The sequence below is a fragment of the Camellia sinensis genome, chromosome 7 (genome assembly GCF_055761805.1).
Source record: "Camellia sinensis isolate YWXY chromosome 7, ASM5576180v1, whole genome shotgun sequence".
Taxonomy (NCBI): domain Eukaryota; kingdom Viridiplantae; phylum Streptophyta; class Magnoliopsida; order Ericales; family Theaceae; genus Camellia; species Camellia sinensis.
This window is the reverse complement of record NC_138967.1, coordinates 195,979,132-196,051,220: the sequence shown is the minus strand read 5'-3', so window position 1 is coordinate 196,051,220 and position 72,089 is coordinate 195,979,132. Positions and strand designations below refer to the sequence as shown.

Sequence of the window (72,089 nt, the reverse complement as noted above, 5' to 3'; positions counted from 1 at the left end):
CTCAAACAAAGCGTGATGCTGATAGATTGGCATATGCCATGCAAAAAAGTTTCAAATGTGAAGCTTTACATGGGGATATTTCTCAAAATCAGAGGGAAAGAACTCTTTCGGGCTTCCGAGATGGTCGTTTTAATGTTTTAGTGGCCACTGATGTTGCTGCTCGTGGCCTTGATGTACCAAATGTTGACCTGGTGAGTTTTTTTCTTGAAATTTTATTATTGTTCCTTCTTGTTGTTAGTGGTTATTTCATATCTTGTGAACCTATTTTTAATTTTTCTTATTCAAATATTTGTGTTTATCTTCTGATTGTCCAATGGGATTTGAAGCCCTTTTTTGGATTCCGGCAGCATATGGGATTACCTTTGTGTTAAGTTAGCCTTATGAAAGGTGTTTTAGGAGCTCATTGATCTTTGTGAGATCTTCCATAATGTACCAAAGGTGGCTTTTGAGTATACTACCCTTTCCTGACGCAGCAAGCTTTCATACTTCTGTTGTCATCAATACCACCGTGTGTTCGCTATCTTTTCTTCTGTGGTCCAATAGGAGACTTGTTTTTATTCTGCAGGTTATACATTATGAACTTCCAAGCACTTCAGAGATCTTTGTGCATCGATCTGGCCGAACAGGGCGTGCTGGCAAGAAGGGAAGTGCAATTCTCATTTACTCATCAAATCAAATGAGGGATGTCAAGACTATTGAGCGGGATGTAGGATCCAAATTTGTAGAGGTAATATGCTAATTTATAATTAAGTATCCTGTACATGTATGTGTTAAGGTATTCTTCTTTTAACCTGTTTTGAACTAAATAAAACCAACAAAAGTGTCGAATGTTGGTCTGATTTGCTAGCAAGTCACGAGGCAGAATTCTTTGACTGGGTTGGACAATGGAAAGCTTTAGAATGCTGTCGAGCTGATGGCTTGTAGTTCCTTATGAGCATATGGGTGCACTCACACTACTTATTTAGAAATGGAGAACATGTTCTTGCAGTGCTGTGAATGTGCTTTGTAGCAGCGAGTAGATTATTCCTCTTGGATCATGTCTGGCCCAAATCTCAGTCCAAGTATTTTTATTTTCTGGTGTGTTGATATTTGTGCTAACTAATCTTTGCAGGAAATTTAGTTAAATATTGTCCCCTTTCTTTATAGTTTATGAATTTCTCTGTGCAGATGTGTGTGTTTTAACTTCTATCAATGCTAAAGTACACTCATTTTTAAGAGCTATATTAGACTAATTTCTATGTAATCTGTTTGATATCAGCTCCCTAGGATTGCTGTTGCGGGTGGAACCAGCATGTTCAGTGACATGGGTTCCAGCCGTTTCGGCTCTTTGGGAGGTTCAGGTGGTGGTCGATTTGGTGATTCAGGTTTTCGTCGTTCTGGTGGTTATGGTGGTGCTGGATCTGGCCGGTCTACGGGATATGGTGGTCAATCATTTGGTCGTGGGGGTGGTTTTGATGAACCTGGCTCCAGCCGTTTTGGATCTGGTGGATCTGGTTCAGGTCGATCAGGCAGTGGGTTTGGTGGATTTAGCCCAAGCCGCTCAGGCAACTCCAGTCGGACGGGTGGTTTTGGGGACAGTGGTTCAAGTCGTTCTGGTGGATTTGGTGATTTTCGCTCAACCCGACCCAGTAATGGCTTCTTTGATGACAAAATAGGTGGTGATCGGAACACGGGGAGGAACTCATTCTAACTCTGTTGGGAGGTAAGTTTATGAAACTCTTCCACCAGAGATTATAGAACTTAATTTGTCTCATGATAATTTTATTACCTATATGATAATTTAATTTTGATAGTAGTCCAGATCAAATGTATGTGTACATCTTTTATACTTAAACAATGAAGCAAAGAATTAGAAGCAACCGATGTTCCATGTTATTGTATGTATGTCAAGTGTAGGGTACCATCATTTTGGTAACTCTATTTTACTATATTATGTAATCGAAATGATGAGTTTGACCTAGATTTTGTCATGCAACAAACATTAAAAAGTTCTGTACTAAAGACTTTTAGTGTACACACCAAAGTGTGTGTTGAGGTGTAGTTTTATACACAAATTAACCTATTGGGGTTCATATGATTGGTTTGACACCAACTTGTGTGTTGTGAAGTAGTTGTTTTCATTCACATGCTTCATGATGTTTTCACCTCTTAATTGCAGAAACGAGAAGTACAAAAGTTCCGCTTTGAGGATTGGATTGAGTCAGGCAACAATGGGCTATTTGGAGTAACCGGGCAGTTGCAGGTGGGGGGTTGTATGCTCTACTATTCCGCGCTTCTCTGATCTGGTTCTATTAGTATTAATATAGTTGTCATTTTAAGATCATATTTTGATGAATGGTCTTTTGCTTATGATTATTAGATATGAAAAGAAAGTCTCCTATATGTAATCAATCTTAAATCTCAATTTATGGAAGATACTAATTTGTCTTTTGTCTCCAGCAGTGTAATGTATTCTAGGTTCTTGTTCATAATTTGTTTGAAATTGATTCAAAGTATGAGAGAGTTTTTGAACATGTGGCTGTAGTGAGAAATTTGGCAGGTCTATTTAGAAATACTCTCCCCTTTATGGTGGCTGGGCTCAATTTCATTGTGGTTGATAAAGTTTATATCGCAAGAGCCACCTTGCGTTTAAGGTGGCTTATTATTTGGAATTTATTTGTTTTTTGTTCCATTAATTTGATAGCTTGTTACTGATTTAAAAGACAATTTTGTAGCTTCTTTTTTGTTGTTGCTGTTGTAGTTGTAACTAAAATCGATACTAGCTAGTATTAAAAGTTATACATATTAATAATAGTGAGTAATAAAATGGTCGCTTCGATTTGTTACTTTGAAATTTATGCATTTCATTTTTTAGTAGTTTTTATTTAGATTTAAATGATTTTTTTTTATATTTTATTTATTTTAGATAATTTACTCTTTTCTTACTCTCTTTAATTTTGTATGTTTATCAACTTTTTATCTCTCTTTCATCACACTAATAGAAATTTGAATTTGAGACATTTCTCTTCATCACGTCCTTGGTTGTTGAACCTCTCAAATGTTGTATTCATAATTTGATTCTATTATAAAGCTGAAATAATGTAAATAGAGAAATTCAACTACTTTGAAAAACACCTAATTAGATGAATTGTATAGCGCACGGAAAATAATAATTAAAATTTCTTTTTGAGATACAACTTATTTTCCAAGCATAATAATAATAAGTTAAAGTGGGTTTATATTTTCAAAACATGATTTCATAAAATAATATGAATCTGACCCCTAAAAAATCAAATTGGTTAGTTTTATATAATTTGCTTTAAAATTATATGAGTTCAATAAAGCAAAAAACTCATGATGATGGTTAAGTTACATTTTGACCCCTTGAAGTTGGGCTAAAAAATTGTGAACTTATAGATGCACCTTTTCAAGTAATTCTACCTTCATTTTACATGAACTAGACAAAATTTTTATTTTTTCTTTATGTACGCCCATTTCACCCATCTTCTCGCCACCCTCGCCTCCCCACCTCTCATTTCCTGTATTCAGTTACTCATTTCCTCTAATTTCTTTTCTTTTTCAAGTAAATCTCTTTATAATTTACAGAATTGGCGAGATCGTAAATGATTGTTTGATTACTCAAACAATGTAAAGACATCTCGAGTGGTCTTAGTCAACTAAACATGTAAAAAGTCATGATTTAGTAGATTTCGAGAGGCCTAATGTCACTTTTTGACCAGTCTTTCTATTGTTCTTTTTCTATATACTTAGGTGTTGTTTGATAAATTTAAAAATTAAAAATTAAGTACTACAAATTCAATGTTGAATTTTCTAATGTGAGAATTGTTATGTGTTTATTGAAATTTGTGTGCTAAATTTAATCAAATAGTTTGGTATGTAAAATAATACAAAAAATTTAAAATTTAATTTACATTTTAAAATTTTCCTCCTACTCTTTTTATAACTATGGTAGAGGGTTGGTAGCTACGTCCTGGTGATAATGGCAGTGGTGTTAGAGTGAGTGGCGGCAACATCAAAGGCGTTTGGTTGTTGTGGTTGAATTGAGTTGCTTAGTGTGTATAAGTTTACATAATTATTTGACAATTTCATTTGAAAAAATAATAAGATGGATTGATTGCTTTCCACATGGTGAGACCATGAACATAACCAAGGTGTCCTACTACATGCTGTAAATTTTGATGTTAGGTAAATTAGTATGTGACTCATGTGATGCACGAAAATTTATTTTTAAAATAAAAAATTAATTTTGAGTCGTAATATTTTGTGAAAAAAAATTTAAAAATTGAAAGTCAAGTACAAATAGATTTGTTAATGACTGATAAAAATTGTTATCACTGTGTGTAATCCTACGTATAATAGGCTCACAAAAACAATTTCTTTCAAAATTCAACCAAAAAAAATGCATTCTCAACCTGAAATTAAATTCTCATTTGTGTTAATTAAATTTATCAAAAATCATGAATTCCAGCAACGAAAAATTCTAAAATATACAAATTATGATTTGGTTATAACTCACAATGTACTATTTTAATTATTATGTTTTTGGTTATGTCTAAAGTGATGCATCGAGTTTTTAATTATACTTCAAGTGATATTTGATTATGATCTATTATAATATTTTTATATGAGAATATTTAAGTATTTTATTACATAAAAAAGTGTTTAAGGTGAGTTGACTCAAAGTTGGATTTATGCGTATATCAGTAAAATCGTAAGAGTTATTCACATTGATGCATAAAAAATTATAAATTCAAATCATAAACTGTGTCATCAAAGGGAATTAGACACAAAATCTTTATAATCTTAATAATTTTAGTTCTCAATGGGGTTCCGATTAATTATGTGACACACCATAATAACTGTAAAAATCTTATCCTAACCAAATTATTTTTGCATATCTTTTTTGACAGAGTTCATGAAAGTGCATTATCAATAATACTATAAATTTAAAATAATTATTTAAAAATTATTCAAGAAATATCAATATGTGCCTTAAAAATACACAATCATTTTTGATGAATCATTATTTTTTAATAATACTCCACGTTCTTAATCATTTAAAATTGGTTAATTTATCTTATAAAAATTTAACAAAAAAAAGTATTGAGTTCTATTATTTTAATCAATCAATATCAAATTAGATGCTACACGTGTATATAAATCATTTTTAAAAATATGATGTAAGATATAAAATCACAATGGAGTTAACTTTAATTAATGTAATTATATTTTATATTATGATATGTATTACAAAAGAATAAATTGATTTTAATTATTTATTTTAATAATCTTAGCCTCATCGCTCTATAAAAGTATTACTTGAATACTTATAAATAATAAATTTAGTTAAAATAATTTATTTATTTTGATAATTTTATTTCTATTGTGCTATAAAAGTGTAATTATTATATAATGATTTCATATGATATATATAAATATATATATTATAAGATAGTAAAATAAACACTCATTTTGATATTAAAAATAATAGTTAAATTAGAAAGAAAATTAGTAATAAAAAACTAAAACTGATTTTAATTATTTTATTTTACTTTTATTTTTATATTTATTTAGAAAATAAAAATATGTATAAATAGAATTACCCAAAATTTATTAAAAATTTAAATATAAATATGTTGTGATTGGATTAAGAAAAATATATAAATTAAATATGTAGAGTATTGATTTGCTTTCTTAAATATTCCTTTTGAATTATTCATACATATTGTATATAGGTATATAAAATTTAAATTAAATATAAATATTTTGTAATAAATAATTTCATGTTAAATAAAAAATTAAATATAAATTAATATTAAGACATCAATAAGATAGACGAAAAATATAAAATATAAAATAAAATTAATTTGATCCATGCAATGTACATAATTAAACACATTATGTGCCGATCAAAAAAAAATAATTAAACACATTATGTCTTATTTATTTATTTATTTGTATATCGAGATAATTTTTTTTTCAAATATCATAATAATTAAATTAAAATATCAACTATATAAAAGAAATTTGACAACGACAAAACTAAATATACGATGAAAAATATATAAAAAATAAGCATTTTTCAAAATAAAGTCCATATAAAATTGATTATTATAATTGAAATTGAATTTATGTAAAACTTGAAAAATGCATGCTGATGTGGCTTTTGTTAAAAAAAAAAAAAAAAAGCCTTTAGAATATGCCATCTAAGTAAAGGAAAAACACTACTTTTATATATATATATATATATATAGTAGCAGTTGACCGTGCAATGCACTTGCTATTTAAAAAAAAAAAAAATTTGATGGTACGATATGTGTTATAAAAGAATAATTACAATATATGATTTTAATTATTTATTTTGATAATATTAGCGTTATCGTTTTATAAAATTGTTACTTAAATACTTATATATATATATATATATATGAATTTTAGTTAAAATATTTGTGTATTTTCATAATTTTAATTCTATTGTATTATAAAAGTATGATTATCATATAATAACTTTGTACGATATATATTAAATTACAAAATAGTAAATAAATACTCATTTTACAATTAAAAATAAGAGTTAAATTAGAATAAGAATTAGTAACATGAAATTAGAAGTAATTCTAACTATTTAATTTTCTTTTATATTTATTTGAAAAATAAACATACATAGAAATAGAAATTATATAAAATTTATTTAAAAAATTAAATATAAATATGTTGTTTATGATATATATATATATATATATATTAAATTCTAAGATTGTAAAATAAACACTTTTAATTAAATTAAAATATCAAGTATATAAAAAAATTCAACAACAACTAACAGAGAAAGAATCGCATAACATCTAAACCCAAAAAAATAATAATAATAATAATAATAATAATAATGAAAACATCCAAACGATAGCTCAGTGTGTGAAGTGATTAATCAACTGTAATATGATATCAAAAAATAAAAAAACTTACTGTTCAACAATTGAAAAAGTAACTCAAGTAATAAATCCAAACTTTAGAGGTTACTCGACAGTATCATTGTTTTGCAGATTTTTCCTTCTGCGAGTTGTAATTATATAAAACAATGTAGGAAAAGAAATATAATTTCATATATCAAATCACTATAAAATTTAAACGATAAATCCATAATATAGAATAAATATTGGGTATAGAATAATGCATCGGAAAATAAGAAAAAGAAAAACGGAAAAATAAGGCAATTTAGAATTTTGAAGAAAATCATAATGCCCTTGAAAGAATTAAGAAGAAAAACGTGAAGCATAAAATTGGTATTGGGTTTATGGAATATCTTAACTTACAATGAAAAATATATAGAAAAGAAATATTTGTGAAATAGAATTCATATAAAATAGGTAAAGTTAGTATAATTTAAAGAGTTAATTATCTAAAAATGTTATTTACAAATATTATGATAGCTCAGGTTTTATGTAAGATTTTTTGAACCAATAAGCCCTATTTAGTAAAACTGAGCATATTATCAATTTTTTCTCAATTTTTAAAACTAAGAACATTATCAATTTTTCATTGTAATATTCTAGATAATTGTTTCACTAACTGTTAAAAAAACATAGCATGAGATTAAACATTTTTGCCCTTCTATTTATTGGTTTGATTCAACTATCCAATAAAACCGAGAATATTATCGATTTTTTCCAATTTCAAAACTGAGAACATTATCAATTTTTTCATTTTTATAGTTTTTTTTTTCATTTTTTTCCTTCAATTTTGCACGAATGTTCTATCATTATGCTCCTTTATAGACACAAAATTTATAGTTTTGCACAAAAAAAAATAATTTAATTTTTTCAAAAAAAAAAGGAACATGCTCAGCTTGTTTGGTTTAAATTTCCAAGATTCACTTTTCAGAAAATTGAAATTTTTTTTTTCCATATTTTTTTGTTTTCACTGAATTTTTTTAATATTCTAAGCAATTTTTTATTTTTTAGATACACTTAAAAAGTACAATATTTGTGAATTTTTTTTAGAAAATTTACTAAATACCAAAAATACAAAAATACAAAAAAAAAACAACAATAACAACAACAAAAATTCAATACATTTTTCGTATTCTTGTGTATTTATCGATTTTTTAAAATATTTTTTTACAAATATTTATTTTTTAGATACATCTAAGTAAGGTGCATCTAAAAAATTAAAAAAATTGTTTAAAATTTTAAAAATATTCATTAAAAACAAAAAACAAAAAATATAAAAAATTCAAATTTCAAAAAATTGGAATCAAACACACTCATTAGTTTTGTTTTTTTTTTTTTTTTTGCACATAATTTTTTCTTTAGTTTTTTTAATTTAAAAGTTGATGTTTTAAAGTTTTGAAAATCAAAATAAATGTCAAATCAATATGCTCCTTTATAAATAATCACAAATGATAAACAATCATTATTTTTCAACTACTAAAAATTTAATGAGACTTGAATTTCTAAACCCTGGTTTGCCTATCATTTTGGGGCTAAAAAAGCACAAAATGACAAAATAGGCTAAATAAATTAATAAGACAAAATATTACATCCAATTCATAATCATTACACTTTTTTCTTATAAAAGTTAAAAAAGTCAAAAAAAATCCTAACTAAACAAGGGTAAAAAAAATTAAGCTCAAAAAATCTCAATACAAAAAAGTTGATTATATTAGCTAATGCCAAACGAAACTTAAATAATCTTAGTTAGGACGAGTATAAGTTTATAAATTAAGACTTGTGAGTAATTGCTTCTAATTTAAATTAGATTTGAGTTTGTATAGAACTCTATATGTAATTAAAAAAATACACGCTGATGTAGTTTTTTTTTATAAAAGTAAACCCTTATAATGTGCCACATAAGTATAGAAAAACAAAAATGTTTAAGACCTCCTTTTCCTCCCACTCCCTTTGACCCCATTTCCCTCCCATTGGCCAGTTTTTCTTTTCTATTTTTTTTCTTTTCCTTCTCCTCCAATCACTACCCGCCACGTGTGCGGGGGGTGGTGAGGGTGGTGATTGGAGGGGGCCTCTATCAATGCTCATAGAAAAAATATACTTTTCATTATATATATATATATATATATATGATATGATGTGTGGTACAATGGATTTCCTTACACACTACCTTCCCTCTCAAGGCAAACCATTAATTAATTTATTTTTTATTACAATTTTAACCTTAGGCGAAATGACTATAGAGTGCAAGTTATGATACACACCGTTTGTGTATTTACCATAAAGGACAAGAATAAATATAATATAAATCATCGATTTTAAACTTCTTTCTTAGGTATCTTCTCTGTCAAGAATCCAAAAAACCTAAAACCAAAGTAAAAAACCCTTTAACAAATAATCAAAAATATAGTATTATTGAAGATTTTGATTGGATTCAATGAAGGATGCATCTGACAATTCTCATTCGGAACAATAGAGCAATGAAAAGGTTATTTTTTTGTTGTTTTGTCTTCGTTTTCGTTTATGAGTGGTAAATCGTTGTTTGGTTAACCAGAGATGAAAAATATGTCATTGTTCGACAAACTACAATCGAACAACTTACATTTGTTCGACTCTATACTGCTGAACAGTTATAATTTTTTTTTTTCCTTTTTTCAGAACTGTGCATCCGTGGAATGAGAACTCACCTACTGCTTTACTTGAGCACGACTTCTTCACCACTGCTTAACTGTGTTGAGCACCAATACAGTGTTTACCGGTTGAAACTGAGAATGGAGGGGGGAGATGGAAGAAGGTAGATGTGTGAGGGTGTGTGAGTGAGTGAGAGTAAATATAGGAGTTTGTGTGTATATTGTTGTGGATGGATGTGTGAGTAAGAATAAATATGTAAATTTGTGGTGTGTAATGAGCAAAATATATATTTACCAAATTATTAAAGGTGTGCTTTTAGAAGTGATTTGCCTTGAGATAAATTATTATGGTGTGTAAATAGAGGCACCTTGGGATTGCTGTTGTTGGAAACAACATTAAAGCCAAAGCATTTTGTTTTTGTTTTGCCAAAAGACTCCTTCCATTTACTTAAGCAAAAAAAAAACAAAAAACAAAACAAAAACAAAACAAAAAAGAAGAGAGGAAAAAGAAGGAAAAAAAAAACACCGAGTGAGAGAGCGAGTGAATGGGAAAGAGAGAAACATAAATAAGGACTACAGCATAAGTTGAACGGTGTGGTTTGGTCACTAGTTACGTAACACCAAAATTTGTGAGTCACATGCTGTCCACAAGGTATAAAGCTTCTTCATTTGCAGAATGCTTCAACCGGTCTGCAGCTTTTACAACCTGCATGAAATTCGCATAAGGAATTAATGGCTATAACTGTTACGAAATGGGTCTAACAAAAAGGTGTTATACATCACTAAAATATTTTAATAAAAATTTTCGTATCCTACATTGTTTTTTCATGTAATATGATGGGTTCTAATATTTTTTAAACATGTCTGGCCTTATAGATACATATGACATTTATTACATGAATACACACCCACCTTCTCGTGCAACCACATGTTGCATATAGATATGCAAATGAGAAACAAGTTCAAACAAATAAATTTTAATCCAAGACCCCTGGAGCTGAGTTCTGATACTAATTGTCCTTAAATAGCTAAAAAATGGCCCAACAAGCACAATGCAACCCAATGTTAATTCTACAAAGCATTGATAAGATGATTTACACAAGTTAAGTTGAAGACAAGATTATTTTACCTCCGCATCCCAATTAGTTCTGGCTGTTATAATCAAGAGAGTTATTGTCTGCAAGAGAACTCCAACTATCATCCCCCACCAGATACCCTGTACCAAGCCAAGTCAATATTACCATTTAATTAAATGAGAGAGAGAGAGAGAGAGAGAGAGAGAGAGTTACTTACAGCTGCAGCTAAGCTGGTTTTCAAGCCGAGAACACATCCAATTGGCAGACCAATAATATAGTAAGTGACAATATTAACATATGCCACTACACCTTGCCATCCACTCCCAATGGCCACCCCTGTAAATATTCACAAAAGGAAACAAATACAATTTTACCCCACAAAATCTTAATTTCAGAACTAGAAGAAAAAAAAAAAAAAAAAAAAAGTAACTGACGGAATAAATTAAAATTTGAAATCAATGTAATTATGTAAGGGTAGTTTGGATATGAAAAAAAGTGTGACACAGTTTTGCCAAGCAAATTGTATTTTATATAATAGTATAGATAGGGTAAGAGTACAGGGATAAGTGGTTCAGTTTGGTCATTATTGAGAGAAAAATATGTTTTTTTATCAAAATATCGATCAAAAACTAAACTTTGATCAATCTTATATAGTCGATTTCGTTCTACCACTTTTTCTTACATTTTAAACTAAAACTAAACTATGATGCGCTGGCAAATTCGATGAGGATTTTGGTGGGAAACAAGAAAAAAGATGGCAATTTCAAAGGGGATTGGCGAGAAAAAAGAAATGATGGAGGTCCTGCGGGGGAAAAGGCCGCATGGCTGCAACAAGGCAACTCCATTGGCCAAGTATGGACAAAGCCGTTCGCAAAGCAAGGCAACCAACCGAGTCTTGCACTGGCCGATGGCATCATCACGCCGCCGATCATTGAAGTTTGGATAACGGCATGGATCAACAGAAGCAACCAAAGGTCACTTTTCTCACAAGATCATTAGCATTTTGACGTCATTGGACAGTGCGAGACGAAAGTGTCTATTGCCACGTCTCGCACTGGCCAATGGCATCGTCACCCCGCCAATATAGGCTAGGTTTTGAATTACCTGAGAGTATGGGTTGAATGCCATTGAGAAAAACAGAGATGGCAAGCAATGGGGTCAAATTGGACACGGCCTCAATAACTTCAGAGTCGCTTGTGAAGAGTTTGCTCAATTCAATCTTGAATATCAAAACAATGGCACTGAAAATTATACTGATGAGGATACTAGTCCCACTCACTACCAACACAGAAAACTTCGCAACCAACGGGTGCCCTCTCCCAAGTTCATTACTGACGCGAACACTGCAATTTGCATTAAAATCAAAATTTAAAAAGAAAGTAAAGTCTAAGTTACCAAACTTGCAATAAATTTAATTTTACAATTTTTTTTCTTCACTGGTATATACAAAAATCCTCTTTAATTAGTTGCTTTAGTTCTTATAATGCAGTTAGATTATTGTTTATTCAAATTCACAAGAGCTTCTTTCATTCCTCAATCAATGGCAGACACAAAACTTTTGTATAAAGGGTTAAAGTAAAATTGTTAGAATTTTTAGGTGTCAAACTAAAATTTACATAGATCTTTAGAGGGTTAAAATGCTAATTTAGTTTATAAATATTCAAAATTTCATAGGCTATTAAGGTTTTTGTTAAGTTTGAGAGAGTCAAAATAAAATTATATAGAGTTTGAGAGAGCCAAAACACTAAATACTTAAAACTGCATCGGGTTAATCAAGATTTTTTGATTAACCTCTCTATGGTCCCTCTCTATGACCGACCGCGATTGTCTTCAACCTCTCTCAATCACTAGACTACTTTGTTGAGGTTTTCCTACTAAAAGGCTCACTTAACGTGCACGTGGTCAACAAATCTAGAAGGAAGTATCACGTTGAAACTCACTAAAACTCTGAAGTCTTATGTGTTGAATTAGAATTATACGGATCAAAGTGGAATGTCACTCAAACAATTGAATTATTAATCTACCCTTCTTTCAATTAATTATGACATACCTGGCTGCTGCAGCAAGACCCAACATAAACTGCAGGTCCCAGTTCCAATTATTCATACTGAAAATTCATCACGATCAAAGGCTATCAGTATATATATACATATATAACATTATTAGAAGTGAAAAATGAAACAGAAAAGATGGTGACAGACCATATGGAAATCGAGTCTAGTGAGATTGTAGGGTTGGGAAGCAAGCCTGATATAAGCACAAGGCATTGGAAGTACCATATCTCCAAACTAGACATTATATAGAAGATAATAAAAGCTGTTAAAATCATGACAGAACGCAAATTAAATCCATACTCGGGGCTAGTTTGGTAAATATTCTTTTAGTAGTTTTTTTTTTTTTTTTTTTTTTGACTCTTTTACTTTTTAAAGTTAAAGTTAATTGCTAAAATAATTATGCTTTTGGAAGAAGTTAAAGAAACTGTTTTTTTTTTTTAATTTTTTAATTGGAAAAGTTCATGTGGGATTTGGATTTTTTTTTTTTTAACGTTTAGTGAACTTCTTCTTTTGATTCTTTTTCAAATTGTTTTCAAAAACCATTTAAACCCTTTTAGACTAGGACTAGAAAACTGTTTTTAAAAAAAGTAATAATTTTTTTTAAAAAAACCATTAAATACAAAAAGTTTGCAGAAATGTGACTCGGTTTTTTATTACTTGCCATACATGAGCAAAAACCAAACAACTAAATGAGCTTGAAACCAATACTCGTTTTTTTTATTACTTTTTCTCCCTTACTTTGTCACTTAAATGAGCAAAACCAAACAACTAATTTTTTTATTGTTTAAATAATCAAAAATAACTTTTTTAGCAAAAACCAAACAAAGCCACTGAGAGAGAGAGAGAGACGGGGAGAGAGAGAGAGAGCAGTGGACATATATATACCACAACATAACAGCAGAAGCAACAGTGAGCTTGAAATAAGGCCAAATCCCTCTTAAAGCTTTCATAGAGAAACCAGTCCAAGTTTCCTTACGAGATGGGCTGAACAGAATGTAAAGCCCTTGTATTATCACCAAAAACCACCATGAAAGACTCAGTGTAAGTGCAGCCCCAAGCAACCCATAATCCAACACATACACCACTAGCCAAGTTAGCAAAATGTGCAACAAAAACACCCCAACTGCTATATATACCAAAGGGTTCACAATGTTTTGTGCTTGAATTGAAGGAACCTTTGCATTGGGCAACTTATCGCAAATGCAAATAGTTGGGGTATCAATCCGCGTGCAAAAATTTGACCCACTTCGGCTATGCTATCCGTTTGGCCTATTGCTTTCAGGATAGGGCCCGAGAACCAGTATAGGAATGTCAGGAGAATGGCCGCTCCAATGTGGAGGATCACCGCTCTTTGTAATATTATACCCATTGCTCTGTATTTTTTTGCACCATAGGCTTGACCACAAACAGTTTGGACTGCGCTTGCCATGCCTAACTGCATTTTGTTGGTTTGAGAAGAAATTAAGGATATCATTCAGTGGCGGAGTGAGAAATTTCACATAGGGAGTATGTATTTGTCATGATCTTGATTTTTATTTTTTCATAATCAACAACAATGAGATAAGCACAAAAACTTAAAATGTATATTCCCGTTCAGGAATTGACTATTTTAATTTTTTAACTTTTTAGCTAAAAAACTCACTTGCCAAACAAATTAACAATTCTAGGAACAGTAATATATTTGTTTTCTCAACAAATATTAAAATTCAAGTATATTCCAAATCAGTTTGACAGAACAATCAAACGCATGTATATGCCAAATGAGAGAGTTTATATGTTTTTCTAAAAATAAGATGGCAATTTTGAAAAATTGCAGTTACTCTTTTCAAAATTTTAAAATCCTAAATGTATTTAAATGATTTAAGGTGGACACTTGTATAATTTTATAGTAGATACTCTTTATAAAAATAATTTTTTTTTGACCAAAATAACACTTTTCCAAATGAATCCTTAAAAAGACAGGAATCAAATTGACAGGACATAAATTACAGAAACCTATAATTCTTTCATATATGTAGTGGTTTATGCTATGGTTTTGTAAAATTGAGAAACACTTAACAGACAAACATACATAGAAAACAAGCAGTCAATAACAGAGAAATGATGAATTGTAAAACAGAGTAAAAAAACAGACATATATATATATATAGCTATACCATGATTCCATAAGCAAGACCTTGAATTCCAACACTGGCAATGGAAGCTCCGGCGAGCTCTAAAGCACCAAGATGACCGGTAAACATCTGAGTAACAAAACAGAGCATGTAATTGAAATGGAGACGATGATGGAAGAGCCCGAAAGCAGCCATAACAGCCTGGATTCCCAACACACCAGGCGAGGGTACCACCGGATCGGCACGGGCTTATTTGTTAGTAAAAACTCTTCCACCGCAATCGACGTCAAGTCCGGAATCCGAGCATGCGAGTCAAGTCCTACTAGCAGCGTCCGATATTCTTCTTCATTACTTCCCATGATTTGTTGTCAATATTCAACTCCACTCGCTTTTTAGCACTTGTAGTGATGATAAACAAAAAAAAAATCATATAAAATTTCTAAAAATCAAACTATGACTCGTCAACTCGAACCTTTTTAGCACTTGTAGTGATGATAAATATAAAATAAAATAAGATTTTTAAAAATCAAACTATGGCTAGTAAGTGATGTGTGAGCAGGATATATATATATATATATATGCATCTGTTGGAGACTATCACTGTCTGGAATGGGTTGGAGAGAGAGAGGGGGGGGGGGGGAGAGAGAGGAGTTTGTTTGAATTGGAGAAATATTAGACCAAGAATAGTAGATAAAACTAGATGGAAAGTCTAGAGTATATTTTGTTCAAAAAATGTACGGTACATAGAAAATCAATGGTTAACATTGAGCCACATCATTAAAAGTGACTTGCTAAACATGTCACTTTTTATAGTTATGAGCCAAAATCATATTTCTTCATAACTATAATCAAATTAATCATAACTTAGTTATAACCACATCTCATAACCAATATCATTTTGTTCATAACTAATATCACATATTTCATAACTACATCTCATAACCAACACCATTTTGTTCATAACTAATATCACATATTTCATAACTACATCTCATAACCAACACCATTTTGTTCATAACTAATATCACATATTTAATAATCATAATCACATATCTCATAACCAACACCACTTTGATCATAACAAATATTACATATCTCATAACCATTGATCACATATCTCATAACTACTGCCCACATAAATCATAACCACATCTCATAACCAACTCCTTTGAGTCATAACCAACATCACATATCTCATAACCTCTAGTCACATATCTCGTAACCAACGCCTTTTTGTCATAACCAACATCACATATCTATAATTAACATATTTTTGCTCATAACCACACCACTAACCAACATCACATATCTCATAATCACTAGTCACATATCTCATAATTAACATCTTTTTGCTCATAACCACACCATTTTGATTATAACCAACATCACATATCTCATAACCATTGATCACATATCTCATAACTACGACACACATGAATCATAACTATATCTCATAACCAGCCTCTTTGAGTCATAACCAACATCACATATCTCATAACCACTAGCCACATATCTAATAACCAATATCACATATCTCATAATTACTAGTCACATAACCAATATCTCATAACTCATAACCATTAATACATATAGCATAACCAAATACCTTTGACACCACTTTGCTCATAACTATTACCCACATATTTCATAACCGCTAACACATATAGCATAACCAAATACTCCTGGACATCACTTTTCTTGTAACCATTACCCACATATCTCATAACCACTAATACATATAGCATAACCAAACACCATTTGACACCATTTTGGTCATAACCATTACCCACATATCTCATAACCACTAACACATATAGCATAACCAAACACCCTTTGACACCACTTTTCTCATAACCATTACCCACATATCTCATAACCACTAACACATATAGCATAACCAAACACCCTTTGACATCACTTTGCTCATAACCATTGCCCACATACCTCATAACCACTAACACGTATAGCATAACCACACACCCTTTGACACCACTTTACTCATAACCATTACCCACATATCTCATAATCAACATCACATATATTATAACTACTAATCACATATCTCATAACCACACCACTTTGATCATAACCAACATTACATATCTCATAACTACTAATCACATATCTCATAACCAAACACCCTTTGACTTATAACTATACCACTCTGCTCATAGCCAGAATCACGTGTCTCATAATCACTAATCATACATCTCATTACCTTTATCCACGTATGTTATAACCACATCTCATAACCAGCACCCTTTATTTCATAATCAATATCACATATATCATAATCACTAATCATATATCTCATAACCACTACCTACATATAGCGGTGTAAATTTGGCCCACGAGCTCGCGGGACACCCCAAGTCATGGAAGCAGCTATCTACATAGAAACGGGTGGTGTGCATAATTTACACATAAATTAAATTAAAGAAAAAGAACAACATAGAAACCACGCACCAACACAACTTGTAAGGCATGGAAGCAGCTATCTACATACAAGATTGTCCGACCCTCTCAAATTAAAATACGAAGATGAACATAGTAAGGAATTTGGAACACCTGGCTGTCTAGTTGTGCACACATGGTGAGATAGAAAATCATGAGTCTATATATTTTTGTTTGAAACGACTTGCCCATTTCTGGAGCACTGTTTACAAAAACAATCAGTTGTAGTAGAACACCAATTAGCTTTTATTATTTTACTATAAATTTTCTTTACACATTACTCAGTTAAAATAAGTGTTTGTTTTATTTGTCTAGATTTTTTACTTTACATGTATCAAATAAAAAATTGGATATGCCAAACTTTAAAAAATATATATATTAATAAAAACTTAACAAAGTAATTTTGTAACTTACAAGCAAAGAAATTTTTTTTTTAATATAAAAATTTACAATGTCAAAATAAAAATAAAAACCTCGTTTAGATTTTTTGGTTTGGGTACAAAAATGAGAAAAAAAATAGTGGATATACAATGCCAGAGCAAAGTGAAAGCAATTAAAGAAATGTGAATATGACTGAGAACCAATGTTAATTTTGAATGAGAACAAATATCAGATATTCATTGAAATCAAAGCCCCAATGGCACAACTATCTTGGGTGGCTATAGATATTAATTTTGACTGATAAAAAAAATTAATAACAGATATTCAATAAGGGTTAGGGTTTTGAAATCAAAGCACCAATGACACATTTAGATGAAACTTAGAGTTAGCAACAAACTTGAACTACGGAAAAGAGTTCTCAGAAAAATTCGATTCGACTGGTAGGAAAGAGAAAAGACGATGACTAGGTCTTTGCTCACAAACCCATGGTGGAGACGTCCAGAGAGTGAGAGTTTGTGAAGAAGATGTCGATAGGGCTGAAGCCCAGATCGCTGACGAGGCTGGTGGTCCTCAGAAGCTTCGGCTATGGCGGAAGAGAAGAGGGAAGAGAAGAGGGAGGAGAAGAGCCAACAAGAGGGCCAAACACGACTGATTCAATTTTGTTCCCCCTTGTAACCGGCTACACCGGTTGCCTATTTGAGAGTTAAATTATTTAAATAATTTAGTTATGACCTGATTATGAGGTAATATGGTATAAATAAATAACTGAATATAATTAAGTTATGAGATAATATGATAGTAGTTATGACTAATATAATATTGGTTATGGCATAAAACCGTACAAGTTCATAACTAAATGTATGGTACATCTAAATGTACCATAGCATCACCCGTTCTAACCATAATTCTATCCCTTCACGTGAACCCTCTGTTTAGATACAACTTTCAAAAATTAATTTCACACCCACTTTTGAAAACATGTGCGGATGTCCAGCCGGTTGACTGGAATAGTATTTTTTTTTTCCTTTTTGGCACCTATTATTTTTATATTTTAAATAAAAAATATTTTTAGAATTTTTTTAAATTTTTTTATGAGCTTTGAATAGAATTTTGAATTATGTGTTTGGTTATGAGTTGTAAGTTTTTGAATCAAATATCATATGTCACATAAAAATTTCAAACTCTTTTTAAAACTCATAACCAAACAAATTTTCCACATTCAAATCATAATTTCAAAACTCACAAACTCAAAATACAACTCGATTCTTAAATCATAATTCTAAAATTCTACCAAACACTACCTTTATTTTCACATACTTACTTACCTCAATACACATCTTTAATGAAATTGGGTGATTCTACTTACACCACTATTTCACCTCTTTACACACTCCATATGAGTTTTTTTCTTCTTCCAGTTTTATCCATGTGTGAAATTACTTTTAAAGACAAAATACTTAAATTAAATATATTTTATTATCTTCTTACACCCCTTAGTCTTCAATTCCTACTTTTCTTTTTACTTTCTCAAATTTTCTTTTCTTTTACACATTTTTTTTTCAAAAAGTGAGAATCATAGTGTTTTGATCATCAAAGAAAACAATGGATGAAGAAATGGTGGGGAAGAACTATCAAAAAAGTGAAATTGTGAGTTTTTTTATTTGTTAGGTAGGTTTTTGTTTCGTTTTTCTAGACTATTCTTTGACTTTTGTTCGGTGTTTTGAAATCGAAGAAAATAAAATAATCCGGCATCACATTGCCGAACAAAAAATATAAGTCTGGTAGTCTAATGCCAAATAAAAGATACATTTCTAGTAACCTAAGGCCGAATTTTTTAAATTTGTTCGGCTACTCATTACCATGTATTTTCAGTTTTATTTTTTTATATTTTATATTTTTTTGCTTGGAAGGATTATACTTACACTCATTGCAACAACGCAAGTATTGCATTATTAGTGGACTCCAGTCACAAATTCATTACGACAAGATTTATTAAGTGTTTTTATGAATACAATTTTTTCTTATTTTTAATTTGTATTAAGTTTTGTTAATACACTGCACTATCTATCTAAACTGAAAGAAAAAAACACGAAAAATAACTTATTCAATATAAAAACACTTCACAAGAACAACAAAAAAGTCCAAAGAAATTTTTAATAATTATAATTTTCTCTGGACTCAAATAAAAGTCCAGAGAAATTTACAAACTTATATTCACTTTCAAGATAACAAAAACAAAATCACAAAGAAATTTAATGCTAACTATTAAACGCAATCATAAACAAAAATCATACAGAAGATCTATTATGAAATTATAAGCTTTTCTGTGATTTTCACTGGACTACATGCTTACATTTTTCTCTGTGTGATTGTGCAATATTAGACTCAAATCAAAATCTAGAGAAATTGACGAACTTATATTCACCTTCAAGATAACAAAACAAAATCATAAAGAAAGTTAATGAGTCCAAAGAAAATCACAGACAAAATTAATGTTAACTATTAAACACAATCACTGACAAAAATCATAAAGAACATCTGTTATGAAATTATAATCTTCTCTGTGATTTTCATTGGACTAGAAGCTTATAATTTTATCTGTGATTTTCGTTGGATTTCGTTGGATTATAATAACAAACATACAATTTTCTCCAGAATACAAACAAAAGTGCAAAAAAAAAAAAAACAGATCAGAAAACTTGGGAAAGTGCAGAAAAACAAAGCCGGTCTCCAAACACAAAGAACAAACTTTATCATTGATAAACATGTAACAGAGAATGAAAAATCAACTCCAAAAATTAAAATCAACTCCAAAAATCAAAATCAATTTCATTGTCAATAACAAAGAATGAAAAATCAACTTCAAAAAAAAAAAAAACTAAGCTGGCTTTTCTCTCACATTGATCAAAACTGAAAACAAAAACATAATTCTAAATACACTACAAAACCTTCTCTGAAATCGGAGTCCTTACATATAAATCAAATGAAAAATCAAAAACTTACACTGATTATTAAACTAACCTGATTAAACTCCACTGGAAATCCGAGCTCCAACAAGACTTCAACTTCTACACAATTAACGAAAATCAACTTCTATACGACTACAAAATCCCTATAAAATCTCCATGCAAATCTGCATTATTAAAATTTTCGTCGCCAAGTTCATCCCAAAGTAATCTTCTACAAAAATAGCAACGTAATCTTTAGTTTCCAAAATTGAAAACCACGTATATTATAAAGAAGGGTAAAATAGGTATTTTATAAACTAAAATAACATTGAGGGACCTTAGGCATCAAAAAATATTATTGTTGATCTCTCCTCATACTAACAGTTGGGTAGGGATCTTAGACCAATTTTTCCTAAAATAGACACTCATTTTGATATTAAAAATAATAGTTAAATTAGAAAAAGAATTAGTAATATAAATCTAAAAGTGATTTTCATTATTTTATTTTATTTTTATTTTTATATTTATTTAGAAAATAAAAATATGTATAAATAGAATTACCCAAAATTTATTAAATAAATTAAATATAAATATGTTGTGATTGGGTTAAGTAAAATATATAAATTAAATATGTAGAATATTGATTTGTTTTCTTAAATATTCTTTTTGAATTATTCATGCATAATGTATATAGGTATATAAAATTTAAATTAAATATAAATATTTTTTAATAAATAATTTCATGTTAAATAAAAAATTAAATATAAATTAATATTAAGATATCAATAAGATAGACGAAAAACATAAAATATAAAATAAAATTAATTTGATCCATGCAATGTACATAATTAAGCACATTATGTTCGATTTATTTATTTATTTGTATATCGAGATAATTTTTTTTCAAATATCATAATAATTAAATTAAAATATCAACTATATAAAAGAAATTTGACAACGACAAAACTAAATATACGATGAAAAATAAGTATTTTTTCAAAATAGAGTCTATATAAAATTTATTATTATAATTGAAATTGAATTTATTTAGAACTTTACATAGAAATGAAAAGGGCATGCTGACGTGGCTTTTGTTTAAAAAAAAGTAAGCCTTTAGAATATGTCACATAAGTAAGGGAAAAACACTACTTTTATATATATAGTAGTAGTTGACCATGCAATGCACTTGCTATTTTTTTTTTTTTTAAATATTTGAAGGTACAATATGTGTTATAAAAGAATAATTACAGTATGATTTTAATTATTTATTTTGATAATATTAGCGCTATCGTTCTATAAAATTATTACTTGAATACTTATATATATTAATTTTAGTTAAATTATTTGTGTATTTGGATAATTTTAATTCTATCGTATTATAAAAGTATAATTATCATATAATAATTTTGTATGATATATATTAAACTACAAAATAGTAAAATAAATACTCATTTTAAAATAAAAAATAAGAGTTAAATTAGAAGAAGAATTGGTAACATAAAATTAGAAGTAATTCTAACTATTTAATTTTATATTATATTTATTTGAAAAATAAAAATACGTAGAAATAAAATTATATAAAATTTATTAAAAAAATTAAATATAAATATGTTTTTTATAATATATATATATATATATATATATAATTATAAGATTATAAAATAAACACTCTTAATTAAATTAAAATATCAACTATATTAAAAAATTCAACTACAACTAACCGAAAAAGAATCACATAACAACATCTAAACCTAAAAAGAAAAAATAATGAAATAATCCAAACGATAGATACCCCTTAGGCCCCGTTTGTTGTCCTCTTTCACAGTCCAGAGTGGACTGTGAATGATGAACAGTGCACATACCTCCTGTTTGTTTTGACAATGTTGTACCAGAGTCATAGTCCGTTCGGACTATGAATCCCCTCAAACCAACGGATTAACAATCCTTCATGGGACTTGGTATTGAAAAAAGAAGCCGTTGGGATTATAATGTAAATGACCATACTATCTGTTGGGATCTGGGATCCCGCCCAAGACCTTATAGAAATCATTGCAAGCAGAAAAACACACCCACACACAAGGAGACACAATATTTTACGTGGTTCGGCCCAATGCCTACGTCCACGGGAGAGTAACCGGTTATCACTATACCAATGAGGAGATTACAGAAAGATTACAATAGAGGAGGAGCTCACACTCTCCTCACTCAGACACTCACCCGTCTCCCTCGCTCACACCGAGAGAGACGGTCTCTCCGCCTCACATCTCTCACTCTCTTTGTTGTCTCACGGTTTGCTCACACTTTGCTCTCTCCTCTCAACCTCCATTTATAGGTGAGGGAGTAGGTGGGAGAGCCTTTGGGCAGCCTCCATTCTTGACTCTTCAAGATGGTTGGTGGCCGCCAAGGTGGACTTTGGTTGGTTGCCTTCCCATTGTTGCCAACCAAACTTGACTTGGATGATCACCACACATGGGTGAATTCAACAAATCACCCCCTCAACCCATGTGAGGTGATCCACTGCACACACTGCTGCTAATCTTGTCACGCCCAAATTCAACATAGTCTGCATCTCTTCACTGAGACGCTGCATCCCCTGAAGCTAGAGATAAAACACCAGAGATACAAGAGGAGGAGGGAATCCGACATCCTCAACTCAACTCACACCACTCTCTGATTTGGAGAGAGCCACTGCTCCTATCTCCCACAGATCTCTTCCATGCTTCCTGTCTCGGATGTCTATACCTGCTATCCTTGAACTTGCGCAACCAAAATATCCGACACCCCCTGATTGGATGTCCTGCACCCCCTGCTTGGATGCCCTTGACTATCATGCAACTCCTTGCATGATGAACACTGGAGCAACTAGAAAACTTCAGAGTTTGACACATCAACATCCTCAAGTTTCCTTGCTCGGAGCTTATTTCTGAACAACCAGCCTTTGCCCTTCTGCACTTCTGAACAACCTCCTGGCGTTTCCACATACGCTTGTTGTCTGTGCTGCAATCCCTGATGTTCGGTTCTGTCTCACTTGTCCGTACTGATGTTTGACAGTTAGCCCTTCTGTCAAGACAACTTCCATCGGTCTGTACAAGTTACCACTATGCAACTCCGTGCATAGTGCTCGCACCCATGGCTTCTGGTCTCCCTGCGTCAAGCTTGCTTGAGAGATCTGCATCAACTCTATCATCTGCTGCCATGGAACTAAAGAAACCACCATAGAGAAATAAGACTTGCCACTCCTTGGCACGCACTCTTGCGTTTTACCTGTCTCAATTTCTCTGTCTGGAAGTTCCTGTGAACTGTCAACAACCCGCTGCTGCACACTCTTCTCGCGCCTCTGTACGACACTCTAGCGTACCCTTGCACTGTTGCACGTCTGCAATTGTACATCTGCGCTTAGTATGCTCCTCTGCAACTATTGTTCTACATGTCCACATACCATTAGTACCTTCTCGTATACAGTAGCTCCAACAGCCACAGTATTTCCCTGAGCCTGTACTGGTTGCCAAATCATCTATCCGTCGATGAATGGTCTTCTCTTTTGATTGAACCAGATCCTCCGATCACCTCAACAACCAGGAAAGTTCCCAGGAAAGACTGGTGGGGTCACAACCGGTCCCACTTAAGAACCAGTCTCCTTAGACAGTGTCTTTTTGACAGAACTTTCCTAGACCTTTGATCTTGAGATAATCATGTCTGCAATCCTCTGATCGCCCCTGACCAATCCTGATCTCCCTCGATCTGCCATTTGATCAAGCCTGATCTCCTCTGGTCTTCAATGATCTATCTCAATCTGTATCTGGTTGTCCAATCGGGTCAGAATCTGCCCATTCTAACCTCTTCAGTGAATCCGCAGCGTTCCACAATATCCGGCAACCTTCCTTCGAGTATTGAAGATGGCAAACACCCATGTTTTGACAATCTTTCCAAACCGTTCAGAATTTCACTATTCTGACCTCGCGGTTGCGTCTGGAGCGGTCCGTTTAGCTAGGACCAACCTTCGCTGCATTTCCAGGGACCTCACTGAAAACTATCCCCGAAAGCTGGGCCACACCACAATTTTCTGAAAATGTTGGGCCAAATTGCAATTTTCAGAAGTTCAGGAAATATTCCGTGTTCCAACAGAATATTCCGTCCACTGTCCCTGACCCCGTCTGCCACTCTAATCTGCCTTCTTTTTACAGAAACTCCGTCTCCAAAATCTGACCGTACGGATGTGTCCGGAATACTCCAAATAGTCGGAAACCACTATTGGATCACCAAAAACGGACTCCAAATGGCTTCGATCTAGCCAAAACATTTTTTACGCCTCAGATCTGCGGCTGCACCGTAGCCGCGAAGCACTCGATCCTTCCTCCTGCCTCTGGTTGACTGGTCAACACCACGCTGACGTGGCAAACACGTGGCTGCCACGTGGAAGACACGTGGCGGAGATTATGACACGTCGCTGCTGACGTGGGTCCACATGGCGTGCGCGTGGGCCTGGCGCGTGTCACGGACGCGCGTCTGCTCAGTCACCTTCTTCCTCTCGCCGCGCGTGTGGCGCGTGCCTGCGACTTGGCCGGCGCGCCGGCTTCCTTCACGGCGCGTGGAGGCGCGTGCCGAGACTGGTTCTCACGCGCCTTCTTCAGGCGGCGCGTGGGGGCGCGTGCCAACTCCTCTGGGTGTCTGCTTTATATGGTTGGACTCCTCTTCTCGAGTCCTTGCTCCTGGTATGCTCAAAACCTGATTTCGAGCAACTTGATTTCTGGGCAGTTTCGGACAACACGCTGTTTTTGTTCCGAAACGCCACCGACGAGGCTCTGATACCACTTGTTGGGATCTGGGATCCCGCCCAAGACCTTATAGAAATCATTGCAAGCAGAAAAACACACCCACACACAAGGAGACACAATATTTTACGTGGTTCGGCCCAATGCCTACGTCCACGGGAGAGTAACCGGTTATCACTATACCAATGAGGAGATTACAGAAAGATTACAATAGAGGAGGAGCTCACACTCTCCTCACTCAGACACTCACCCGTCTCCCTCGCTCACACCGAGAGAGACGGTCTCTCCGCCTCACATCTCTCACTCTCTTTGTTGTCTCACGGTTTGCTCACACTTTGCTCTCTCCTCTCAACCTCCATTTATAGGTGAGGGAGTAGGTGGGAGAGCCTTTGGGCAGCCTCCATTCTTGACTCTTCAAGATGGTTGGTGGCCGCCAAGGTGGACTTTGGTTGGTTGCCTTCCCATTGTTGCCAACCAAACTTGACTTGGATGATCACCACACATGGGTGAATTCAACACTATCCACCATATCATCAAACAAAAAAATAGATCCCTCCTCCAAATTTTTAACCACACTAAAAAACAATCAATAATTTCCAAAAAAAAATTCAATTAATTTTCTACTCTTTATTGTAGAAAAGAAGAAAAGAAAAAATAATGGAAATTAAAGAAGAGAAAAGAAAGAAAAAAAGAAAATAGATAATTCAATTGAGAAGAGAAAGTGGAGAAATTTCATAAATCCTGTCTTCTTTTCTCTTCTTCACTCTTCTGCAAAACACGGTCAAGATCGGCATGATCGTCATCGTTGACGGTGATGATCGGCATCGTTGCAGTGAATGACGGTGATGATCGGTGTTGTTGCGTCATCATCGTCGTTGACGGTGAAGATCGGCGTCATCGTCGTCATCGTGGTGCTGATGGATGAAGACAAAACTCTACTTTTGTTTTTTATCAAAGAAGGCAAAGATGATGATGAAATGTGCCAATATTTGAGTGAATAAAATATTATACAATGTTTAAAACCATGCACTGGTTCTGGAAAACCATGGGCTGAACTGTTTGTTTTCTTTTGATTTTCTAATTATTACATAATTTTTCATAATAATATTTTTATAAAATATAATTTAACATAATTTTTTAAAGAGGGTTGTGGAGTCTCAAAAAAAGGGGTCCTAAGTATTTTTCATAATTTAATATAATAATATTTTTATAAAATATAATTTTTAATATTAAAATATATCAAACACAATTTTTCATAATTCACTCACTAACAATTTCCAAATTTGATAATAATATAACAAGGGTATTTATGGAATTTTATTAGTTAATCCCACTCCTATCTCTCAAAACAAACAGGAATTATTACTAGTCCACTGGTTATCAAACAAACACAAATTTTCTAGTCCCCTCACTAACAATCCCCTCACTAATAGTCTCCTCATTAATAATCCCCTCAATAATAGTCTCCTCACTAATAATCCCCTCACTAACAATCCTACTGAATCTACCTCTGAAAACAAACGGACCCTTAGTGTGTGAAGTGATTAATCATCTGTAATATGATGTCAAAAAAAAAAAAAAAAAAAACTTACTGTTCAAAGACTAAAAAAGTAACTCAAGTAGTAAATCCAAACTTTAGAGGTTCCTCAAGAGTATCATTATTGTACACATTTTTCCTTCTGCGAATTGTGATTATATAAAACAATGTAGAAAAAGAAGTATAATTTCATATATCGAATCACTATAAAATTTAAACGATAAATCCATAATATAGAATTAGTATTGGATATAGGATAATGCATGAGAAAATAAGAAAAAGAACAAAGAAGGCAATTTAGTATTTTAAAAAAAAAATCCTAATACTTTTGAAAGAATTAAGAATAAAAACGTGAAACGTAAAATTGGTATTGGGTTTATGGATTATCTTAACTTACAATGAAAAATATATGGAAAAGAAATATTTGTGAAATAAAATCCATATAAAATAGGTAAAGTTAGTATAATTTAAAGAGTTAATTATCTAAAAATCCTATTTACAAATATTATGATAGCTGAGGTCTTATGTAAGATTTTTTGAACCAACAAATCCTATTTAGTAAAACTAAGCATATTATCAATTTTTCTCAATTTTTAAAACTAAGAACATTATCAATTTTTCATTGTAATATTCTAGATAATTGTTTCACTAACTGGTGGAAAAAAAACATAGCATGAGATTAAACATTTTTACCCTTCTACTTATTGGTTTGATTCAACTATTCAATAAAACCGAGAACATTATCAGTTTTTTTCAGTTTTAATTTTTTTTTTTTCATTTTTTTCTTCAATTTTGCACATCAATGTTCTATCATCATGCTCCTTTATAGACACAAAATTTTCAGTTTTGCACAAAAAAATAATTTAATTTTTTCAAAAAAAAAAAAACACGATTAGCTTGTTTGGTTTAAATTTTCAGGATTCACTTTTCTAAAAATTGAAAATTTTAATTTTCATATTTTTTTGTTTTCACTAAATTTTTTTAATATTCAAAGAATTTTTTTTTTAGTTTTTGGATACACCTAACGTAATACACTTAAAAATTATAATATTTGTGAAAAATATCTTTAAAAAATTTACTAAATACCAAAAATACAAAAAAAAAAAAAAAACACGAGAATTCAATACATTTTTCGTATTCTTGTGTATTTATTGATTTTTAAATTTTTTTTTTTTTACGAACATCTACTTTTTAGAAACATCTAAGGTGCATCTAAAAAAATAAATAAGTTGTTTAAAATTTTAAAATATTCATTAAAAACGAAAAACATGAAAAACAAAAAACTCAATTTTCAGAAAATTAGAACCAAACACACTAATTAGTTTTTTTTTTTTCACATAAATTTTTTTTTTGTAGTTTTTTTAATTTGAAAGTTGATATTTTAAAGTTTTGAAAATCAAAATAAATGTCAAATCATCATATTCCTTTATAGATAATCATAAATGATGAACAATTATTGTTTTCCGACTATTAATTTAATGGGACTTGAATGTCTTAATAATCTTAGTTAAGACTTAATGGAGTATAAGTTCATAAATTAGTACTTGTGTGTAACTGCTCCTAATTTAAATTAGGTTTGAGTTTGTATAAAACTCTACATGTAATTAAGAAAATACATACTGGCGTGATTCTCTTAAAAAAAAAAAAGTAAACCCTTATAATGTGCCACATAAGTATAGAAAAAATACTACTTTTCATGATATATATATATATATATATATGATGTGTGGTACAATAGATTTCCTTTAGGATTGCTGTTGTTGGAAACAACATTAAAGCCAAAGCATTTTGTTTTTTTTTTTTTGTTTTGCCAAAAGAGTCCTTCCATTTACTTATGCAAAAAAACAAAAAAGAAGAGAGAAAAAAGAAAGAAAAAAAAAAGGAGAAAATTAGTCTAAAGTTTCTCTCCCATTTTTTTTAGTAATGAGAGAGATCCATAATATTATTTTGTGATGTCTAAGGTCCCTCACACATTCCCATACGTCTCCCTCCATATTTGATCTTCCTGGAGAGAAGAATGCAGAGACTAATCTTCGAATTCGAGATTTCAAAGTTTGGTTTTCTTCTTCGCCGGATAATCTGACAAAGGCCTCTAGCTTCTAACCCACCACGATATGTACATACACAAACTCCTCCTCCATCCATTTTCAAGGGTTTTCAAAGATTTCAATCCCAAACCTTTTTTCGCCATGGGGAGGAATAAGTGCCTTTTCGCTCTATCTATCTATCTATATCTATATCTATATCTATATCTATATCTATATATATGTCTATGTTTGTGGTTGCTTAGATTTGTATCTATCTGAATTTTTTACTGTATGTTTTTCTGTATATTCATAGATCCATTGAAGATTTGAATTTTTCGATCTAAAAATGTTTTATTCTTTTGTGCTTGTTGTTTCATTGAGGCTTCAATTGATATCCGTAATTCAATTTTTCGTGTGGTGATGAGAAATCTGATATATGTGCTTTTTTTTTTCTTCTTCTGACCCAAACACTACCCCTGTTGATTTCTGAAATTCTTATTAGATTGGATGAGCTTGATTGTGAACTCAGATCACAACTGGCTAGGCTTCAATGAACTTGATGTTGGCTGGCTAGAGTCCTTATGAACTGGAATCTCACTCCCATGAACTCGATTAGGAGATGTGATTCAAGATTGTGAAGACGCATCCAAGGTTAGGGTTTCCTAGATCAATGTACGATCACCAAGGACTGTTCATAAAAATGCAACTCTGCTGCAAATAGAGAGAATTTCTCTAGTTTTAATCCAGAGAATTTCTCTGGTCTCTCTGGTTTGGACCAGAGAAATTCTCTGGATTAAACGGACATCTTCTTCTCGACATCCAGACGGTCCCACGCCAGTATTTGCACCCTGAATATGCCTATGAAGAGACCGATGTTTACATTTTGTGAAAGAACTTGTAGCTGTAGCACACACATATCTGGTAAGTCTTGGAATTCAGAGTGGAGACAAACAATTCTATTCATGGGGAATTTCTTGTTAGAACTAAATTTAAGTGGACAAAACTTTATTTGAAATTTGTGATTGTTGACTACTTCAGTATTATTTTATGGGTTTGTTAGTAAAGATTGCATTGTTGGCTTACATATTACACAAAGTCAAAGAAATTCTTTGTGAATAGAGCTAGAAAAATTTGTGAACTTAGAGAAATTTTCTCTGACTCTATTCACAAATTTTCTCTACACAATTTTCTCTGAGCCACACAAAGCCACACAAATTTTTTCTATACAATTTTCTCCGGATAGAGCCACACAAAGCCACACAACTTTTCTTTACGCAATTTTCTCTGGATAAAGCCACACAAAGCCACACAAATTTTCTCTGGATTTCTTTGGTACTCAGAGAAATTTCAATTTTCTCTGATTTGAACCCAAAGAAATTCTTTGGGAAGTCCAAAATTTCTCTGGAGAGAATTTCTCTCGGATTGAAATTTCTCTAAATCGATGTTGAGGGACCTTAGACATTATGAACATATTAGATGTCATTTATGCTATAAAATCTTAATATCAGGGACCTTAAAAAAAATCCCCAAAAAAAAACACGGAGTGAGAAAGAGAGTGAATGGGAAAAAGAGAAACATAAATAAGGACTACAACATTAGTTGAACTGTGTGGTTTGGTCACTAGTAGTTTCACTCTGGAGGTTGAAACAAAGACTAACGGTCTATGTAACACCAAAATATGTGAGTCATATGTTGTCCACAAGGTATAAAGCTTCTTTATTTACAGAATGCTTCAATCGGTCTGCAGCTTTTACAACCTGCATGAAATCAGCATAAGGAATTAATGGCTATAACTGTTACGAAATGGATCCAACAAAAAGGTGTTATACATCACTAAACTATTTTAATAAAAATTTTCGTATCCTAGATTGTTTTTTCATGTAATATGATGGGTTCTAATATTTTTTAAACATGTCAGGCCCTATATATACATATGACATTTATTACATAAATACACACCCACCTTCGCGTGCAACCACGTCTTGCATATATAGATATGCAAATGAGAAACAAGTTCAAACAAATAAATTGGAATCCAAGACCCCTCGAGCTAAGTTCTGATACTAATTGTCCTTAAATAGTTTTAAAAATGGGCCCAACAAGCACAATGCAACCCAATGTTAATTCTACAAAGCATTGATAAGACGATTTACACAAGTTAAGTTGAAGACAAGATTATTTTACCTCGGCATCCCAATTAGTTCTGGCTATTATAATCAAGAGAGTTATTGTCTGCAAGAGAACTCCAACTATACCATCCCCCACCAGATCCCCTGTACCAAGCCAAGTCAATATTATCATTTAATTAAATGAGAGAGAGAGAGAGAGAGAGAGAGTTACTTACAGCTGCAGCTAAGCTAGTTTTGAAGCCGAGAACACATCCAATTGTGAGACCAATCATATAGTAAGTGGCAAGATTAACATATGCCACTACACCTTGCCATCCACTCCCAATGGCCACCCGTGTAAATATTCACAAAAGGAAACAAATACAATTTTTACACCACAAAATCTTAATTTCAGAACAAGAAGAAGAAAAGAAAAGAAAAAAGTAACTGACGGAATTAATTAAAATTTGAAATCAATGTAATTATATAAGGGTAGTTTGGATATGAAAAAAAGTGTGACATAGCTTTGCCAAGCAAATTGTATTTTATATAATAGTATAGAAAGGGTAAGAGTATGGGTATAAGTGGTTCAGTTTAGTCAGTATTGAGAGAAAAATATAGTTTTTTTAATCAAAATATCGATCAAAAACTAAAATTTCGATCAATCTTATACAGTCGATTTCGTTCTACCACTTTTTCTTACATTTTAAACTAAGACTAAACTATGATGCGCTGGCAAATTCGATGAGGATTTTGGTGGGAAACAAGAAAAGAGAAGGCAATTGCAAAGGGGATTAGTGAGAAAAAAGAAATGATGGAGGTCTTGTGGGGGAAAAGACCGCGCAGCTGCAACAAGGCAACTCCATTGGCCAACCATCTACGAACCCATTCATAAAGCAAGGCAACCAATCAAGTCTCGCACTGGCCAATGGCATCGTCACGCCGCCAATCATTAAAGTTCGGATCACGGCTTAGATCAACAGAAGCAACCAAAGGTCACTTTTCTTGCAAGATCATTAGCATTTCGACGCCATTGGACAGTGCGCGACGAAAGTGTTGTAAGAAATGGTTTGGAAAAAATAGATTTTTCTTAAACTTTAGTCTAATTTTTAGGTGGTACCCATGCACCAAAGTTGGTGGGTCCATGTGGCAACGCGTTCTTTGTCGCGTAACGATTCACGTCATATATTTGGTTGTTCAAAACCATTATCGGGTAAATGGGAAATTGAAGCTAAAGTAAGCTCCATGAAAATGGTGTTTTGGTGGGTTTCCCAAATTAAAGGAAGGAAAGTTTGTCCCACATTGCTTGGCTAGGCTAACATTGTATGGGTTTATAAGCCTTGGGTTCACAATTTGAAAAGGGCCCCAACGGGTACCCAAGTTTTGTAAAAGGGTGAGGTTATGGGCAAAGTGGGCTAGACCCATTAGACCCAAAACAAACTCACGCATGTACCACCGCCATCCGGTATGGCGGGCTTGGGTGTGTGATGTGAGGTTAGGTTGGGCTTGTTCAGCCCAATGCTTATCTTTTTGGGCAAAAAATATTTGAATTTTTTTTTTTTAAATTAAATTCTTACCGTTTCGAATTTGAATTTCAGTTTGAAATTCAAACTTAATTTCAAAATGACCCCAACATATTGAAATGCTGGCAGTTTGGTCCAGCACACCTGTCCGGATTTTTTCTCCAACCGAATAGGTTCATTATCTGCTCAAATTTAACCCGAACAAGTACTTTACCTGTTCAAAGCTGTTCGAACAGGTTTCTTACATGTTGAAGTCTATTCTGAAAAGCCATCAGTTCACCTATAAATAGACAAGTCCTCCATTTCATTTTTCATCCAATTTTTGTTCTTCTTGTCTGCTTTTATTTCTTGCATTTTTGCTGCATAAATTTCCTATGAGAAAGAGTATAAACACAAAGTATGTTCATTGGATATTTAGTTTGTAGTGCTACTACTAAATTGTCGTTGATCATTTTATCTTGGGAGATAGACGTCAATAATCTGAAAGCCACGTGGAGAGGACTAATCTGTCTTAAGGACACAGTGTTGAACACTGGACTTGATCAAATTTTGTTCGAGAAAATAATACTGTAAGTGGTTGGTTCTGTTTTTTTTTTTCCCCGTTCTTTTTTTCCCAGATTCTGGTTTTGTTTTTATAACAAAATAAGAATTTGTTTTTCTTTTTTTTTCTTTTTCTTTTTTTTATTATATATATACTGTTTTGATTTTTGAAATCAAACAGACTCTCTCATTTCTTAATTTTCTTTCTTCGAATACTGTGAAGATTGGCTATTAATCTTAAGATAGAATTCGTTTCTTCATTGTATTCACCATTATGATTTGTTTTTCTAGTTTTTGTAACTAGAAAATTATATTGCTTCTAATTTGTTTTCTGATTTTTTTAAATAGAATTGATGGCTACTGAAACTGGTACACCAAATCTAGTTGTGACACTAACACCGGCGATTGCCCAAAATCCTGTTCAAATGCCTGTGGTACCTGTGAACCATGGAGAGAAATTGAAAAATTTAACGATACAGAGTTTAAAAGATACCAGCAGAAAATGATGTTCTATCTAACAACTCTTAATCTTGCCTGGTTTCTCTATGAAGATGCTCTAGTGCTTAAAGAGGATGAAAGTGATCGGCAAGTTGTTGTAGCAGTAGATGCATGGAAGTATTCTGATTTTCTTTGCAAAAATTACATCCTCAATGACCTAGACAACATGCTATATAATGTTTACAAGCCCCTAAAAATAGCAAAAGAATTGTGGGATTCTTTGCAGAAAAAATACAAGACAGAGGATGCCAGCACAAAGAAACTTGTTGTCGGTAAATTTCTGGATTTTGTTATGGTAGACTCCCAAATGGTTATTTCTCAAGTTCAAAGTCTTCAATTAATTTTGCATGCTATTTATGGTGAGGGTATGTCTTTTAGTGAGTCTTTCCAAGTCGCTGCTATAGTGGAAAAATTACCACCGACTTGGAAGGATTTCAAAAATTATTTAAAACATAAACGCAAAGACATGACTATGAATGAACTTATTGTAAGACTGAGAATTGAGGAAGATAACCGTAAGGCTGAAAAGATGAATGGTAAAAATCCCATTGAGTCCAAGGCTAATGTAATTGAACAAGTGCCCAAACCACATAACAAGAAGATGAAATTTGCTGGAGATGGTCCTAAACAAGGCGACAACAATGGCAAAAAAAATTTCAAAGGAAAATGCTATAATTGTGGCAAGACTGGACATCGTGCCCTTGATTGCCGACGCCTTAAGAAGGATCGCGGAAGTACAAGCAAGAAGACTATCAATCAAGCCAATGTGATAGAACTAGAATACATCTCTAACGAGGTAAATGACAAAATCTCTCTGCTGTGGTGTCTGATGCTAATTTGGTTGAAAATCCCAAGGAATGGTGGGTCGACATTAGAAAAACTCGACACATTTGCGCGAACAAAAAGATATTCACTACTTATAATGAGGCTGCAAATGGTGAACAACTATTCATGGGAAATTCGTCTACTTCTGTTGTGGCTGGACAAGGGAAAGTTATCTTGAAGATGACATCGGGGAAGGAACTTACCCTCAACAACGTGCTGCATGTACCAGACATTCAGAAGAATTTAGTTTCTGGTTCTTTGTTAAGTAAAAATAGTTTTAGACTTGTATTTGAATCTAATAAGTTTCTATTAACAAATAGTGGTATGTATGTGGGTAAGAGATACATGAGTGATGGTCTCTTCAAGTTGAATGTAATGACTGTTGTACCAAAATCTATTATTAATAAGAGTAACACATCTTTTGCTTATATTCTTGAGTCAAATTTATGGCATGGTAGATTAGGACATGTGAATTTTGATGCTTTGCGTAGACTAATTGGTTTGGATTGTATACCAAAGTTTGAAATTGATCCTAATCACAAATGTGAGATATGTGTAGAAGCAAAACTAACTAAGGCTCCATTTAAATCGGTTGAAAGAAAAATCGAACCTCTAGAATTAATTCATACTGATGTGTGTGATCTTAAATTTGTTCAAACTAGAAGAGGGAAAAAGTATTGTGCATCAATGATTCTAAAAGATATATGTTTCTATAGTGTTTTTTTTTCAATGGTTTTTAGCCCCTCAAATCATGAAATTAGCACATGTATGCAAAACACTATTTATGCTTAAAACAGGTAATAGGGTCGACACTAATATAGCAAAGGTCGACACCAGAATGAAGTTCACAATGCCTAAGTGTTCCAGCTGCAAGGGTCGACACTAAGACAGCAAGAGTCAACACTAAATTTCAAAACACAATCCAGCAGCAAAGGTTAACACCAAGAATGGCAAGGGTCGACACTAAATTTCAAAACACAATCCAGTAACAAGGGTCGACACCAAGAATGACGAGGGTCGACACTAAAACTCAGCAAACAAAGTTCAGATTTCCAGGAAACAAAAGGGTCGACACCCAGTTAGGGGTGGGCGCGGGTCGGTTGCGGCCACGGAACCTCCAATCCGCCATTTGTCTGCCAAATTGGCGGATTGGAGAAAATCAATTTGCATCCGTCCACCAATCCGGCGGATGTGGATTGAGCGGATTGGTGGTTTGGCAGATGGATACGAATCGGTTTGGCAGTTTAAGATTTCATAAATTTTTAACATAATTCAACTTGTGCACTTCCTCAAAAAAAAAAAAAAAGTATTACAGTCAATGACTTAAAAACTATTACAATCACTGTATGTCTCATCCAAAAAAAAAAAGTTTGAAAATTTAGAATATCACAATCACTGCATGGCTCATCCACATATTACAATCACAGCATGATTCATCCATATAAAGTATTACAATCTGTGGTTCTTAAAATATAATAACAATTCAAACCACCAAAACCATGAACAGGGTAGTAGTAGAGATTGTATGTCTCTGTATTGTTACATCTATATATGTTTTTGAAAACAAAAACGAACCAACATATATCATATTTTCTATTTATTATTTTTAGAGTTAAATTTAAAAACCAAAAAATATAGATAAAAAATACGTTTATTTTTTTCAATTCAAAAAATATATTCAAGTTGAATTTTTTTTTTCAACAGAATATTTGTAGGCACCCCATTTTTGACCAACTTTAAAACTCAGATGTCATCGATTGAGCGCTCGGTGATTGCGCATGTTGTGCTCATTTCGAGGTTTCGGAGTTTTCAGCTGGGTGCCTTGCCTCCGGGCCTCTGAACTCTTTGTGTTTTGGCTCGGTTTGCAAACGAAGCCTTGTTTCTCTTCCCTGGAGGGAGGGGGAGGTCTTTTAGACCACCTCTTTGTGGTCGTAGATCACTTTTCGCTCTTGGAGACTAGTTTTCGATTTTCGGAGTCTTCAGCCGCGCGCTTTGTCTTAGGACCGCTTAATGTTCTCCGTTTGGCTTGGTTTTCGAACCATGCCTTGTTACCTCTGCCTAGAGGGACATTGTGATCCGGGAGACCACTTTTGGTGCCTGTAGACTAGTTTTTGAGACTTTCGACTGCGCGCTTTGCCTTCCGAACTTTTTTCTTGCATCTTTTTTGGTTTTTTTTTTTGTACAAACCTTGTTTCCCTTGTTTGGAAGGTGGTATAAGGGTGGGAGACCAGTTCTTCCCCTTGGAGACCACTTTTCTTCCCGCCAGCCAGTTTTCTAGTCAGCTAACTGGTTTTCTTGGTCTTTGGACCACCTTTTCTGGTCGGCCACCACACCACTGCCTTGCTTTCATGCTGCAGACCATCTCCCACCATGGCCAACCACTTTCTTCCTTGGCCGACCACTTCCACTGGTCGGCCGACCAGTAGAAGTAGCTGGTCGACCACTTCAAGTGGTCGGCAGCTTTCCATCACCTTTTTGGAGATATTTTTAGGCCAGTTGTGCCAACTGGAAGGCACAGAAGCCATCCTCCATACACGTGTATAGAGGGATGGCTTTAGGCCAAAAGCTTGTCCAACAAGCTTGTTGCTTGTTCTCTATATAAGATAACCTCCCCACTCCTCCTTTAGGTTCAGATTTTTGTGCTTGAGAGTTATACATACACCTTTGTATCTATCTTGCATCTTCTCTTCATTTTTGTGTTCAAAAGTGCCTTTTTATCACATTATTGCACACAAACACACACTCAAACACCATTCTTTTGTTGCTGAGGCTCTTAGAAGCTAGTTTTGGTGCTTTTGGAGAGGCTTGAGCTCAGAAAAGCTGCTGGAGTTGTAGCTTCAAAGTTGTTCTACAAGGGTGAGCTTCTAACCCTTAAAACCCTTGTTTTGGTTCAAGCTTTTAGCCCTATTTGCATGGTGTTTTAGGCTTAACTTCCTACTAAAAAAAGTTCTATTTTTTAGTCCTTAGCATGTTTGTTTAAGGTCTCTTTTGTGTTGGGGGTAGTCTACCCCCTCTTAGGCTTTGTTTGGCCTTGTTCTTGTGCCATCTTTTTAAGCTATTGAGATCACCTTGTTTTGGCCTTCTCACCACTGAAACTCAGAAGAATTTCAGTGGTGGAAATGGTATTTTAAAGTCCCAAATAGGAGAGGGTCATTCCCTCTCCTTGTGTTCTTGAATGCTTGCTTTGAATGCCTCATGTGTGAGCATGTTTGTTAAGTTTATGTTGGCTATATCTTAGCATGTATGTGGGATTATTTCAGCATGGCATACCACTATTTTGACTTGGTTTTGTCACCTCATGCATGCTTAGTGCACTTGTAGTGTATTTCTCACAAACTAGTTTTGTATGCTTCATGAAATAGCATGTCTTTCTAGCTTGTTTTGAGTCCATCTCAGCATGTTCTTGGTGTTGTTTTGCCATGATATACCTTTGTTAAGGTTTGGTTTGATAGCCCCATGCATGCTCCATGCACTTGTAGTGCAATCCCACAAATTAGCCTAATGTGTACCATGCTTTAGACCATCATTCTAGCATGATTTTGGCTTAACTTTAAGAAGCTTTTGTCCATGTTTTAGCATGCTCTAGCTCTGATTTGTGTTGTTTTGGTGATGCATGACATGCTTTGTATAGCTATAATGCATTCTAGCTTGTTAGCCTTGTGTATCAAGTCCACTAGCATGCATTGCTTGGTCTATTTGAATGATTTGGAATCATTTGTTATGAGATTTTAGTGCATGTTTCATGGTCATACACTTACATCTTTCACGCTTTCAATGCGTTGGAGGGTTTGCCCTTTATGCCTTAAACATGAATCATTGCGTATGCCTTCATGCCTAAGCTTGCGAGCTATCATTTCAATGTGTTTTTGGGGTTATTTTGCCATGATATAACTCTGATTTTTGTTGGCGAAGCCATCTCATACTTGGTCTTGGTAGGTGTAGTGTAACCCTCCATTTTGGCCTTGCGTATTCCATGCTTCATGCCCTTCATACTAGCTTGTTTTGGCTTCCTTCCATACATATTTTAGCATCATTTTGACATGTTCTAGGACTGTTTTGGGTTGCCTTGACCATATGCTTTATGTTTTGCATAGTTATAGTGCAATTGGCCTTGCTAGCTTCAAGTTTTGAACACCATAGCATGCTTCATTTGCATCATGTACATGATTTGGCATCATTCATATGTTATTTCAGAGCATGTAGCATTGCCATGTTCCCACTTCATTCACTCTTTAAGTGCCTTCGAGTGTTGTGCATTTGTCGCCTAGCTTTGTGGCCTAGCATGTAGCCATCCTGCCTAGGTCCTTGAGCCATCATCTTAGCATGTTTTGGTCTTTGTTTAGACCTAATTAAGCTCTGTCCATGGTTGGTTCATGCATTGTGCCATGTGTTGCATGTCCCTTTGTATAGTCCTCTTTGCTAGCTCTAATGCTTAAGGACCTTTGCATGCTATACTTGTATTGTTTGGGTGATTTGGCATCATTTCATACCTTATTTCAGTGCACTTTGTGTTGTTACACTTCCACATTTGTCACTCTTTGAGCACTCTTGAGAGTTGTGCTCTTATGCCCGGTCAATGGGCCTTTGCATTGTGCATGCATTTACTTTGTACTTCATGCCTTATTTTCATCATTATGGCCACTGATTTGGGCATGACTGAGGTCTGTCCATTTTGGTTTAAGTCCATCGAGCATGTTATGTGAATGTTGTTACATTGCATCAGGTTGTTGCATGCTTATGTTGCCTTGCATTGTGTATGCATGCATTAGCATTGTTTGCGTGTCATTAGCTTTGTTAAGTTGATCATGTCACATTGTATTGAGTATGCCATGTTGTTGTTTGCATTGTGTATGCCATGTTGTTGATTGCATTGTGTATGCCGTGTTACATTGCATTGCGTATGCCATGTTATTCTTTGCATTGTGTATGCCATGTAGTTGCATTGCATGTTTGCATGCTTGACTTGCATTGCATTTGTTTGGATTAGGTATTAGTCCAAACACGAGGAACGAGGGACGTTTCATACTTGAAGTGATAAAACATGCCTCAATTCTCGGTCCCTGACGCTCTTGATCATACATGATAGAGTTCAAGGCTTTATGTGTTCATGTGTGCATTCATTTTACATTGAATTGTGCAACTTCGCTTCTCGGCCATCATGCATTGAAATGCGCGATTGGTGGCCCGAGGGTCGAGAACCACACTCCCTTGAGCTTATGAAATAATAGGGAGGGTGGTTGTGCACACATATCTTGCAAATACATTGCCATGCCCTTTCTTGCTCCCTGTTGCAGTAAAGTGGAAGAGTGCAGCAAAAACTGGTCGGCCGACCAGAAAAACTAGCTGGCCGACCACTTTTTCTGGTCTGTAGCAATAGAAAGTGGTCGACCAGTGGCTGGAAACACCCCTAGGTGGTCGGCAGCCCTCTCACAGGTCCCCAAGGTGAGTTGGAAGCTTTCTGGAGCTTGATGCAAAGTTCTGAGGACAATTTCAAACAGAGGCAAGTTGGGGCATCGCAACGGATTTCCGAACGAGGCGACCGAGTATGCATGCACTCCTCATCCCGAGGACCTACCTTTAATGCTTTCCCTAGCTAGTTTATGCTTTGGTTCTGCACCTAATTAGTTAATGCGTTTAGCTATTCAATTTGTGTTGTAATTACTAGTTAGTTAACTTGTTAGTTAATTAGCTTAGTTTTGTACTTAATTAATTAGCTTGTTAGTTAATTAGTTTTGTGATGTAATAATTAGTTTAATTAGCTTAGATTAGCTAGTTAGCTTCTTACTCGAACCGTCCTACGAGAGGGCCAACTGTTGTAATAAGCGTGCGTGTGTGTGATGCATGTCTGCCAACCCCCATTTCTTTCTCCCTTTTACTTAACCGTTTATGATGGTTAGTTTTAGGGTATATTTCAATTAGCATACCTTATGCTTTGCATGCGTGCATCCATTCATCTGTTTTGCATGCACCAGGCTCGGCGCATCATACAAATTGCATTGTATTTCAATTTCAATTTGAATACATGTACCAAGTTACATTTCACGTGACATCGTAGAATAGCCGAGCCTATTTCAGTTGCATTTTCACCTGTGTTGCATTAGTCATCTTAACATGAACTAGGATCATGCATGATTTCTAACTAGTTCTCTGTTTTGACTCGGAGTACACTGTGAGTGTTTACTCTTTAGCATATTGCATGTGTGTTAATGTTGCCATGAAAGCATGCTTGCCATGAGGCTAACTGCTTATTTGATATAACTGCCTGAATGCCTGTGGGTGAAGATTGGATTTCTTGAATTTGAATAATTCATCAAATCTCTGGCTTAGCCTACTTGCGAGTAGCAAACTTTAAACCATTTTCAAACAAACAAACATGAAATGTTTTGTTCCAACTTAGGCAATCTAGTCTATACTTGTATGTTGTGCGCATCACGTAGTAAGGTTAGATTAATAACCGGAATAAGAACATATGTGTTTTCAAAAACAAAATATCATGCTTAGTAAAGGCCGATCTTTCGATCGGGCAAGCGGGGGTGCTCATTGCATGACCTTCCACTCTCGTACCCAAGTTCCCAAGCCGAGGCAACTTTGGTGATGACGGACACGTGGCCTTAGGCACGAGTCAGGGTTTCCTAAATTTCCACCAAAATAAAATATTTAGGTGGCGACTCTATATCTGGCAAAGCAGTCCATGTTTGGCACTTCTTTATAAAATCAGTTTTCCAAAACGATTTGCCAGATTTTGGACTCAATGTCACGGTTCTAAATCTTTGCATTTGTTCACATTGCACTTTGTGAGATTAGATTCAGAACCGTGACATTGAGTCCGAACTGTAGTAGCTTAGAACAAAACGAATTCGCGCCCTCGCGGCGCGGAGAGCGGGAGTTCTCCGGAGCGGTCTACAATATTTAAACTCTTTTTTAATTGAAAACACAAACAAAATATTTAAACAAATTGAAAACATAAAGTCTTATAAATTATTAGGGGTGCTCGCGGTTTGGCGGTTCGGTTGTAGCCAAAGGAATCTCAAATCCGCCATCCGTCCGCCAAATTGGCGGATTGGAGAAAATCAATCCGTAACCGTCCGCTCGTCATCACGCATCCATCCAAAATGAGGCGGATCGGTTCGGTTCGGTCGGTTTTGGCAGATCGGTATATCCGTTGCTCACCCCTACACCCAGTTACGAAAGGGTTGACACCAGGAACACCTAAAATTAACTCAGAAAAGAAAAAAAAGAGCAAAGGTTTGACACCCAATCTGTAGAGGTCGACACTCGTAAATTTGGGTTTAAAAAACCCAGCCGCCCAATCAGATCTAGACTAACACAACTCATTTCTTAGCCACTTTTTTTTATCTATGTGCAGAATAAGTTATCATTTCTGATCCTTTAGTAGGCTTTTCTGACATTATATCTTCTACTAAGACTTGACTTATGAGGTTGAGCATTTAATGAAAAGCTTGTGCATTTAATGAAACTCCTCTCCCAAAGACTTGATTACAGTCTGGATACATCCATGCTCTGATCAATACAGCTAGAAATTATCCTCCATGATTTGCTCCAATGGCTAGAAGATTCATCTTTGCTTCTCTCCAACAGCTAGAAGCCATTAATGCTATAAAAAAGAAGCTCTTCATGTTCGAAACACACAACTCTTCAGCATAAGAACCTCAAAGCTTTCAAGAGCTTTTAATAAACTTCATTGTACTTCTACTTTCATATATGAGTGAGTCTTAAATTCCTTCTGTGCTTACCTTTTCATATCTATCTTTTGAAAAAGAAAATTTGTAAAAGATGACAGTTGTACCTCTTATTTTTATTCCTTATTTTTTGAGTGAAATACTTGAAAAATGAGGCATTTAGTTGAGAAGTCCTCAACATATAGAAGTCCTTTGTAAAAATCCACAAGCTAAGTGAAGCTTGGTGGTGTATTGATTTGATTCATAGTGAGGAAATTCTCAAGGAGGTATATTGAGTAGAGGACGTAAGCCGGTGAGCCAAACCACTATAAATCCTTGTGTTTGAGCTCTTCCTTCCTTCTCCTTCATTTCCTATGTATTAATTGATTGCCTGCTGCATTTACTTACTTGATTAATTGTAATCAATTTTATGTTTATAGTTTTTTAATTACCTAACTCACCCCCCTCTTGGGTTGCCTTCCTGGGTAACAGTAGTACATATCAATTTCTGACTTATAAATCAGAAATACGTGATATACATATGAACACTATCATAGAGTCAAGGAATACTGTGTTTTTTTAACATATTTTTCCTTACAAGAAAATATAGGAATTAATTTTACGAAAAAGAACTTATGATTATACACAAATTCAAGAGACTAATGACAATCAAACGCAAGAGACTAGTAATGGTCTCAACTAACAAGATTTAACTGATGATGAACCAAGATGAAGTAAGAGAATGAGAATATCAAAATCCTTTGGTCCAGATTTACTAACATATCTGTTAGAAAATGAGTCTCAGAGCTTTAAGAAAGTAATGTCAAGTCCTAAAGCACCATTTTTGGAAAGAGACTGTTAATAGTGAAATTGAATCCATTATGTAAAATCATACGTGGGAATTGGTGGATCTTTCACCCAGTTCTAAAACTCTTGGGTATAAATGGATATTCAAGAGAAAAATAAAAGCAGATGGTTCAATAGAAAAGTATAAAGCAAGACTTGTGGTAAAAGGTTACAGACAAAAGGAAGGTCTGGACTATTTTGACACATATTCCCCTGTGACAAGAATAACATTCATCCGCATGCTGATTGTTATAGCAGCATCGTATAATTTAGAGATACATCAAATGGATGTTAAGACAGTTTTCTTAAATGGTAATCTAAATAAAGAGATCTATATGGAGCAACCCGAAGAGATTGTAGTGTCAGGGCAAGAAAAGAAAGTTTGTTGACTTGTAAAATCTCTTTATGGGTTAAAACAAGCTCCTAAGCAATGGCATGAAAATTTGATCATGCTATGCTTACTAATGGGTTTAAGATAAACGAATGTGACAAGTGCGTCTATGTTAAAAACATTGACAAAGGTTATGTCATTGTTTGTCTTTATATGGATGACATGCTTATCATTGGAAGCAGTAAAAACATGATCAAATCAACCAAACAAATGCTGAACAAAAGATTTGATATGAAAGATATGAGGGTTGCAGATGTTATATTAGGAACGAAAATTACTAAACCATATGGATATGCATTATCCCAATCTCATTATATTGAGAAATTGGTTAATATATCAAGGATGATGTGAATGTAGCAAGAACACCCATAGACATTAGTCTTTATTTATCAAAAAATAAAGGTGATGCTGTATCTCAGTTAAAATACTTCCAAATCATTGGAAGCCTAATGTACTTAATGAATCGCACGCGTCTTGATATAGCTTATGTTGTTAGTAAATTGAGTAGATACACTAGTAACCCTGGAGAAAACCATTGGAAAGCGATCATTTGGGTTCTTAGATATCTTAGATTTACCCGTAGTCATGGTTTGAACTTTACTCGATATCCTGCAGTGCTGGAAGGTTATTGTGATGCCAATTGGATATTCGATACTAAATATTCAAAATCCACTAATGGATATGTGTTTACTCTGGGGGGTGCTGCTATTTCTTGAAAATCCACAAAGCAAACATACATCGCACGATCCACTATAGAATCTAAATTCATTGCTTTAGATAAAACAGGAGAATAAGCAGAATGACTTCGTCACTTCTTAGAAGAAATTCCAATGTGACCAAAACCTGTGACAGCTATTTGAATTCATTGTGACAGTCAATCTGCAATAGGCAGGGCACAAAGTCAAATGTATAATAGTAAGTCACGACATATTCGTCGTCGACATAACACCGTAAGACAATTGCTCTCAAGTGAAATAATCTTAATAGATTATATAAAATCTAAAGAGAATATTACGGATCCGTTAACGAAAGTTTTGGCAAAAGAGAAAGTGTATGGTTCATCGAAGGGGAGATGGGATTAAGCCTATTACATAAGAGTCATCATAATGGTAACCCTACTTAGATGACTGGAGATCCCAAGAACTAAATTCAAAGGGTCAATTAAGTTATGTGTGGCTTGCTAGAAATCACTAAGGGGTTAAAATTCCCAACCCATTCCTATGGTAAGAGTGATATCTGCAGCATGTGTTGTATGCAGAGGTTTAAGGATAAGCTTTTCTTTCAATGATTACTTATATCTTGATTTAGGCATAAAAATCAAGACGAGTATAAGAGATACTCACAGTAAGAATCACCTATATGAGTGCCGAACTGGTGCCGGTTCTATGAGAATGAAAATGTTAAATTCTCTAGAGCACTCATGAATAGCCAGGAACGTTCAGGGCCAAAATGAACCTAACCGTGAGAACCACGACGTGTCAAAAGATATTTTGTGTGAAATCTATTATCTTGGCTTACACTAACGGCTGAACAATTCAAGGCATCGCGTCCATTGGTTAACTAGTAAGCCCGATAGGTTGTCACCAAGGAAGGTTCAAGGCCGAAAGCTACCTATCCTAATGCACGATATTTTTTATTTATACTCTTTCAATAGATTCTGCATATTGTTGCATTTCCGTTGTCATCAAATTCCATTCATATAAGGGATTGTAAGAAATGGTTTGGAAAAATGGTTTGACAAAAACAAATTTTTCTTAAACTTTGATCTAATTTTTAGGTGAGACCTATGAGCCAAAGTTGGCAGGTCCATGTGGCAATGAGTTCTTTGCTGCGTAACAATTCACGTCATATATTTGGTTGTTCAAAACCATTATCGGGTGAATGGGAAATTGAAGCCAAAGTAAGCTCCATGAAAATGGTGTTTTGGTGGGTTTCCCAAATTAAAGGAAGGAAAGCTTGTCCCACATTGCTTGGCTAGGCTAACATTGTATGAGTTTATAAGCCTTGGGTTCACAACTTAGAGAAAGCCCTAAGGGGTACCCAAGTTTTTTGAAAGAGTGATGTTATGGGCAAAGTGGACTAAACCCATTAGACTCAAAACAAACACGCGCGCACACCGCCGTCTGTCTGTCAGGACGGGCTGGGCTTGGGTGCGCGATGTAAGGTTAGGTTGGGCATGTCCGGCCCAATGCTTATTTTTTGGACCAAAAATATTTGAATTTTATTTTTTTTAAATTAAATTCTTACCGTTTGGAATTTGAATTTCGGTTTGAAATTCAAACTTAATTTTGAAACGACCCCCACATATTGAAACGCTGGCAGTTTGGTCCAACACACGTATCCAGTTTTTTCCTCCAACCAAACAAGTTCATTATCTGTTGAAATCTAACCCGAACAGGTACTTTATCTCTTCAAATTTGTCCGAACAGGTTTGTCACCTGTTGAAGTCTGTTCTAAAAAGCCATCAGTTCACCTATAAATAGACAAGTCCTCCATTTTATTTTTCATCCAATTTTCGTTCTTCTTGTCTACTTTTATTTCCTACTTTTTGCTACATAAATTTTCTATGAGAAATAGTATAAACACAAAGTGTGTTCATTGGACATTAAGTTTGTAGTGCTGCTACTAAATTGTCGTTAATCATTTTATCCTGGGAGATAGACGTCCATAATCTGAAAGTACCGTGGAGAGAACGAATCTGTCTTAAGGACACGGTGTTAAACACTGGACTTGATCAAATTTTGTTCGAGAAAATACTACTATAAGTGGTTGGTTCTATTTGTTTTTTTTTTCACCCCTTTCTTTTTTTTCCCAGATTATGGTTTTGTTTTGTAACAAAATAAGAATCTTTTTTTCTTTTTTTCTTTATATATATATTGTTTTGATTTTTGTAATCAAACAGACTCTCTCCTTTCTTAATTTTCTTTCTTCGAATACTGTGAAGATTGGCTATGAAGTGTCTATTGCCACGTCTCGCACTGGCCAATGGCATTGTCACGCCATCGATATAGGCTAGGTTTTGAATTACCTGAGAGTATGGGTTGAATGCCATTGAGAAAAACAGAGATGGCAAGCAATGGGGTCAAATTGGACACGGCCTCAATAACTTCAGAGTCGCTTGTGAAGAGTTTGCTCAATTCAATCTTGAATATCAAAACAATGGCACTAAAAATTATACTGATGAGGATACTGGTCCCGATCACTACCAACACAGAAAGCTTCGCAACCAATGGGTGCCCTCTCCCAAGTTCATTACCGACTCGAACACTGCAATTTGCATTAAAATCAAAATTTAAAAAGAAAGTAAAGTCTAAGTTAGCAAACTTGCAATAAATTTAATTTTATAATTTTTTTTCTTCACTGGAACATACAAAAATCCTCTTTAATTAGTTGCTTTTAGTTCTTATAATGCAGTTAAATTATTACTTACCTACATTCGCAAGAGCTTCTTTCATTCTTCAATCAATGGCAGACCCAAAACTTTTGTGTAAAGGGTTGAGGTAAACTTATTAGATTTTTTAGGTGTCAAGCTAAAATTTACATAGATCTTTAGAGGGTTAAAATGCTAATTTAGTTTATAAATATTCAAAATTTCATAGGCTATTAAGGTTTTTGGTAAGTTTGAGAGAGTCAAAATAAAATTATAGAGTTTGAGAGAGCCAATACACTAAATACTTAAAACTGGAAGGGGTTAATCAAGATTTTTTGATTAACCTGTCTATGGCCCCCCTCTATGACCGCCATTGTCTTCAACCTCTCTCAATCACTAGACTACGTTGAGATTTTTCTACCAAAAAGCTCACTTAACGTGCACGTGGTCAACAAATCTAGAAAGAAGTATCACATTGAAACTCGCTAAAACTTTGAAGTCTTATGTGTTGAATTAGAACTATACGGATCAAAGTGGAATGTCACTCAAACAATTGAATTATTAATCTACCCTTCTTTGAATCAATTACGACATACCTGGCTGCTGCGGCAAGACCCAACATAAACTGCAGGTCCCAGTTCCAATTATTCATACTGAAAATTCATCACAATCAAAGGCTATCGGTATATATAAATATATATAGGGAAAATAATATAAATTGTCTATGTAGTTTATATGATGTGTCAATTTAGTTCTTGTTGTTTCAATTTATTCGATTTTGTCCCTTAATTTAACGAATTGTGTCATTTTAGTCCAATAAATAACGATTGTTAAGTTTGGTGGATGAAAAGTCAAACTATATGTCACTTTGATCCCTGTAGTTTACACAATGTGTCAATTTGGTCCCTGTCAAAATCGAGCAAATTAAAACAATAGGAACCAAATTGACACATTGTGTAGACTTTTCGTTCACTAAACTTAACAACCGTTATTTATTAGACTAAAATGACACAATCCGTTAAATTAAGAGACAAAATTGAGCAAATTAAAGCAACAACAACAACCAAATTGACACATCGTATAAACTATAGAGATCATTTACATAATTTACTTATATATATATATATATATATATATAACATTATTAAAAGGGAAAAGTGAAACAGAGAAGATGGATACAGACCATAAGGAAATCGAGTCTAGTGAGATTGTAGCGTTGGGAAGCAAGCCTGATATAAGCACAAGGCATTGGAAGTACCACATTTCCAAACTACACATTGGCCCTGTTTGGTAGGGTTTATTTCCAACTTATTCTAGTTTTTAGCTTAATTTAAGCTATTTTAATGTGTTTGGTTTAGCTTAATAATACAGCTTATAACTTTTTGTAAGTCAAAAATCAACTTATTTTTTCAGTGAGGGAGGAGAAGCTTAATTTATAAGTCAAAAATCAACTTATGTTCACAGGTATAAGCTATAAGCTATTAGGTTATAAGTTATAATTACTTTCCCACAGCTCTACCAAACGGGGCCAATATATAGAAGATAATAAAAGCTGTTAAAATCATGACAAAATGCAAATTAAATCCATACTCAGGGCTAGTTTGGTAAATATCCTTTTAGTAGTTTTTTTTTTTTTTTTCCGACTCTTTTACTTTTTAAAGTTAAAGTTAATTGCTAAAAAATTTATGCTTTTGGAAGAAGTTAAAAAAACTGTTTTTTTTTTTTTAATTGGAAAAGTTCATGTGGGATTTGGAATTTTTTTTTTTAAAGTTTAGTGAACTTCTTCTTTTGATTCTTTTTCAATTTTTATTTTTATTTTTTAAACCCTTTTAGACTAGGACTAGAAAACTATTATGTTACTTTTTCGCCCTTTTTTGTCACCTAAATGAGCAGAACCAAACAACTAATTTTTTTTTATTGTTTAAATAGTCAAAAATAACTTTTTTAGCAAAAACCAAACAAAGCCGCTGAGAGAGAGAGAGAGCAGTGGACATATACATACCACAACATAATAGCAGAAGCAACAGTGAGCTTGAAATAAGGCCAAATCACTCTAAAAGATTTCATAGAGAAACCAGTCCAAGTTTCCTTACAACATGGGCTGAATAGAATGTAAAGCCCCTGTATTATCACCAAAAACCACCATGAAAGACTCAGAGTAAGTGCAGCCCCAATCAACCCATAGTCCAACACATACACCACTAGCCAACTCAGCAAAATGTGCAACAAAAACACCCCAACTGCTATATATGCCAAAGGGTTCACAATGTTTTGTGCTTGAAGGAACCTTTGCATTGGGCAACTTATTGCGAATGCAAATATTTGGGGTATCAATCCGCGTGCAAAAATTTGACCCTCTTCGGCTATGCTATCCGTTTGGCCTATTCCTTTCAGGATAGGGCCTGAGAACCAGTATAGGAATGTCAGGAGGATGGCCGCTCCAACATGGAGGATCACCGCTCTTTGTGATATTATACCCATTGCTCCGTATTTTTTTGCTCCATAGGCTTGACCGTAAACAGTTTGGACTGCGCTTGCCATGCCCAACTGCATTTTGTTGGTTTGAGAAGAAATTAAGGATAGCATTTAGTGGCGGAGTGAGAAATTTCATATAGGGGATACGGATTTCTCAGGATCTTGATTTTTATTTTTTCATAATCAACAACAATGAGATATAAGAACAAAAACTTAAACTGTATACTCCCCTTTGAGAATTGGCTATTCTAGTTTTTTAGTTTTTGCCAAACGAATTAACAATTCTAGGAACAATAATATATATTTTTTTCTTTCTCAACAAACATTAAAAATCAAGTATATTCCAAATCAATTTGACAGAACAATCAAACACATGTATATGCCAAATAAGAGAGTTTATATGTTTTTTCTGGAAATAAGATGGCAATTTTGATAAAGTTAATAGTTCAGAGAGTAAATTGCAGTTACTCTTTTCAAAATTTTAAAATCCTAAATGTATTTAAATGATTTAAGGTGGACACTTGCATAATTTTATAGTAGATACTCTTTATAATTATTATTATTATTTTATTTTTATTTTTTTTGAGTGACTCATTGACTAAATAGCATTTTTCTAAATGAATCCTTAAAAATACAGGAATCAAATTTGATGTTACTACAAGAGACTTGGACGGGTCGGACTCATCCACGCTTCTCCAACCGGTATCCGAGTGATCAAGCCCACCAGACAACCTGCACAAGAGTTAAACGGGGAACGGGGAGTCCCCCAGCAAACCCTCCGACGAGCAAGTTAGAAAGAGAAGTGAATTGTAGAGATAGATTAGAGATAGAAAAGCTTAACATTCTTCTTGTCTTCAACGTCTGCTTATATCCTCTAGTAATCATTTCGTTGTCCCTTCCGGCCTGTTACCTTGGCCGAAAGTCTATACTGTAGCTTCCCTTGTTCAAGGTGAGGGCATGCCGTCCCGACGGAGAGGGGTTATCGCAATAAATGCTGTAAGGGGGCCCTCATTAATGGCGATGTGTCGTGGTAATAACTTTGCAGATCTTTGTCTGCTGATGTGGCTTGCCCTTCTCTTGTCATGTGTCTTGATGTCATTGGTTCCTATTGCTATATGAGGCTTCAGCAGTGCTGGACTCTAGTATTTGAGATATGTATTGGATCCTAAATGGTGGATTATAATCTTTATGGGCTTACCCATGTCAAAATTGATAGGAAATAAATTACAGAAACCAATCATTTGTGTAGTGGCTTATGCAATGGTTTTGTAAAATTGAGACAAACACATAACAGAAAAACATACATAGAAAGAAAAAGAAAAAAAAGCAATCAACAACAGTGAATTGATGAATTATTGTAAAACAGATATATATATATATATATATATATATATGTATCTATACCATGATTCCATAAGCAAGACCTTGAATTCCAACACTGGCAATGGAAGCTCCCGCGAGCTCTAAAGCACCAAGATGACCGGTAAACATCTAAGTAACAAAATAGAGCATGTAATTGAAGATGGAGACGATGATGGATGAGCCCGAAACCAGCCATAGCAGCTTCGATTCCCAACACCCGAGGTGAGGATACCCCGGATCGGCACGGGCTTATTTGTTAGTAAAAACTCTTCCACCGCAATCGACGTCAAGTCCGGAATCCGAGCATGCGAGTCAAGTCCTACTAGCAGCGTCTGATATTCTTCTTCATTACTCCCCATGTTTTTTTTGTCAACATGATCAAACGCCCTGCTGCTAGTGTCACTCAACTCAATTCGCTTTTTAGCACTTGTAGTGATGATAAACAAAAAAATCATATGGAATTTCTAAAAATCAAACTATGACTTGTCAACTCGACTCGCTTTTTATCACTTGTAGTGATGATAAATATAAAATAAAATAATTTTTTTAAAAATCAAACTATGGCTAGTAAGTGATGTGTGAGAAGGATATATATATATATATATTCATGTGTTGGAGACTATCACTCTGTGGGATCGGTTGGTGAGAGAGAGAGAGAGAGAGAGAGAGAGAGGAGTTTGTTTGAATTGGTGAAATATTAGACCAAGATTAGTAGATAAAACTACCAAATGTTGTTGGGCCATTTCACTGTGTAACCATTACAAAAGAAAAAAAAATCAAGGTTTTGGAGATTAAAATTTAGGAAAATTCTATTTTCACATATTTACTTACCTAGATGTACATCTTTAATGAAATTTGGTGATTCTACTTACACCACTACTTCACCTTTTTATGCACTCCATATGAGTATTTTTTTTTTTTTCTTCTAGTTTTATCAATGTGTGAAATTATTTTTAAAGACAAAACACTCAAATTAAATATATTTTATTATGTCCTTACACCCCTTAGTCTTCAATCCTTACTCTTCTTTTTACTTTCTCAATTTTTCTTTTCTCTTACACATCTCTTTTCAAAAAGTAAGAATCATAGTGTTTTGATCATCAAAGAAAACAATGGATGAAGAAATGATGGGAAGAACCATAAAAAAAGTGAAATTGTAAGTTTTTTTATTTGTTTGGTAGGTTTTTGTTTCGTTTTTCTAGACTGTTCTTCGACTTTTGTTCGGTGTTTCGAAATCGAACAAAATAAAATAATCCGGCATCACATTGCCGAAAAAAAAATATAAGTCTGGTAGCCTAATACCAAATAAAAGATACATTTCCAGTAACCTAAGGCTGAATTTTTTAAATTTGTTCGACTACTCATTACCATGTATTTTCAGTTTTATTTTTTTATATTTTATATTTTTTTGCTTGGAATGATTATATTTATACTCATTGCAACAACGCAAGTATTGCATTATTAGTGGACTCCAATCACGAATTCATTACAAACGAGATTTGTTAAGGGTTTTTATGAATACAATTTTTTCTAATTTTTAATTTGTATTGAGTTTTATTAATAATTTGGCGTATAAATGTATTTATTATGTTTAGATTTTTAGTAGTCGTCAAGCATTAATTAAATGGGCTTCTAACATTAGGAACAAGACTGGATTTGTCATTGTTGTAAAAACATCAGATGCGGGAGGTAATGGCAGAAAGCCAAGACTTACACTTGCTTCTGAAAGAAGTGGTTACTATAGAGACAACAGGAAGATCAAGGGAGAACGATTAAGGTTGACAGGTTCTAAAAAGTGTGGATATCTATTTCTATTAAGAGGGGGAAAATTACCTACAAATGATGAGTGGATGTTCCATGTCTTATGCAAAGTGTACAATCATCTGCCTGCTGAACATATTGAAGGGCACTCATTTGCTGACAGATTATCTGAAGAGGAAACATCCTTATTAGTTGGCATGTCAAGGAGTATGGTGCGATCAAAAGAGATATTGACTACGTTGAAACGAAGAGATATTGGTTAAATCAAATCGTATCTCTTACTTCGAACAATTTTCGAAAAAGTTGAGACCATATATCCATCACATAAAAGATGTACAAGCATATGGCAATTGTGATTTCAGGGCAATAGTTGAATTGATTGGTTTAGGTGAAGATGATTAGCAATAAGTTAGGCGAAACTTGTTAACTGAGCTGCATTCGAATGTAGTGCACTATGTGCAACTATGTGGATCACAAGAAAGGGTTGATGACCTTACCTCTATCTTATCCTACTTCGAACCTAGCCCTGCATTTAATTATTGGATGACTATGCCCGACATGAGCCATTTGATAGCATCATACTACTGAGTCATTCTTTATCATTTATCCATACAGCAATACTTGACGTTTCTACCACTTAGAGTAGTACCGATTGCAACGCCTGATCGAAGAGATATCTGCATAGGATTTGTAAATGGAAACCATTTTGTGTAGGTAACTACCGAGCCTACTTTGATCATTACCATGTCTTATTTTGTAATTTTACTTATTGATTTCTTTGTTATATGTTTATTTGCAACGTGGTCATCCAGTACCTCCGATAGCAAATAATTGGATTCGTTTTCATCACCCATGTGCTAGTGGATGGGAGAAAGCATATACTATCTGTGTTCATCAATTTCGTACTCTTGTCAGCCCTACTGTAGTAACTACTGAAACTATCCATATAGATGAATTGTGATAACATGTGATGCAAACAATGATAGATTTTATGGATGCTTTTATGGATATTCGTACACTGGTTTTTTAATGAATAATTTTATGGATACTTTTTATCTATGATTTTATGGATACGTGTTTGATTTATGGATGTTTGAAGGAAAAAAGTAAATCTTTCAATGTACAACGACAAATGCCTAGACAAATCTATTATAGTTTGGCAACATAACACTAGAGTAATCCAATTTGTATAGCAATGTATCACTGAATAGGCACTTCACAACTAACCGGAATTAATTTTTTGTTATCATCCAATCAAACGGCAACATATTGCTAGGAAAAAAAAGTTTGTCTAGTAACATGGCACTGGATGAATTCAAATTTGTTAGCATTGTATTATCGAACAGGTCCAAATTATTGTTTGGAAGAAAGTGGCTCTGTAATTGTATAGCAACAAAACGCTGGACAAACCTATTTTTCCCGGCAACATAACCTCGGAAGAATGTAAATTGTCTAGTACTATGTAACCAAACAGACACTTCACTATGGGCTCCACCGAACCCCTCGTCTTTCATGTTTTCTCTTTTCCTCTGCTGCTTCTCTCTTTTCCCTCAACAAATTAGTGCTGTAAAGAAATGAAATAGTTAATTTAGGGTTAGTTTTGATAATATATTGGGGGTGTAATGAGAATTACATTTTTTTTAGTAGTGTAACGATCGAGATGGAGGGTGTAAAGAGGTAAAATAGTGGTGTAAGTAGAATCAATCAATGAAATTTCATTTTAATGAAAATTATAACCTGAAATAAAATGACCATAATGGACATCAAAACCTTAACCAACTCATTCTCATCTCGCCGAAACCACACCATTCAAGCAAGCCCCAAACAACAGTAGGTTATGGATGTCGCAGAAATCTCCATCATTTTCAGGGAATGGTGCACCAAACGAATCCAAATCGAAGGGCAATCTTTTCGTAACATGAAAACAAGTTTTGTTAACATTGTTGTACACTTTTTCTCACTTAGATTTTCCTTTCACTTTTTTCATCTCTTCTCTGCAATTTTTTAGGTTGCTTTTACTGCTAAAAAAGTGTTTACACACTGACATTGTTTATCCAAAATCGCGGTATGCTAGTATCTATAGAACAGTACGTTATGGCTATCAACAATCTTATACTAGCAAAATCACTGTAATTAATTTGGCCCAGTTTCATGATGATGATGGTAAAGAAATGGAAAGCCCTTAGCTTATGATATCAGAAGCCTTAAATTTTGGGGTTCCGATGCTTGAAGCTCCAAAGATGGGAAAAATTAGGGCTATAGATGTTAAAAAAATACAGATTCGTAGATAAAGTTGAATTGGGTGTGTGTTTTGGTGAAAAGTGTGTGTACAGTGTTTGAATTAAGGGTTATAATTGGAATATGTGGTGTGTGGAATGAGACAAATAATATCTAATCAAATTCATAAGTGTGTGCATTAAGAAATGATATGCACTGAGGTAAGTATGTGTGTGGAAATAGAATTTTCCCAAAATTTAGGAACAAAATTATTTTTTAGGGACCAAATATTTTTGTTGTAAAAAATGTCGTCATTATATTTTTAATAACGCAAATTGGACCCTAGTGATGAATTGTTATCCTTTTGGGACCAAATTTTTGTCTCAAAAAATAAACTATTTTGAAACCAAATTATTTTATCCCTAAAAATCTATTTATTAGTGGCATTTTAAAAATTTTGTTGCTAAAAGCCTTATTTTTTACTTTTCGGGAGGACATTTGACGACTATCTTCACGATAATAGAAATTGATTCCCAAATATCTTTTGCAACAAAATTTTTACTTTTAAAAACCAAAATATTTAATTTCTGAAATTCTTACATGTTGTAACCCTAAATGATTGCTTTTGAATTGTAAACACCCGTCAAAATTGTCATTGTTAACAACTCATCTCATATCACTACCAAAAAATTGATTTTTTGCGATGGTAAAATGCCGTCGCAAATACCTAAAACGCCGTCTCAAAAGGTTTTTTGCGATGGTAAGTGGCCTTTTGCGACGGCACATGGGGGGGTCGCAACAGAGGGGGTTGCAAAAGGGCTTTAGCGACGGTATGACGCCGTCGCCTTTGGTTTGCGACGGCAAAGAAGCCTTTTTGCGACGGAAAAATGTCGTCGCCATTAACGCGTGAAAATCTGACTTTTTTTTAGACGGCACTGTTTTGCCATCGCTAAAAGGGGTATTTGCGACGGCACAAGTACCGTCGCTAAAGGGTTATTTGAGACAGCACTTGTTGCCGTCGCTAAAGTACTATTGGTAACGGCAAATTACACCGTCGCTAAAAGTCATCATTTTCAACCAAATGCCTTATCTTTTGCGACAGCATTACTGTCGTCGCAAAAAACCCCTATTTGAGACGGTGAATAGGTTGCCGTCTCAAAAAAATAATAATAAAATAAAATAAAAAATAATTTATATATCATATTAGATAGATATATGTGCTTGTGTATATGGTATAATAAATTTTTTTTTTTTTTGCCTTTCTAATGATGAAATTCGGATTCCATCCCTATATATACATTATCAAAATACCTTAAAATTGATGAGAAATAATGAAATATTGAAGAACTTTGGCGACAAGAGAACTGCCCCAAAAAAGTGATTTTTGTGTCTAACATTTTTGTTTGTCCACTTTTAAGCTACTGTAAATACTATTTGCGATGACAGAATAACCGATGCAAAAGAAAACAAAGATTTAGTTAGTGTGCATTTTCTTTAAAAGGAAGATTTACATAAATTTAAGTATATAGTTAGTAAAACAAAAGAAAGTACATTAATTAAATGAATGAATGAATGAATCTCAGGGTTCTGATTCTGAAGGAGGTTCTTTATTATAATTCCATTCATGCCCTTTCCATTCAGGCAGTTGTTGGATTACAACTTGCAGAACAAAAACAATAATTATATTTAAAATAAAATAAAAATAATTATAATAATATCCAGTGAAATTTTGAAAATCTTTTTTGCTTAGAAAATAAATAAGATACACTTTAGACTAAAGTTTTAAAATCAAATAATTCATTAAAAATGGAAGACGATGGACTACAAACCAAGCCTCTCGAATCTGGTTTTCCAACCGTAGTCTGACAAGCAAGCCTCCAATTTTTTGGATTCTGCAATTAGTTGTGTACAATTAGCACAAACAGTAGACACGTTTTTTGCCGAACCAAGTAAACTAACACAAACATCACAGACTCATAGAATTAAAGGGTTTTTTTATTTTATATATTTTTAGTGGTACATTTAGATGACTGCAAATGATCTGTTAAATACCCTTTTAAGTTTTTCCTTCTCTTTGTCTGTTCGAGGGTTTAGTAGCTCCTTCTCTTCAATGACCTAACAAAGACAAAAAAAGAAAAAATCTTTAGAATATAAAAAATAAAAAACCATCACAACACAAGTGATGCATTGTCATATTTCTTAACCTTCCACATGAGATTGCACCAACAATTATGAAGCTATACCCAAATGATGTCAGTGATAATAACATCATTTTTATAAGTAATAATGCTACATGCACAACTTTATAGAAACGTGCGCAGAAAAATCAATGTGTGTTTCAAATTCATCTTACTTGGCAACACATTTACTTTTTTGTGCTATCTTTTTTTAAGAATTATGATTAGGACTCTACTTGGTTAGTAATAATAAATTCGAAATCAATAACTCACCTCTACAATGCATGTCCCACAAGTTCCTCCTCCCCCACAATTTAGCAGAGGTCTGGACTGAAAATTCAAAACACATAAACCATATTTCAGCTATTCATTAGCTCAAATACTGCACTTTCAGTGTATCACTTTGAATAAATTGACAAGCAAAATTGATATAATGAACTAAAAAGACAAAATGGACACAAGAGGCAAATTATAGGAACAGTGGGTATAATTAATCATTTTTTTTTCACTTTCAAAACAAAACAATTGAGCCTTTCTTCACTTTCAAAACTTGTTAATGTAGTTGCAGAATGTGAAAAGAGAGAGGGGGGACCTTACTTACATATGGTCCATACAATTCAATATTAGAATCCAACATAATGTCCCTAAGTTTCTGCCCACCACAAGCTACTCGAAAGTGCACATCCGGTGTTCCATCAGGAAGCAACACAGACTTCAAAAAACACAAAACTCATTAGCAAACTTCCATTGCACACCTACATAGCACATAAATTAATAGTTCCTCAAAAAAAGAAATTACATGTAGATACTAGAATTAAAAATGCAACATATGAACTTACACTGACAAATGCAAAATTGACAGCAGGTGGTTCCTCAGGTGGTTCCATGCCTCCATTAATTCCTGAGAGATAGATCCAACACATTTCAAATTCAACAACAATACATACCTAGAAAAAATATTCGGAAAATTACTTAGAAAATGTGCGGAATACATCATTTTAGATGTAGTTCATGTTACACAAATTTAAATTTACATTATACTCCTTCACTTTTGGGATACCTTTCGAGGTAAAAATTATTGGGTTTTGATTCTTCTTGTTCTTCTTATGTCGATCTTTAAATTGAAAAACAATATTCAGCTTGAACCAAAACAGTTGCATAATAAAATTATGGGTAATCTATTGAAATCCAGGCTGGTTTATTAGAGAGAACAAAAACAAATGAGAAGAATATACACACAAATACAATATATATATATATATATATATATATATTCATGATTATATATCCATGTGTTGGAATCTAATACCATGTTGAAAAATAATAATTTATTCTGTTTAGGATGCTAACAGAACATGATAGGTACTAAAAAACAATAAGAAAACTCAATATGATGTGTGAAAATAAGATAAATTAAGGGTTTATGGGGGTGTACGACTCGAAGGTCAACAATAGAAAAATTCAATATGACGTGTGTGTGAATAAGAAAAATTAAAAACTTTGTGGCGTAGTACGACTCGAAAGTCGTACAGAGCTCCTGAGAAACATAAATATCTTTTAAGAACTTAGCTCTATAGTTTTTACTTCTAAATTGTCACCCATGCATGTTAAAATTTTCAATGTATTAAACAAAATGATATGCTAAGACTTAACCACAACTAACCCCAGCCACACTATCCCCATCCCGCCAATACCTCTTCTTCCCTCCCTACGGTAGAGTTCTCATCCATAAGGCAGGGTAGAACCTCCATAGTTTAAACCTTGGTACTGAAACAAGCAGATTACATGAAACTCTTCTACAACTAAAATCTATATTGATTAAATCTTCGTGTCAATGACTAGCCATTGTGAAATTTAATGAAAAGAATAGAGAACACATGCATGTACCATACATACAAAGAAAGAGAAAGAAAGCAACTTTCACTTACTTTTCACAAGCACCCTTCCTAAACTTTTCAGCCTGACAAATTTTTGCACCTCTGTCATACCATGATTTGGTATAATTTGGATTTGACTTCCATTTCTTTTGATGTTTTAAACTCTAACAAGAAGAAAGATAACAAAAGTTTTCAATCTCCAGCCTTCACAAAACACTAAATGTAAATTTAACAATTCAAATTAAAAGAAAAAAAAAACACTAACAAAATTAATGTCCCCTATTTATTGTGTTTTCAACACTATAAATTGAATGAATCAAGATATGAACAGCATATATAAGATATTGAATGAATCAACACTATAGATATATATATATAGAGCAGTACCAGTATATATGTATATAGAAAGAACAAAGAGAGAGTGAAATTTTTACCTTGGCCCCTCCTAAGTATAATTTCTAATTCCACCCTTGATTCTGCCCTATGCGAAGGTATAGATGGAGTGTTGTAACTCTTCAATTCAATTCAGGTGCTCACAAGTTGTCATGACTTAAATTTTAAAATGTTGAGTGAAATCTAATTAACCTAAGCTTTAATTTTTTTATTATTAAAAACTCTAATTTTCATTCTTATTCATTTAATTCCTTTACTAGAGTCAAATGTCAATTGAGGTAATATTTTATAACCTAATTCAATACTAAAAATTAAATGCATTAAGTAAAAATCAATTAAATCCATGTGATAAATATGAAAGATTATTAGTTCGACCGAATTATTAGTTCGACTTTCATTTTTCCAACTAAATATTGAATTATCCATTCTGTTGGATATAGAGTTCAATCCCATAAGTTATAAAATGCCACTGTCTAATCAATTAACTACACACTTCTAAATACAATAAAGATGTTCATGCATTAGCAGATTTGGCTAAAATGCTAACATAGGAACAACAACACTAATGGATAAAGAAATCTGCTCTTCAAAGCTAATTAAACTAAATCTTGACAACACCAAAATATCATCAGAGTTTAGAAGATAAAGCAAGACATTGAAGCAAAAGGGCAGCGAAACACCCTTGTCCAAAACCATATAACAACATAAAGCAACATTGAAACGAACACCGAGAGAGAGCATATACATATTTAGCACAAAAAAAAAAGGGTATGGAAAGTGAAAAACAGAGCTAGATCTGAGCTAATCGAGCAATGTAAGAAGGGGATCTGAGCTAATCGAGCAATAAAATTAAAAAATTAAAAAAAAATAAAAAATAAAAAAAGGATTTTCAAACAAATGCTTATTCAATTTCTTGTAATTTTCTCAGCCAACCAAACAAAAGTAAGAAATTAGCTTCTCTCATTTCATTTCCTTTTCCTTTCTTTCCCCCTTACCTTTCCTTCCCCTTATAACAAATTCAAGATCCAAGTTTTTAGCAAAAGGAAAGCCACCAAAACTACAATTCATCATTATAACGAATGCACAATTATTCAATCACTCTAATTGCATAAAGCAAATGAGCCCAAACCCCCAATAATCTACTTCCCCAAGCGCCCCCCCCCCCCAACACACACGCACACACACACGCACACAAAAGCAAATTCAATACATTATCATCAAGAAGCCTAAACATGAATTCAAAGCTAAAATAACCCTGTAAAACTCAACATAATCAAATACCACTTTAGTCTACAATTAAGAAACAAGCAAACCCACAAATAAAATACCTTCTTCATCCGAGTCTTGACCTCGGATTTCCGAGCTTTGTTGTAGACACGCCTCTTCTCTTCTTAACGAGCTCTCTTCGCAGCCGAATCGGCTTTCTTATTCGGAGCAGCCTCGCAAACAATCGAGTGACGAGTCGGCCTCACAACAGGGCTGCTCCGACGCCGCTCACCGTCGATCGCGAGAGAGAGAGAGAGAAAGAGAGAGAGAGAGAGAGAGAGGGGGGGTAAGAAGAGATTGGGGATTTTTTGTTCGGGAGGGGGGGAATGGGGAAAAAAAGGGGGGAGAAGGGAGCGGGAATGGGAAAAAAAGTGGCGGGAATAAAAATTAATTTTTTTTTATAGTCACAAATGAAATTTAAATAACAAAATAATGTCCTTTAATTCTTTTTTCTTTTTTTTTTTGCGACGGGGGTTGCCGTCGTCAAAAAAATTTATTTTTTGTTAAAATATATATTTTTTTGTAGTTAACGAATTTTTTTTAAAAAAAATTCTCTTTTTTTTTAGTTACTAAGATTGAAAATTTATTTGTTTCATTTTTATTTTAATTAAAAAAATATTATTATTTTTTATTTGGTAGAAGTAGGGGTAATATTTTAATGAAAAATATTTTCCACTAAAATAAAAGTTAATTTTCTCTAGTCAATGAAAAACATTTTTCTGTGGCCTATTTTTTTTTGTTACTAAAAATCATGAACTAATTTTTTGTGGTAGAGGAAATGGAGCGGTAGTAGTGGTGAAGGTTGTGGATAAGAGCTGATGGTGATGGTGAGGGCGATGGCGAAAGAGATTAGTGGTGAAGTTATGATAGTGATAGTGTAAATGGAGTGGCAGGGGCGAAAGAGATGTAATGATAGTAGTGGTGGCAGTAGTGGTAGTGATGGTAGTGGAGTGGTGGTGATGGTAGTAGTAATAGTAGTCGTAGAGGTAAAGTGGCGACAGTGGAAGTAGTGGTGGTGGTGGAATGGCGTTTGTAGTAGTGGTGAATGTGGTAGAGGAGATGGGTGGTGAGAGAGAGAAATGAGTAAGAGACAGATAGAGAAGAGAGAGAGAGACAAAGTGATGAGCGAGAAAGAGACAAAGTGGTCGCTAAAAGTGCGAGAGAGATAGAAAGATGAGAGATGAGCGAGAGAGATAGAGAGATAAAGAGAAGAGAGATGAGCGAAAGAGACAAAGAGAGAAAAGAGATGAGAGAAGAAATAGATGAGTGAGAGACACAGAGAGAGAGAAAGAGATAGATAGACAGACAGACAGACAGAGAAGAGTGATGAGTGAAAGGAAAAAGAGAAGAGAGAAAGGAAGATGAAAAAATGGATGAAGAAAGAGAGAGAGGGAGAGAGAGAGAGCAAGAGCGAAAAGAGATAAACGAGAAAGAGATAGAGAGAGATGAGCAAGAGAGCGAGAGAGATAAAGAGAAGAGAGATGAGAGAGATAAAGAGAAGAAAGATAGACGAGAGACATAGAGAGAAAGAGACAGACAGACAGACAAAGAAGAGTGATGAGTGATAAGTAAGAGAGAAAAAGAGAAGAGAGACAGAGACATAGAGAGAAAGAAAGAGACAGATAAACAAAGAAGAGTGGTGAGTGAGAGAGAGAGAGACAAGAGAGACAGAGACACATAGAGAAAGAGACAGACAGAGAAGAGTTATGAGTGAGAGAGAAAAAGAGAAGAGAGACAGAGACAGAGAGATAGAAAGATGAAAAAATGGGTAAAAAGAGAAATGTTCAAAAGAGTACGACGACGTCGTTTTTATTTTTATTTTATTTTTTTGTAACAGAAAAATACCGTTGCATTTATTTAAACCATTTTATGACTATATATATATGAAACCGTCTTAAAGCCACAATATATATATATATATTTTATTTTTTTTTATTTTTTTCTTTTTTTTTGCAACGGTACGTATTACAATCACAAAAAACTCTTTTTTTTTTTTTTTGCGACTGCAGCTGGTGCCGTCGCAAATACTCTTCTTTTTTTTTTTGCGACGGCAATTTCTGCCGTCGCAAATACTCTATTTTTTGCGACGGCAAGTTGTGCCGTCTCAAAAAGTCACGTTTTTTGAGACGGGAAGTTGTACCGTCTCCAAAAGTCACATTTTTTGCGACGACAAGTTATGCCGTCTAAAAAAGTCACATTTTTTGCGACGGCAAGTTGTGCCGTCTCAAAAAGTCACATTTTTTTAGACGGCAAGTTGTGTCATCGCAAAAAGTCATTTTTTGCGACGGCAAATATGCCGTCGCAAAAAGTTCTGTCTCATAAGCCCACTTTTCTTGTAGTGTATTGAAATCATTTTCATTAGTTTTAGTAACTTTTTTTTATTCTAAATGTGAAATATTACATAATTATTTGACAATTTCATTTGAAATAATTATAAGATGGATTGATTGCTTTCAATATGGTGAGACCATGAACATGACCAAGGTGTCCTACTACATGCTGTAAATTTTGATGTTATGTAAATGTGTAGTAATGGATTTCCTTTAGGATTGCTGTCATGTTTAAAACGATGGAATCAAATGAAATGGGAATAAAATAAGAATGAGAATGGAATATAAGGTTGAATAGAATGGAATGTTCATTCCCATTCCATTATTTGGTTGCCAATATGAAATGACAATAGGATGACAATTCTCATTCTTATGTTTGGATATACATATTAAACTCATGGAATGGAATAAATTTTTATTTTTATTATTTTTTTAACAAGTTAGTAATAAATAAATTAAAATTTTATATAGATCATGATAATGTTGATAGTTGTAGAAGTGATGGTGTAAGTCATAGTAGTAGTAGTGGTGGTGGTGGTGGCGGCGGCAGCAAAAGTGGCGGCATCGGTGGTGGTGATGACAATGATAGTAGGATAGTGGTAATAAGTTGTTGTGGCCTTAGTAGTGGTGGCAAGGTGGTGTTATAGTTGCAATGGTGGTGTGGTGGTGGTGGTGGTGTTGGTGGCAGCGGCAGCGAAAGTGGCAGCATCGGTGGTGGTGATAGCAATGATAGTAGGATGGTGGTAATAGGTTGTTGTGGCCTTAGTAGTGGTGGCAAGGTGGTGTTGTGGTTGCAATGGTGGTGTGGTGGTGTGGTGGTGATGGTGGCGGCGGCGGTAGTTATAGCAACCAAAAGTAGTAGAGTAATGGTTCTTGCGATGATGATGGTAGTGGTGTGATGTTTATGAAAGTGGTAGCAGTGGTGATAAGTTAGTGGCTGTGGTGGCAATGGCAGTGATGGTAGTGGGAGCGACGGTAGTAGGGTAGTGATTCTAGTGATGATGATAATGGCAGTTTTGTGGATGTAGTGGTAGTGGTGGTGGTGATTGGGGTAGTGGTGGCAATAAGGTAGTGGTGGCGATGGTGGTAGGGTGGTGGAGTGGGTGGTAGGAAAACGGAATAGTAGTAGTGGTTAAATAATAATATTTTTTTAAGTACCAACAAAAAAATAATAAATTTTTTTCCATGATAGAATGGAATGACCATTCCTTAAATTGGAGGAAGGAATAGGCATTTCTACACATTTTGTTATAATAGATATTCTAATAGAATGATTATTCTCACTTAGATAAAACATATCAAATTAGGGAAAAGAAATGCAAGACTAAATTGGATATTCCATTCTAACCCATTCTATTGTATCAAACGTACTCTAAAGCCAAAGTATTTTGTTTTTGTTTTTGCCAAAACTGCATTTCCACGAGGGGGACCAACAAATAACTATCACTTGTCAACAAAAAGCCTCATTCCATTTAGTTGTGCGAAAAAACAAAAAAGAAGAGAGGAAAAAGAAAGAAAGAAAGAAAAAACACACACACAGAGTGAGAGAGAGAGAGTGAATGGGAAAGAGAGAAACATAAATAAGAACAACAACATAGGTTGAACTGTATGGTTTGGTCACTAGCAGTTTCACTCTGGAGGTTGAAACAAAGACTAACTGCCTATGTAACACCAAAATTTGTGAGTCATATGTTGTCCACAAGGTGTAAAGCTTCTTCATTTGCAGAATGCTTCAACCGGTCTGCAGCTTTTACAACCTGCATGAAATTCGCATAAGGAATTAATGGCGATAACTGTTAAAGAAATGGGTCTAACAATACATCACTAAAATATTTTAATAAAATTTTTTTGTATCCTTTTTGGATAATTGTAAAATATTCTCGAAGTATCACGTATCCGTACTCTCTAACCAACCATCATTTATCATGTCCCCTCACGTTACTCAATCACCCAACACAATATCCCACCAATCCATCTTCTTCACCAATTACAATACCATGCAGTACCACGTGTTCATACTTCAGGACTACTAAATTATCACCTTATTTTTTCATGTAATATGATGGATTTTAATATTTTTTAAACATGTCAGACCCTATATATACATATGAAATTTATTACATAAATACACACCTACTTTCCCTACTCTTTAGTGGCAGGAATTCAGTAAAGAAGCGACACAAATTAATGACAACATTGATTTTGTTCTTTTCTCATAATAAACTACAATGAGATATTACTAAACTTAAATATTAAGAGTCTATTTGGATAAATGTGAATTTTAAATTAAAGGATTTGAGGTTAAATTTTATACAAATATTAGGGAGTAACTATTTTAGGTGGATTGGAAACAAATTTAAAAAAAAAAAAAGAAAGAAGAAGAAGAAGATAAGTTGAGATACAAATGATATATTTTAGTAGAGAAATTTTATAAAACACATCACGAAAAAAGTATCTATCATATGCCGCAGTTATGATCTAATCTTTAATTATAACACATTGTAGTATTGGATATAACTTAATTATAACTTCTTGTGGTTATTATTTTAGTTATGACTGAAGAGATCTTTGGTTATATATCAAGTAATGGTTAGTTATGACTCATTCTAATATTAGTTATGACCTATTGTATGCGTGTGTGTGTTTTTTTTTTTTTTTTTTTTGGTTATAATTGAAGATGTGTTTCTTGGTTATAATTTATATAGTGATTATTTTAGTTATGAATGGAAATAATTTGGTTATGAAAATTTATAATATCAATACTATAAAATCGTAATTTGTATATGGTACACTCTTTTTGGAGGGGTCTAATAAAAGGACCTATTTTAGTAGGTTCCTTGTAATTAGAAGAAAAATTTATAATAGAGAGACTATTACCATTTTAAGAAGGAATATTATTGTAATTTCATAAAGGATAAACATGATATAATTTATATATATATAGAGGTACTAACATGCCCACCCTCGCGTTCAACCAAGTCTTGCATATAGATATGCAAATGAGAAACAAATTCAAACAAATAAATTGGAATCCAAGACCCCTGGAGCTGAGTTCTGATATCATATTTAATCCTAATTATCTTAAATAGTTAAAAATGGGCCCAACAAGCACAATGCAACCCAATGTTAATTCTTCGAAGCATTGATAAGATGATTTACATAAGTTAAACTGAAGACAAGATTATTTTACCTCAGCATCCCAATTAGTTCTGGCTGTTATAATCAAGAGAGCTATTGTCTGCAAGAGAACTCCAATTATCATCCCCCACCAGATCCCCTGTACCAAGCCAAGTCAATATTATCATTTAATTAAATGAGAGAGAGAGAGAGAGAGAGAGAGAGAGAGAGAGAGTTACTTACAGCTGCAGCTAAGCTAGTTTTGAAGCCAAGAACACATCCAATTGGGAGACCAATAATATAGTAAGTGGCAAGATTAACATATGCCACTACACCTTGCCATCCACTCCCAATGGCCACCCCTGTAAATATTCACAAAGGAAACAAGTACAATTTTTACACCGCAAAATCATAATTGCAGAACTAGAAGAAGGAGAAAAAAAAAGTAACTAACGGAATAAATTAAAATTTGAAATCAATGCAATTATATAAGGGTAGTTTGGATATGAAAAAAAGTGTGACATAGCTTTACCAAGCAAATTATGTATTTTATATAATAGAATAGATAGTGTAAGAGTAGGGGTATAAGTGGTTCAGTTTGGTCAATATTGAGGGGAAAATATTTTTTTATCAAAATATCGATCGAAAACTAAAATTTCGATCAATCTTATGCAGTTGATTTCATTCTACCATTTTTTCTTACATTTTAAACTAAAACTAAACTAGTATATAGGCTAGGTTTTGAATTACCTGAAAGTATGGGTTGAATGCCATTGAGGAAAACAGAGATGGCAAGCAATGGGGTCAAATTGGACACGGCCTCAATAACTTCAGAGTCGCTTGTGAAGAGTTTGCTCAATTCAACCTTAAATATCAGAACAATGGCAGTGAAAATTATACTGATGAGGATACTGGTTCCGCTCACTACGAACACGGAAAGCTTTGCAACCAACGGATGCTCTCCCCCAAGTTCATTGCTGACTCGAACACTGCAATTTGCATTAAAATCAAATTTTAAAAAAGAAAGTAAAGTCTAAGTGACCAAACTTGCAATAAATTTAATTTTACAATTTTTTTTCTTCACTGGTATATACAAAAATCCTCTTTAATTAGTTGCTTTAGTTCTTATAATGCAGTCAGATTATTGTTTATTCACATTCACAAGAGCTTCTTTCATTCCTCAATCAATGGCAGACCCAAAACTTCTGTATAAAGAAAGGGTTAAAATAAAATTATTAGATTTTTTAGGTGTCAAACTAAAATTAGATCTTTAGAGGGTCAAAATGCTAATTTAATTTATAAATTCTCAAACTTTCATACGCTCGGCATTGTTTGGGAAGGTTTTAACCACAAAAAACAAAACATCACATCCAACTCATAATCATTACACTCTTCTCTCACAAGAAAAGTCAAAAAGCCCAAAAAGTCAAAAAGTTCTTCCCAAACCAAACTTTTTAGCCCAGGCTAAAATAGCTAAAAAAGCCAAAAAGCCAACCCACTTCCCAAACGGAGGCTGAGGTTTTTTTCAAGTTTGAGAGAGTCAAAATAAAATTATATGGAGTTTGAAAGAGCCAAAACACTAAATGCTTAAAATTGCATGGGGTTAACCAAGATTTTGTAAAATTTGGTCCACCCCTCTCTATCTCCGCCATCGTCTTCAAACTCTCTCAGTCACTAGACTACTTTGTTGGGTTTTTCCTACAAAAAAGTTTACTTAACGGACACGTAGTTAACAAATCTAGAAAAAAAAATACCACATTGATACTCACTTAAACTCTGAAGTCTTATATGTTGAAACTAGAACTATATAATGTCACTCAAACAATTGAATTACTAATCTACCCTTCTTTAATTAATTGTGACATACCTGGCTCCTGCAGCAAGGCCCAACATAAACTGCATGTCCCAGTTCAAGTAATTCATACTGAAATTTCATCACAATCAAAAGATATAAGCACATATATATAAAATAAAAATAAAAAGACATTCTTGGAAGTGAAAAATGAAACAGAGAAGATGGTGACATACCAAATGGAGATAGAGTCTAGTGAGATTGTAGGGTTGGGAAGCAAGCCTGATATAAGCACAAGTCCTTGGAAGTACCATATCTCCAAACTACACATTATATAGAAGATTGATAAGAGCTGTTAAAATCAAGAAAGAATACAAATTAAATTCATAGTTTGTCAAATATTGTTTTAGTAGTTTTTTTACTCTTTTACTTTTTAAAGTTAAAGTTAATTGCTAAAAACACTTATGCTTTTGGCAAAAAAAATATATTATTTTTTGGTATAAAAAAAAAGTTTTTAAAAAAAAAGCACCGTTTTTTTTTTGTTTTTTTTTGGGGGGGTTACTAGAAAAAATTCATGTGGGATTTGGAATTTTTTTAACTTTAGTGAACTTTTTTTATTCTTTTTCATTTTTTCAAAACCTTTTAAACCCTTTTAGACTAGGACTAGAAAACTAAAAAAAATTCATTAAATCCAAAAAAGTTTGAAGAAATGTGACCTTTTTTTATTTATTTATTACTTGCCATACATAGGGGATTATGTTTTAAAAAGTGACTTTTCTCCGTTTTGTCACCTAAATCAGGGCCGGCCCTGAGTTCGTCGGGGCATAAGGCGAATTTCGAAAATGGGGCCCTTTTATATTGAAAAAAAATTCATGAATAAAACGATAAGTTATAATTTTTTTATTTGTTTGTAACCATAAAAAAATTTACTTACACATATAATTATTAAAATTATAAATAAAACAATTTAATAAAACAAAATTAGAACAAAAAATTAGGAAAAAATTATTCAATTAAAATTGATAAAGACCTAGGTAAAAAAATTTGAGCAAAATTATTTATTCCACTAAAATCTAATAGATAAAGAAGATAAAAATAAAAAATAAAAAAATAGGGCCCATATATTGTATGTATTATTTTTCTTGAGCCCAAACACTTTTTTTTAATATATATATTTTCATTTTAATAAATATGGACCAAACTACACTTATAAATAAATATGGAGTAAATCATACATGGATCTAAAAAAATATTTTGGGGCCCTTTAAATTGATCCTAAAACCCAAAAAAAAAAACATTGAGCCTATAATATTTTGCCAAATTTAGGGGCCCTATGTTATATATGTTTATATGTTTTACCAAATTTAGGAGCCCTATTGTTTTTTATTTATTTATTTATATATTTTCATTTTAATAAATATGGGCTAAACACATTTATAAATAAATATGGGCTAAATTATACATGGGCCCAATAAAACATTTGGGGCCCTTTAAATTGATCTTAAAACCAAAAAAAAAAAAAAAAGATTGAACCTATAACAATTTTTTAAATTTTGGAGCACTATTTTTGAGCCAAAATATGGGGCCTAAGGCACAAGCCTTACCTGCCTTAGAGCATCTCCAACGGTAGTAGGCATTTTACCTATCTAAATATTACTATAAAGTATATATTTTATTTTGCCTATCAACTGTTTTATGTTTTTACTCCAACCATGCTCTTTATTTTAGCTATTAATCTAAATACTATTAATTTTATAGAATGCCACGTCAACAACAAAGATGGAGGGAAATGATCCTAATGATTGAATACATTTTGCCTAGCGTTGAAGGCTAGCTACATGTAGCTAGTGAATATGAGTTGAGCCAAAATGCCTAATCATATGCCTAGTGCGTTGGAATTGAAAAAAGTGAATCACACTAGGCATTTTAACTAACAAGTATTATATGCCTAGTGCATTGGAGATGCTCTTAGGGCAGGGCCGGCCCTGACCTAAATCAGCAGAAACCAAACTATTTTTTTTTTATTGTTTAAATAGTCAAAAATTAATTTTTTTTCAAGAACCAAACAAAGCTACTGAGAGAGAGAGAGAGAGAGAGCGCAGTGCAAATACATACCACAACATAATAGCAGAAGCAACAGTGAGCTTGAAATAAGGCCAAATCCCTCTAAAAGCTTTCATAGAGAAACCAGTCCAAGTTTCCTTACAACGTGGGCTGAATAGAATGTAAAGCCCTTGTATTATCACCAAAAACCACCATGAAAGACTCAGAGTAAGTGCAGCCCCAATCAACCCATAGTCCAACACATACACCACTAGCCAACTCAGCAAAATGTGCAACAAAAACACCCCAACTGCTATATATGCCAAAGGGTTCACAATGTTTTGTGCTTGAAGGAACCTTTGCATTGGGCAACTTATCGCGAATGCATAAAGTTGGGGTATCAATCCGCGTGCAAAAATTTGACCCTCTTCGGCTATGCTATCCGTTTGGCCTATTGCTTTCAGGATAGGGCCCGAGAACCAATATAGGAATGTCAGGAGGATGGCCGCTCCAACATGGAGGATCACCGCTCTTTGTAATATTATACCCATTGCTCCGTATTTTTTTGCTCCATAGGCTTGACCGCAAACAGTTTGGACTGCGCTTGCCATGCCCAACTGCATTTTGTTGGTTTGAGAAGAAATTAAGGATAGCATTCAGTGGCGGAGTGAGAAATTTCACATAAGGGATGCGTATTTGTCATGATCTTGATTTTATTTTTCATAATCAACAACAATGAGATTAGCACAAAAACTTTAACTGCATACTCCCGTTTGGGAATTGGCTTTTAGTTTTTTGGCTTTTGCCAAACGAATCAACAATTCTAGGAACTAATTTTTTTTTTTCTCAGCAAACATTAAAATTCAAGTATATTCCAAATCAGTTTGACAGAACAATCAAACACATGTATATGCCAAATGACAGAGTATGTTTTTCTAAAAATAAGATGGCAATTTTGAAAAAGTTAATAGTCCAAGGAGTAAATTAAATTGCAGTCAGTTACTCTTTTCAAATTTTAAAATCCTAAACGTATTTAAATGATTTAAGGTGGACACTTGTATAATTTTATAGTAGATACTATTTATAATTTTTTCTTTTTTTCAAGTGACTTATTGACTAAAAGAGCATTTTTCCAAATGAATCCTTAAAAATACAGGAATCAAATTGAAATCAAATTGACAGGAGATAAATTACAGAAACCAATCATTTGTGTAGTGGCTTATGCTATGGTTTTGTAAAAGTGAGACAAACACATAGGCTTGGTTTGGGAAGTAGGTTGGCTTTTTGGATTTTTTGGCTATTTTAGCTTGGGCTAAAAAACTTGATTTGGGAAGGATTTTTTGGCTTTTTTGACTTTTTTTGTAAGGGAAGAGTGTAATGATTATGGGTTGGATGTGATGTTTTATTTGTTGTGGCTAAAATAGCCTATTTTGTTTTTTGTGACTAAAATAACTCAAAAAACCTCAAATCTTGCTTCCCAAACGGTGCCATAACAGACAAACATACATAGAAAACAAGCGGTCAACAACAGTGAATTGATGAATTATTGTAAAACAGAGTAAAAAAAACAGAGACATGTATATCTATACCATGATTCCATAAGCAAGACCTTGAATTCCAACACTGGCAATGGAAGCTCCCGCGAGTTCTAAAGCACCAAGATGACCGGTAAACATCAGAGAGACAAAACTGAGCATGTAATTGAAAATCGACACGATGATGGATGAACCCGAAAGCAGCCATAGCAGCCTCGATTCCCAACACATGAGCCGTGGGTACCACCGGATCGCCACCGGTTTATTTGTCAGTAAAAACTCTTCCACCGCATTCGATGACAAGTCTGGAATCCGAGCATGCGAGTCAAGTCCTACTAGCAGCGTCCGATATTCTTCTTCACTACTCCCCATTTTTTTTTGTCAATATGATCAAACCCGCTGCTAGTGTCACTCAACTCGACTCACTTTTTAGCACTTGTAGTGATGAAAAACAAAAAATAAAATAAAATTTTTAAAAATACAACTATGACTAGTAAGTAATGTGTGAGGAGAATATATATGCATGTGTTGGAGACTAAAATGTAACTACCATTCTTTGGGATGGATTGGTGGGAGAGTGAGAGAGGAGTTTGAATTGGAGAAATATTAGACCAAGAAGAGTTGATAAAACTGCCAAAATGTTGTTGGGTCATTTCACTGTTTATTACCTAACACCAATCCTAAAGGATTGCTTCTTAGTTGTAAACACCAGCCAAAATTGTCATTGCAATGGGTCAAAGACACATGGGGGGTTGTTGCCACCCTAAAAAACCAGATAAGGAGTGGTAGTTGAAACTTGAAATGTTCTTCTTCAGTCTTAGGTTTGAGAAAATAAAACACACAACTCAAATCTGAGAAAATCATTACCTTGTGTCACATTGTGGGGGTGTTGGGTTGATTCCCTTCCCCTTTCTTCTCAGATTAACTTAGTATAAATTTTAACGAACGAAGAAAAGAAAAAACACCCGAGGATTAGTCACACTTTATTATCTTTTAATAATGCCCACAAATTGTTAACTTGCTA

At 33.7% G+C, this 72,089-nt stretch overlaps 4 protein-coding genes and 2 pseudogenes across 6 annotated transcripts in view; 2 read left to right on the top strand and 4 right to left on the bottom strand.

Moving 5' to 3' along the window:
- LOC114288618 (DEAD-box ATP-dependent RNA helicase 53, mitochondrial) overlaps positions 1-2,438 on the top strand; it is a 7,156-nt gene extending 4,718 nt beyond the window's left edge. Inside the window, exons 5-8 of the mRNA XM_082880320.1 lie at positions 1-191; positions 566-727; positions 1,259-1,702; positions 2,159-2,438. The exon at positions 1-191 is cut by the window's left edge and continues 34 nt beyond it. Of these exons, the coding sequence (XP_082736446.1) occupies positions 1-191; positions 566-727; positions 1,259-1,690 (785 nt within the window). The 3' untranslated portion in view covers positions 1,691-1,702; positions 2,159-2,438. The remainder of the gene's footprint in view (positions 192-565; positions 728-1,258; positions 1,703-2,158) is intronic.
- Positions 2,439-9,436: 6,998 nt separating this feature from the next.
- Positions 9,437-15,441, bottom strand: LOC145795552 (protein DETOXIFICATION 41-like; annotated as a pseudogene). The gene is made up of 8 exons (XR_014336668.1): positions 14,864-15,441; positions 13,593-14,142; positions 12,855-12,941; positions 12,704-12,760; positions 11,758-11,996; positions 10,871-10,989; positions 10,707-10,793; positions 9,437-10,283 (listed from the first exon to the last, which is right to left on the bottom strand). The product of XR_014336668.1 is annotated as a protein DETOXIFICATION 41-like (transcript).
- Positions 15,442-30,625: 15,184 nt separating this feature from the next.
- On the bottom strand, positions 30,626-51,239 carry LOC145796434 (protein DETOXIFICATION 41-like; annotated as a pseudogene). The gene is made up of 8 exons (XR_014336857.1): positions 48,723-51,239; positions 47,904-47,990; positions 47,291-47,373; positions 46,861-46,880; positions 46,395-46,658; positions 31,285-31,398; positions 31,125-31,213; positions 30,626-30,697 (listed from the first exon to the last, which is right to left on the bottom strand). The product of XR_014336857.1 is annotated as a protein DETOXIFICATION 41-like (transcript).
- Positions 50,718-52,581, top strand: LOC145796433 (uncharacterized). Its single transcript, XM_082881543.1, has 2 exons — positions 50,718-50,779; positions 52,200-52,581. The coding sequence occupies exons 1-2, from the start codon at positions 50,718-50,720 to the stop codon at positions 52,579-52,581; spliced, it is 444 nt and encodes a 147-aa protein (XP_082737669.1).
- Positions 52,582-56,006: 3,425 nt separating this feature from the next.
- LOC114315832 (photosynthetic NDH subunit of subcomplex B 3, chloroplastic-like) lies at positions 56,007-58,755 on the bottom strand. The gene is made up of 6 exons (XM_082880319.1): positions 58,641-58,755; positions 57,552-57,613; positions 57,314-57,424; positions 56,986-57,042; positions 56,588-56,650; positions 56,007-56,427 (listed from the first exon to the last, which is right to left on the bottom strand). The coding sequence occupies exons 1-6, from the start codon at positions 58,696-58,698 to the stop codon at positions 56,305-56,307; spliced, it is 474 nt and encodes a 157-aa protein (XP_082736445.1). The 5' UTR covers positions 58,699-58,755; the 3' UTR covers positions 56,007-56,304.
- A 5,270-nt stretch (positions 58,756-64,025) lies between these two features.
- On the bottom strand, positions 64,026-71,685 carry TT12 (MATE efflux family protein). Its single transcript, XM_082880318.1, has 8 exons — positions 71,120-71,685; positions 69,603-70,147; positions 67,724-67,810; positions 67,563-67,619; positions 66,446-66,684; positions 65,939-66,057; positions 65,769-65,855; positions 64,026-64,335 (listed from the first exon to the last, which is right to left on the bottom strand). The coding sequence occupies exons 1-8, from the start codon at positions 71,435-71,437 to the stop codon at positions 64,264-64,266; spliced, it is 1,524 nt and encodes a 507-aa protein (XP_082736444.1). The 5' UTR covers positions 71,438-71,685; the 3' UTR covers positions 64,026-64,263.
- Between the last annotated feature and the right edge of the window lie 404 nt (positions 71,686-72,089).

Coding starts and splice junctions, on each gene's coding strand:
- LOC145796433 (XM_082881543.1), top strand. CDS start 50,718: ATGGAGACGATGATGGATGAGCCCGAAACCAGCCATAGCAGCTTCGAT. Junction 50,780..52,199: donor TTCGATTCCCAACACCCGAG/GTGAGGATACCC, acceptor TTCTAACATTAG/GAACAAGACTGGATTTGTCA.
- LOC114315832 (XM_082880319.1), bottom strand. CDS start 58,698: ATGACAGAGGTGCAAAAATTTGTCAGGCTGAAAAGTTTAGGAAGGGTG. Junction 57,614..58,640: donor AGGAAGGGTGCTTGTGAAAA/GTAAGTGAAAGT, acceptor TCTATCTCTCAG/GAATTAATGGAGGCATGGAA. Junction 57,425..57,551: donor TCAATTTTGCATTTGTCAGT/GTAAGTTCATAT, acceptor TGTTTTTTGAAG/TCTGTGTTGCTTCCTGATGG.
- TT12 (XM_082880318.1), bottom strand. CDS start 71,437: ATGGGGAGTAGTGAAGAAGAATATCGGACGCTGCTAGTAGGACTTGAC. Junction 67,811..69,602: donor GCTTCTGCTATTATGTTGTG/GTATGTATTTGC, acceptor TATAATGTGTAG/TTTGGAGATATGGTACTTCC. Junction 67,620..67,723: donor CTAGACTCTATCTCCATTTG/GTATGTCACCAT, acceptor ATGAAATTTCAG/TATGAATTACTTGAACTGGG.